Source organism: Carya illinoinensis, chromosome 2, assembly GCF_018687715.1.
Source record: "Carya illinoinensis cultivar Pawnee chromosome 2, C.illinoinensisPawnee_v1, whole genome shotgun sequence".
Taxonomy (NCBI): domain Eukaryota; kingdom Viridiplantae; phylum Streptophyta; class Magnoliopsida; order Fagales; family Juglandaceae; genus Carya; species Carya illinoinensis.
In genome coordinates, this window is record NC_056753.1 from 1488974 (window position 1) to 1561062 (window position 72089).

Consider the following 72089-nt stretch of genomic DNA (forward strand, 5'->3'; position numbering starts at 1 on the left):
TTCTTCACTTCTCTCTTGGGGCAGTGGCTACGCGCCTAGCTAGCATATTGAAGAGTGGTGTAAAAAGCTGGAAAATTACACCTTGCTTGCTTTCTAATTAGAGAACTTGTGAATTGGGGGGCGAGATACAGAGATGCGGGTATAAAGAGAGGTATTTTTTATGGTGTTGGAAATATCACCGGATTGTGAGATGAATAGTCACAATCATCAGTGTCCTTTGAATCAGTTCTCTCGGCCAAAAGCAGTCAGACATGGTTATTATGACGAGAGGGACCTATCATTGTAGCCCGAAGGCTTCAAAGGACTAGACAGATATCAGATAACAAAGGGGTCTAGGTTAGGGTTAACATGCCTGTCAAATACTGTATTCTGAGCGGGGAAGAACGTCAAAAAGTTTGTGCCTCTCTGGGGTTTAATATAGGTTTCTCCACCACAAAGACGAAAAGATGAAAGGTGGGGGACGGTTAGAACTAAATAATATTGTATTTTTTTTTTCTTTTGGTGTGTCAAAGAGACTCGTGAAGATTTGGTACGAAGACAAACAGGACTGAGATGTATTAACTATGTCGGTGGAAACTTCCAGGAAGCTCTTTCTGAAGATTTGGTACGAAGTAAAAGATTCATATCAAGTGCATTCAGATATACATATATTACATGGTATAGTTGTCGAATGAATAAATCATAATAATGGAATATTGTCTTGAAAAAGAAAATCGTGAGGAGATATTCAATCAGTAAAAATAACAAAATATCATCCTCACGATCGAGGCTCATCATCGCCTTATTGACATTTTGAGAAGCAAGCAGGGAATCGATGAGAGCCCCTTTCCACCAATGATTAATTTTTCATCATAATAATATTGAAAATTGTTCATAGTTAACATGGTCCTCACCAGAAAACTAGAGCGAGCGAGCTTTACCAAATTTGACATTGTTATCGACACCATATAGTACATTAACGTTGATGGGAACTTGAGAATCCTGGAAGAAGCGAGGCGGAGGCATCTTCAGGCATACAGATGGTCACATGATATTTTCTTTTATATGATACTAAAGCATAAGTTTCAATAATAATACTGAGATCCGAACTCTCTCAAATGATCTTCATTTTTATGTGTATATGAATATAACGCATGTCGAAATTGAAACTGATCTTAAGCTAATGGTCAAGTGGTGGGAGCAGGATGACCAAGTCCCTGAGGAGTCACACATATTGGAAGCTAGAGGCTAAATTGAAGGCTTGATCGATGGTGTTAAGGATCTCTTATTCTTTTAGAGAAATGAACCATGTAGGCGACAAATTAGACAAAATGGATACTAATGGTAATGATATTTTTTTTTTACTAATAAAAATAGTCTCCCAATAGATATTCTAAGAGCTATTCGAATCGATCAATTGGGGTTACATTTTATTCGACATAGATAACAAGTTTCTATGTTTGTTCTTTATTTTGTTATCTTTATTTTATTTTATTTGTTTCTATAGGTATATTTTTTATTTTATTTTATTGTCGTTATTATGCGTAGCTCAAGACTTTGTGTAGTGTTTAGCAATTTAGTTTTTCTATTTTAATACATGGGTTTGGATTTTATAATTATATATAACCCCTAGATGTTTGGATGTAATCACGGTATTCCACCACTATAAGTGAGTACTATTAATAAAATTTGAGTATCATATTCTTCTTTTAAAAAAAAAAAAAAAAATAGACTAGCTTTCAATTTCACGTACAGTGGAAAGAAAGTATTCTTAATTTTTATCTAAGAAACACTAATTATCCCTAGCTGTGTCAAGTTGCACATGGTGGTAAGAGATGAACCTCATATTATATTTTCTTAGGTGATTTTTCATGGAGTGAATGATTCATTAAAATGTGGGATGTCAAATGATATATTAAAAAATGATAATCCTATATTAAAGAAGGAAAGGCTCGAAGGTTGCTCTCTGCAGATCGATCCTCTCTCTAGGTAAAAGAAATTAGGTAACCGTCCGAGGGAGGTGGAGCTTCGGCTCCTCCCTCCCTCCCTCCCCCTCAACCTTTTCTATTTTCTTTTCTGTTTTTCAATGCTTTTCTTCCTGAAATAAGATCGGCTCCGGAGGCCTCCACCAGAGGCTGTGACCCGAGACCTTTACTTCTTTTTTTACACCCAGCTGGGCGGAGAGGTTTTCTTTTGGGGTGGAGGTTCTCGGTTTCGTTTTTGGGCGAGATCCCTAACTGTTTTGTATAGTTTTCTGTGGGATGTTCCTCAGAGGGTTATGGCGTGAGTTTGAATCGGGTGACTGGCTCCTAGAGATGATGTTTTGCTTGTTGGCTTGGGGTGCTTCCCGCGGGGTTAAGGATCTCTGTTTTATCCATGGAAAACAGAGGGTTGGTTTTCGGGTTGTAAGCCGAGCTGCATGGAGGTTTTAAAGGGGTTGGGGTGGAGTCCGGATGCTTCTCATGGTGGTTACTCTTTTGGTTGGTGGCGGAAACCGGGTGTCGCAGTGTTAGATGGTTTTTCTAAGTTCTTCTTTATTTTCGTTTTTGATTGTTAGATCTGTTTAGATCTGGTGTTTTGTTTGAGGGTTGGGAATAAGCCTCGGTTTTATCGTCTCTGTGTGGTTTTGGATTTGGCTCTGTGTCTGTTTAGTCTAGCCGAAGTATTTTGGTGGTTGTGGCCGGGCGACGGAGACGGTGATGTAATCCTTGTGCAGGGAGTACGCTGCATCCTCCACGGAGCGGCCAAAGAACTTTTTGTCGAAACCTGTAGGGATGAAGGGCTGAGCAAGAGCCGGGCGGGGGAAGGATGCAGAGGCTTGTGGGGAGGAAGATGGGCGGCGGCGGCTTGTGTTGAGATGAAACCCTAATCGGGTTGGGCCCCCATGGTCCTACGGGCTGGATCTTTAGCTCGGGCAGGGCCTTTAGTTCAGGCTGGGCCTTTTTGTTTTTCCAGCCCCTTAGTTTTATTTTGTAGTAAATCTGCTTTAGTTTTATAAATAATAAAATAGGCTTCTGTCCCACTCCTTTTTTGGAGGAATGTGGGTGTTTGTCCTACTCCTCTTTTGGAGGAAGGTAGGTGTTAGTACTCTTCCTCCTTGGGAGGAGAGAGTTTGGTTATTCTCCTCCTCCTTGGGAGGATGGAGCGGTGTGTACCTCTCTTCTTCGGAAGGAAGGTTGTTTCGGCTCTGGTTTTGACAGAATGCTTTCTCTTTTGACTGTTGTCAGGAGAGAATGTGTAAAAGTTTAGACAATGTCCGTCACAAAGAAATTTGTTGACGGGAAAGCTCCTGAACAGTTGCGTTAGTTGACTTATAGTCTAGTTTTCCTGTATTGATAAGTCACAGTTGTAACTTCGATTATGAATGAATGCAGATGCATTTTCCCATAAAAAAAAAATGATAATCCTTACTTTTATTTCCTGTAGAGCTTGTACTTTGATTTTTCTTTTTCTTATTTTTCCTGCTCAATTTCTATTATTTTGTCTATGATCGATCATTTTGGTTGCCATGCATGAATTGCCTTGACGAGCTTTAGAGCAAGGAATCATCTTTTTATCTTTTTTAGAACAACTTTTATCTTTTGACCATTGTGAATACTGAGGCAATAGAAAACAGGAGTGGATTTGTTAGAGACCATTGAATAGCAACTAAAGGCAGGCACGTGGTCCACGACACTAACGCCACGCTCATTCATTCTATGTGGAGGAGATCGAAGCACATATAAATAAATAAAAATAAAACAAATTAATTTCCAAAAGGAGATCAGAACTCCGTCCTATGGTAGGTTAAATTGCAAAGATCCTTCCCTTCCCATCGGATCTACGAGGCACTGCAAAAGAAAAACCTTAGACAGAAACATTCATCTCTCTCTCTCGATCTCGATATATTAACCGTGGAGTCATGTATAAGGTGGTATAAGACAGACCACCTTCCCCAGTGGAGACACTCTGGAAAAATATGAATATGAAAGAGCTAGGGACTCAAAAAGAGTAAAGTAAGGCTAAGACTGCTTTTTCACCTTTAAAGATGAGGATTTCCAAAAATGGGATTTCTTCAACGGTAGGAAATCGTTTGGTGCTGTTTTTTTTTTTTTTTTTTTCCCGACACTTTTCATTTTTCAATTGACAAGTGGCCGGAGTGCCTTCGTGTTCGTTTTTGTGTCTGATACTAAATACACTGTGAACTGACTGCGACTGGGACTTGACTCATGTGGGGGCATTGGTCCTCTATTTATAAATTTATATATGTATGCCTCGAAGTGTTACATCGCTTTCATCATTCACTCAGACAAACTACTCCTTTGGTTTCCCTTTCTGGGGCGCGCTGTACGTTTCCCTCTCTGATCTCTCTCTCTCTCTCCGCATCTTAAACTGTGGTTTGCCTGATACTTACCTTACTGCCTGCCCACCAAAAAATGAATGCCTTACCTATCTTCTCTAGATCTTCTCTTCCTTCATTCGCTTTCACAAACTTTCCTTTTGTGGTATGCTTTTCAAGGGATTGTTTATTGTGTCCACAAGTTTATATACTGGCCCATTCCCACCTTTCCCTACTTCTACCATATACATAACCGATGAGATCTAAACTCGTACGTGCATGAATATGTGGGCAAGGTTTGCCGCCTTAGTTTGTATTTTTCTGTGGTAGTGGGTTGTTCTGGTTTATGCATCATGTGGTTGTGTGTGAATGTCACAGTTAACGTCAGAAAGCGAGGGCATGCAGGGGGGTAAAGCACGAGCTAGATGGCATCTCTTCAATTTTACTCATGATCATGGAAGCTAGTCCACACGATTATTCCCAACTGGAAATATATTAGCAAGCAAGCTAGGGCATGTTCTAATAATATTTATGCAAGCATATATAATATATAGGTGTTTGATATTGAATCCATGGCTCACAGGCATTAAGTAGCTAGGGAGTACTGGGGCAGTACGTGTCCTTTTATATAAGTATCTCAGCATTAAAAACCTAGCTAGCTATCTGAGTACCATATTTCTGTGAATGATGTATTACGTACCTACCTTTTCTTTTTGGTTTAAGGATGGCCAGAAGTTATGAAAAACCTCACAAACACACCACCGATTTATTAATTTGTACATTGGCTTTACCACTTGGTACTTAGAAGTACTAAAAGGCGCAGGCTTTGCTGGATTTAGAGATAATCGACTTTGAAACATCCATCTGCATGTTGAGGTTGGACCACCAAAATAAGAGGCCAGGAGGCAGCTTAGCCCTTCCATACCCACATGACCTGCGTTAAGGTTGTCCTGCCGTCCCGGTCATGATCATAAATGATCAGCATAGCTGGATATAATTAAGAAAAACTTTACTCCTCATTCCCATCTTTCTTCATCTTCTTCATATCATGCAATATATATGTAGAATATGCAATTTTCTGTATTTATAATTAATGTAACACCATCCACATAAAATACATGCATGTGATATTTGTGATCGTGTAGTCGACACGTATTAGTTATAAAAGTCTTAGAAGTTGAAAAATTAAATCATAACCACTGTTTTAGATACAGCGTAATATCTTTTTTTCCCAAGTACGTCAATAATTTATGCGTGCGTTACATAGGTGATCTTACACATGATAACATTACTCCTGTCATAAATGTTTTGCATCATAGAATTCAAAAGGAAAAATTTAAATATTCTTATTTTTTGTCAATGGTGTCTCTTTAAACCTAATTTTCTACCAATCATTTTCTTTTGATTTTGGGGGTAACTTTTATGTCCCATTTGAAATTTAGACAAAATTGAGATTTTATCTAATTTTAAGTTAGGTCTAACATTTAAATACCAAACTTTCGAATTTTTAAACTCATATCAACTCTAAAATTTTTTATATGTAAGACCTATAATCATTTTTAACTCAACACCTTTTTACACGCAAGACATACAACATTTTTTAATTTCTAATAAATACATCTAAAATTATTTTAACATTTAAATTTATCTGAAGTAAACTTCACAGAATTCATTTCATCATCTCAACTCATTATTATTCATAAAAAACTCAACTTATCTTAATTATCTCAACATTCAAACGTGGACTTAGTAAAGTCACATATTGAGTTCTCCATGCATGGCATTACTTAGAATATTTGAGTTTTACCCGATTAGATTTCTAGAGTTCGCACTTAGATTCGGTTAAAAAATAAATTAACAAAATTATTATAACAAAGAAGGAGATATTTTCATCAGTCTTTTAATATTTTCTATTCATTTTTTAATTAAAATATATTTAATAAAATTTTAACAAAGATATAAATCAAATTCGGACGTAGATATTCAAGATCGATAATAATAAAAGATATGAAAAAAAGGGGTTGGGGTTGGCTTGCTTTAACGAGACAATTACTACGGACTCGGTGACTGACCCAAATTTATGAGTTACGATGAAACGAACGTCACGAGACCGTACGCACGTGATATTATCTTGCTCAAAGTTTACCGATCATTGCACGCCTAGTTCATTAACTCACGCGCTTTGCTCTGTCGTGCATATTACTTTTTTAATTATGCTTTGTGTTTGAAACACAGTCGGCTACGAGGAGAGTGAGAACCATACAAAGGAGTTTTTTTTTTTTTTTTTAACTTTTATTTATGGCCGCTCATTTTTTTTTATGAATGACAACTTAAATATTTATTCTTAAAAAATAAATTGAAGATGGGGTTGTTTTGGATACTTTCCTAGTATGGAAAGTTGTGGACGTGGATGCAGCTAGCAGTGGATTTGTAAATATTTTCTAATTAAAAAAGAAAAATCAGAAAGCCAATCATATGTAGCCACTAGTTTCCCTTGGCGGTATTTCACATCTAAAAAGATAATAGGGAATCGTATAAATTATATATAAATAAATCTATAAATTAATATAATTTAATGTTATACATCAAATTATTAAATTATTTTTATTATAAAATAAATATAATAAATTTTATAAAATTACATTAATTTATTAGATTATATCATTTAATTTTTTTTTATCTGTATCAGTTCTAAGAGAGAAAATATACACCATCAAGCATCGATCGATATGACCCATATCTACTACCTAAGTAGAAAACGTGAATCACGAGTGGCGCAAATCTTTGAAGAGGACATGAATGACCTGTTCTTTTTTTTGAAATGGACTTCAATTCATTACTGAATGAAGGAAGTTACAGCTGTGATTAATAATTGCGAGTAACAAGCCTCGATTACAAGCCAACTAACCCTCGGTTGTACGCTCCCCCGTACACAATTTTCATTGCACCGGGCTATGTCTAAAAACTTCTAAACTCTCCAATGACGACACCATACTGAGATGCTAGACTCTGATAAACAGAAGTATTCATCCCGGCTCGTCCGCGAGAAAAAAACAACACAAACCGTCCTCACCCTCTAAAAGAGGAGAGGAACTATTCAACCTTCACCCTCTATAAGAGGAGAAGACTCACAACTTATCAACTTATTCAACCTGTTCCTCTTCTTCATGTTTGTAAAAAAATGGTTCAGTTGTATCTATCGTGAAAATGAAATTTTCCTTTCTCGTCGAAGAGAGGATTTATTACGATTTTCCTATTTTGGTAAAGATATAGACTCATCATTTTCCCAATCAACATTTTTTCACGAGAAAAGTTTTTCTTTTCTTTTTTGTTTTTTGATTTTTTTGGGGGGAGTGGGGTGGGGGGGATTTTTCTTACCAAAGGGCAAAGCATTCACGCAAAGGGGTCTCGATTAAACGTTTTGTAAAGGGATATTTCTTCTTTAACATTACTAAAAAAAAGTTCCGGAAATTATATTGTACAGTGATAGTCTTGTTACTGGTTGAAAACATGTTCACAACTTGGGTTTAAAAAAAAAATTTTAAATTAATAAAAAAATTATGTAAATTTATTTTATAATTTTGTAAAGTAAAATATTACTTAACCTCCCCATTATTATTTTTTAAAGTCACTATTAGAGTATTTTATTTATTTATATTTATTTATTTATTTTACTCAGTAGCAATTAAAGAAGTGACTCTTAATAAAATTATATATTTTTTAAAAATTTTTAATGGTTAAAAATGTTTTAAAAATATGTAAAATATAATAATATTTATTTGTTTTTCAATTTTATTAATGATAAGTTGATAAAATTATATTACCTATTGAGTTTTGTTACGTACAAGTAAAATCGCGTATAAATCTACTTACTAATACGATTTTTTCATATTTAAATTTAAATTAGCACTATTTTTAATAAAATTTAATTTTTAATCAATCACATTATATTAATTCATATATTAATATATAGTTATACTTAAAATTAAATTTTTCCTTACCTTAATTCTATACCGGTTGTTATCCAATTGGAAGGTATCATTACCCATCTTTTTTTCAATTTGCATTTTAAAACATAAAACTGTCAAACTGTACGTACGTGTCATAAAACACTTATTGTTTGGTTAACCAAAATCAAAAATCTCATCTCAACTCATCATTACACCTTTTTCAAATTCCAATACAAAATATAATAAATAATCTTACTTTTTCAAATCTCAATACAAAATTAATATTCAAAAATTATATTATAACAATATTTTATTTATTACTATTGAAAACATCTCATCTCATCTCATCTAATCTGTGTAACTAAGGTCCTTTTTTAATAATATATAATAGATGTATTAAATAAAAATTATAATTCTTTTTTTTAGAAACGGAGTACAGTGAACAAAACAAATAGATCAAATTTAACGATACACCATCACGCGGGTTCTCGATCTTTTTATCGCTTGTAAAAAAAAATGGTTAGTTCTTATTGTCTCCAATAAATCTTAATATATACACTTTTTTCGTATAAATTATGATATTAATTTTCATTTTGCAGCAAGAAGAAAATCCTACTGATTATGATCTGACCCAATTGTATGCTAAAGCACATAAAAATCATGATGGTGTTTGGAGCAATCCTGAGACAGAGACAAATTATGTAAGTTTAAGTTTATTTAATTTCATTGTCTAAATATATTTTTGTTACATATACTAATTTTAATGTTTTTCTTTTTCCAGGACAAGATGATATCTCTTAAAGATACTGTTGCGGATCCATCTGATGAATCATCTGTCAACGATGCGTAAATCTTTTCTCAAGTTCTTGGATCACGTTCTGGATATTTGAGGAGCTTAAGACGTTGCGTGAAGCCATCCTCAACATCTTCATCATCTTCTAAAGCCAGATCGAATGATGACAACACTAAAAAATTAGAGGAAGCTGCACTTGAGATAGAACGATTGAGATCGAAGGAAAAAGAGTTGTTGACCCGATTAGATCAAGCAGCAGATTTAGAAGCAAGATTAGAAAAGAGGCTACAATTAAATAACCAAAAAATGTTTGAACAATTTCAATTAATGATGTCCCAAAACCCTATACCCCCACCACCACCACAATCATAATTCATTTGTTTTTTTTTAATAGCCTTTAATATTTACGATGTTTGTAAACATTTGAACAATTGATATATATATATATAGATTACAATTTGTATTAGTATCAATTTCATTTTATTTGATCAATGCCGTTTGAATGGTAAATTACCATTTATGCATACATTCGAACAAAAACATATCCATTCGAACCAATAAATTCCCATTCGAACAAAAATATACCCATTCGAACTTATCGGGAAATACAATCTATGCGTTTATTCGAACAACTAAATACTCATTCGAATAAATTCATTTCTAAAAGTCCGTTCGAACAGAAGATTTCTGTAAATAGATTATTTGTTCGAACAGTTAATATTTTTTTTCGAACTAAAGTCGCTTACGAACTTTTTTGTTTGAACAGACTTGGTCAGATATGGTTATTGGTTCGAATTAACATTTCATGTTGTTCGAACAAAAATATTTCCATTCGAACTTGATTCTGAGACGACATTTTTTTGTCTCAGAAAAAATTTTCCGTTCGAACGGTTTCGACCGGTTCCGCCCAATTTTGTCCCTAAAAATACTTTTCGGAGACGAAAATCAATTTTCGTCTCCGAAAACTTTCTGAGACAGCCTTTTTGAGACAAAATAGAGACGAAATTTTTTCATCTCCCAAAACTTTTAGGGACGAAATTTTCATTTTTTGAGACAAAATTTTTTGTCTCAAAAAATCATATCTCTTGTAGTGGGTTTAATTAATAGACAATATTTATAATGATTTGTAATATTTCATGTATCTTAAAAAAGGACGGTGTTGACACCGTTTTAGTGGTACATTACTCCCAGGTACCTTAGTTATATATAGTATTTTTTTAAATTTTTTTAATATGTATTTTTTAATATTTTTAAAATTTTTTTAAAAGAAATTTAAAACATCATTAAAAAAACATTTTCTTAATTACGAAGTAAAAAAAAATTGTAAGTAGCGGTGGGTATATCATTTTCCCTTAAAAAAAGGGTGAGAATTCAAAATAAAAAAATATAGTTTTCCCAAGTGGTTAGAAAAATATTTTTAAAATTTTTCGTTTCCATTTTCTTCTTATTGGTTCGAAGAGTGAGAAAATGAGATAATTTTCAACATGAGCTTGAAATTGCCAAATTGATATGGGCCGATCTCTTTTAATTAGGCTCTAATAAATATAGAAGATGCCCCATGATCCTCCTGATCTCAAATATATATATATATATATATATATAAAAGAAGGGCCCATCTCTTCTTTCGCGGGAGGGGGAGTCGGGGCATTAATATCCCTCTCCTTTTCTGCATAACATTTAAGTACATGCACAATCTTTAATTTCCATAACTTTTCTTTCTTATTTTTCTTGCCTTTTGCCTCTAATTCAGCAAAGTTCTGATCATTTTTTATGCACCACTAATTAGCATCCACTGGCCTGTGGTGGATCTTCCTAATAAGACATCTATCTAACTAGCACAAACGTCTCACTTGCATGCCGCTATCATGAGACGGCACCAGCTCCAACATCTGGCACTCGCACTACCAACAGTTTCATCGGACTCAAATTTTCAAGATAGATTTGCTTTTTAGAAGCTTTAAAGTTACAAGTTATGCAATTTGGGGTATAGCCTCTTCATAAAATATGTGTGTGTGTATGTTCGCGCTGGTTAATTAAGGTTCTGAAGCCGATTCCAGTTAGTTGAAAGTTAAAACGCTCCTCTAGTTAATTGTTTGAAGTTTAATTGTTGATGTTTTCAGCTCATGTATGGAGATTCAAAATACAACATACGTTACGAGTCACGCGAGAGGTGAAGCTCGGTGCATGCTTGTTTGCTAGCTTGGCTAAACACGTGAAACGTACATGTATACTTCTACTCATACAAATTTCCCAAGATCGAAAGAATTATGATATCAATCCCTATGACTTGCACCGAGCTGGTTTAGAAACTCAACTGAGTATGCTTTGTTTTAGTTTTGGTTTCTACTGTTACTTCAGACATTTGTGCAGGATAAGTTGTTCTTTCAGCTTGTGTATATGATTTACAAATGTAAATGTCCTTAATTATTCGTGACTACATTGATTCTTGTCACAAAGTTTGTGTATTAATAACATTGAGATACCATCCGTTTTTATTAGGAATTAAGCATTCTAAATAGCTTCGGATTTTGATTTTAAACCAGAACTACTTTGACTTTTTTAGCTTGCATTAAGCAAATGGTCCTAGTACTGTCAGGTCGACCTTGCTTGTTCCAATGCCAAATGGTTCCTGTTCCAAATGGCCTCCACCCCAGAACGCATTTGACGTTGTTCATAAATGTTAAATGCAGAACATTGTATATATTTGTATAGAAAAGACCTTCTCAATGACACAAACTTAGAAATGATTTAGAGTGACAAGCTAAATCTGAACATGACAACATAATTTATCGGCAAAAAAAGAAAACAAAAAGGACAGATGCAGAATGCAGTTGACATTGGTCACAAAGGTTAATGCATTTGGTTTATAACTGTTGAAGAACTTCAACTTGTGATCTTTTTCCTCACTAATTCAGAAAAGGGCCAAGAATCATAAAGAAGCTTTAAAGAATTGAATACAATGTAAAATCAATGCATAAAACACAGAATTTTATGTGGTTCGATCCTAATGATTTACATCCACGGCAGTAACAGTCCAAGAGACTTCTCTTTATTGATGAAGAACAAAATACAGTATTTGAATTACAAGAACATTTCCTCTCATGCATACCTCTGAATCTTGGAGCTTTTCTTGCACACAAGATTTATTCTCTCTGTATTCCCTTAGTGTATTAGATATCTCGAGTACAAGCTGAATGCCTCTATTTATAGATTACAAATAGAATTTACATAATATAATTCTGTTCCATCTCAGCAAGCTGGATACTCGAGTCTTTCCACATGTGCAACCATATGTTGCCATGTACCTTTATCTAAAGAATTTTCACTAACCATAACAATTCTCTACCTTGGAAATCATTTAGATCCTTCCAAGCTGCCTCTTGCCTCTTTGACCGTTGCTACAGGTTCCCTTTAATAGGGCTTAGCACTTTTCCATGTTAATCAAGTCTAGACAACGTCTGAACTTGATTGTCGACAAAGATTTGGTCATCACGTCAGCTAGATTTTCTTCTCTTGGGATCTTCTCAACCCCAATTTCTCTAGCTAAATTGATGTCCTTTACAAAGTGTGATTGAATGTCTATATGTTTTGATCTTTTATGATATACCTGATTTTTAGCAAGATGAATTGTGCTCTGGTTATTACAATGCACTATATTATTCCCTTCAAACATGCCCAATTCATTAGATATACCATTCAACCATATAACCTCTTTGATTGCCTCAATCATAGTAATATATTCAGCCTCAGTTGTTGATAAGGCAACAACTGGTTGTAGATTTGCTTTCCAACTGATGGCTCCTCCAAAAGTTATAAACATAAAACCAGTTAAGGATTTTTTGGTGTGCATGTTTCCAGCATAGTTCGAGTCTACAAAACCTTTCAACTCAGTTCCCTTCTATACATCTTCACCAAACTTCAGTCCTAAGCAGCTTGAACTAGATAGGTACTGAAATACCCACATGATAGCATGCCAATGAGATTTTCCTGGGTCACTCATAAATCTGCTGACTATGCTAATAGCATATGTCAAATCAGGTCTAGAGCAAACCATTGCATACATTATACTTCCCACGATGGTAGCATATGGTATTTTCTGCATATATTCTATCTCTTCATCTGTTTGAGGTGCTTGAGTGACTGACAGCTTTGAGTGTTGCCCCATGGGAGTACTTACTGACTTTAGCTAGTCCATGCCAAACCTTTTAAGAATTTTTAGAGTAGCCTTTTCTTCCTATCTCTAACTATCTCCATTCCCAAAATTCTCTTGGTAGGCCCCAATCCTTTCATTTCAAATTCTATCTTCAATATGCACTTGATTTGTTCAATCAAACTTGGATCTTTACATGCAATCAGCATGTCATCTACATACAACAGTAGATAAACTAAAACTTCCCCAACTTGCTTGTTATACACATAACTATCATACACACTTCTCTTGAAACCATGTTCAACTATGTGTGAATCAAATCTTTTGTATCATTGCCTTAGTGACTGTTTAAGTCCATATAAAGATTTCTTGAGTAGACACACTTGATTGCTATTGATTTCATTTGTGAACTCTTCTGGTGGTTGCATGTATATTACCCCATCGAGTTCCCCATGCAAAAAGGCTGTTTTTACATCCAATTATTCCAAATGTAGATCTTTATAAGCAGTGTAAGATAACAGTAGTCTTATGGAGCTATGCTTCACAACTGGGAGAAGATTTCATTGTAGTCTATCCCTTCTCTCTGGGTGAATCCTTTAGCTACTAATCTTGCCTTATACTGTGGACTCTTAACCCTTGGAATGCCCTTATTTCTTTTGTAGAGCCATTTGGATCCAACCAATTTTGTTTTCTTTGGTTTAATTACTATTTCCCAAGTTTTATTTTTATTAAGAGACTCAATTTCCTCATACATGACTAATTTCTACTTATGAGCTTCCTTGCTTGCCATAGCCTCTTTATAAGTCTTTGGTTCCATGTCAATCACTTCTTCTGCAACAGTTAGTGCAAAAGCAGTTAACTCTGCTTGACCCTATCTATGAGGAGTCCTAATTACCCTCTTCTATCTATCCCTTACCAGATTATAGGAATTGTCTCTACCTTGATTTCTATCCTCCAAGCTTGTTACCTTAATTTTTTTAACCTGATCATTCAATTTAACTGGTAAGATTTATGTTTGCTCCACCTCAAGATGTATCCTATCTAAGGTAGGATTATGTGGTTCAGTTTTCCTTGCTTGTGCTCAAGCCATTTGTTGTTCATTAAAGGTCACATCCCTACAATTATACACTTTTGTTTCTCAAGTTCATCAACCCATAGCTTGTAGTCTTTGACTCCTTTAGGATACTCCACAAAAATGCACTTAGTGCTTGAGGTTCTAGCTTGTCTATTTTTTAGTATGCATAAGCCATACGTCCAAACACTCTCAAGTACTCATACCTTGAAGGTTTTCCGCACCATATTTTTTGTGGGATTTTGAAGCCAATTGTTGTTGAGGGGCTTCTATTTATTAAATTTAGAGCCGTATCAACAGTTTCAGCCCAAAATATTTTTGGTAAACCTGAGTTGGATAGCATGCACCTTACCATTTCCAACATGGCTCTATTCATTCTCTCAGCCAGACCATTTTGTTGAAGGGTGTCCGTCCCTCATTGTTTTGTGCCTTGCCATCCCCTCCTTTTGACAGAAAGCATTAAACTCATTTGACATGAATTCTAACCCATTATCAGTTTTGAGTTTTTTTCACCTTTCTTCCAACTTGCTTTTCAACTAAAATTTTCCATTCCTTGAACTTAACAAATGTATCACTCTTATTCTTAAGGATGTGAATCCATACCTTTCTCAAGCAATCATCTATGATAGATAAGAAATAGCTTCCTCCACCATGAGAACTGACCCTTGCAGGTCCCCATAAATCGAAATGAATATAATTCATAATTTGTTTAGTCTAATGAACTGCAGATTTGAAATTGACCCTTGTTGATTTTCCAAGTATACAATGTTCACAAAATGGCAATTCTCCCAGATTTTCCTTACCAGCAGACTTTGTTTCTGAAACTCTTGAAGACTCCTTAGATTGACATGCCCCCGCCTCTTGTGCCATAACATAGCCTTGTCTTTCATTTTGTTATGGACAGGTGATGTCTCACCACTTATTGTTTATCCCACCAATGTATAAAGACCATTTTTAATGATGCCTTTCATTACTGTCAGGGAGCCCTTTGACACCTTTAAGACCCTAGATTCTGACTTGAAGGTGAACCCAGATTTATGAAGCATTCCAAGAGAAATCAAATTTCTCTTCAATTTTGGTATGCACCTCACCTTTGTTAGAAGTCTCTCCATACCATCCTACAATTTTAATCTGACTGTCCTTATTCCCAAAATCTTGCAGGACTTGTTATTACTAAGCATCACATGCCCTCCATCTAGATCAGTGAAAGTTTCAAGCCACGACTTCGAGGGGCACATGTGAAATGAGCACCTTGAGTAGTCTAGAATCCATTCCTTTCCCGAATCTACCTCAGACACATTTAGCATTTCAGCACTGTCATATCCATCCAATACAACTACAGCATTCCCATCTTCCTTAGTTTTATTCCCAGAGTTTTGTTTCCTCTCAAGGCAGTCCCTTTTAAAATGTACCTCTTTGTGGCATACAAAACATTTTAGTTGTTTTCCCTTTGATCTTGACCTTGACTTGTGATTCTTTCCCTTGTGACTTTGTTGTTTTTTTTATCTACCCCTTATTGTCAGACCTTTCCCAGTTTCTGTTTTTATGTCAACCTTGTTTTGTAATTCTCTTGAGTGCAAGATGGACTGCACTTCATCTAAGGTCACTTCATCTAAGGTCAACCTTTCTCTACCATACATCATAGTTTTTTTAAGATATGCATATGAATTATCTAAAGAACTTAGTAGCAGAATAGCTTGATCCTCATCATCGATTTTAATGTCTATGTTTGTAAGATCCAAGATGATCTTGTTAAGTTCATCAAGATGTTCTTCTATAGAGATACCTGGGGTCATTTTGAAAGTGCAGAGCTTAATCTTCTTATGAAATCGATTTTCCAAGGATTTAGTCATGTACAAACTTTCTAATTTTAGCCAAACCTCTACTGTTGTATCTTCTTTAGTAACCTCTCTCAAAACTTTGTCACCGAGGAAAAGAATTAATGTGTTGTGAGCCTTCTTCTGCAAGATCTCTGATTTTTCTTTGTTTGACAAAGAACTCATGTTCTTTTCACCAAGAAGTGCATCATATAGATCTTGTTGAACTAGAAGTGCTCTTATCTTAATCCTCCATAACCCAAAATCATTTTTTCCATTAAACTTCTCCACATCAAACTTAGAAATCCCCATCAAACCTGGCTCTTGATGCCACTTGTTGAAGTTCTAACTTGCTAATCTTTTTCCTCGCCAATTCATAAAAGGGTCAAGAATTATAAAGATGCTTTAAAGAATTGAATACAATGTAAAATCAATGCATAAAACACAAAGAATTTTACGTGGCTCGATCCTAGTGAATTACACCCACGGTAGCAACAGTCCAAGAGACTTCTCTTTATTGATAAAGAACAAAATACAGTATTTGAATTACAAGAACATTTTCTCTCATGCACACATCTAAATCTTGGAGCTTTTCTTGCACACAAGATTTATTCTCTCTATATTCCCTTAGTATATTAGATACCTCGAGTACAAGCTAAATGCCTCTATTTATAGATTACAAATAGAATGTACATAATAGAATTCTGTTCCATCTCAGCAAGTTGAATACTCGAGTCTTTCCACACGTGCAACCATATGCTGCCATGTGCCTTCATCTAAATAATTTCCACTAACTATAACAATAATTGCATAGTCTACACTTTGGATTAACTTGGTCCTGTCATCTCAAAGTGTTTGAACGTAACCACAGGATTCCTCTATCATGATTGGCAAGTTCCCAGTTCTCTTTGTGATCTCATTTCTTATAATGAGAATATGGACTTTCAATGTGGCTTGGGCCCTTGGTTCAGCTTGTTAATTAACATAGTGATTTTAATATCCAACACTTCACTCGTGTGTCACCTCCGAAATTGTAGGTTGGGGATATACATGACGACTAGACGAGTCGTGACTCAAGGCAACTGCAAACGCATCATGAGTTCATGCATGCGCCACCTAGATAGCAAGTGATGATCAACCTCACACACTGCTATATCGTCGCTTCGATCTCTTACGACAACATGCGTTGCTTTATATGCTTTTTTGGCTTTAGATTTTTGGGAATCGACCATCTTGCACTTATGATCTGCTAATATATATCATGTATGCCATACGTACGCATTAATGGTACCACCAAGTGCATGGGTACCTAATTGAGCATCACCAAATAGCAATGTCCTATTGACTGAATTATAGATCGAGAGCGAGCCCCTGTTTGTTGACTAAAAGAAAAATAAAAAAAATAAAAAAAAAATAAAAAGAGGTACGTAATTCGACACTCTTTGAACTTTTTGAACTTCTTGGCCGAGACTTTAAGAGAGAAATATTATAAGAGAGAGATGCATTCATCTATTTCAGTTATTAGTTGTTAGTTGTTACCAGGATCAAATTGTTAAGTGGTTTATGCCATTGAGATAGGATGAGAAGTACTCCGGAAACTAATGAAGCTACATATATAACTGGCTTGACAAACAATTGTATATTTGAGTTAAAACTCAATATGGTCCAATGATAGATCATTGCCATGTTGTTACATATTCATGTTGGAATTTTATGTTAGAACATAACATGGCACGTATATATGAGATTATTACCCTTAATAACTTATAGGTCATTTAATCCTAATTCTATTACACTAATGGTTAAACAGCAGAAGTGATTTCCTATTAAAACTCTTACTTTAATGGGAAGTAGAGTTCTATAAGTTGGAACACACATTATACAAACCCTACCTTTTCAACGCACCATGCACAGGCTAAAGCATCATCTTCAGTCTAAACGGATGGAAAAGCTAGGCCAAAAAAAAAAAAAAAAAAAAAAATTGCTGAGGTGAGAAAAACTGTTTTGTGGTGTCTACGTTATTTTCATTTCGAGAGAAGAGAAGACTTATTATTATGGATTTTATTATGTTTTTTTAAATATTTTATATTGTGAAAACCATGATATATAATCAAGACTTTATTTTATGTAATCTTATAGTTCCTAGATGAAAGTAGTTACCTTAAAAGTGTAAAAAATTCTTGAGAACACCATTAAATCATTTCTAAGTTTGTTTTATTGGGAACCTCTTTTCTATACAAATATTTATTATTTCTCGCTTTTTTTTTTTTTTGATGTCATGGCCGGATCGATCTGCATAATTTGACAGTGGTCTGCATTTTACATTTATGACCATTCATGTTTTTTAAATATATATATATTATTATCCCCTCGCTTGTTACATACACCAATATGCATATCCATCCAACGTAATTGGTATGTGTGTGTATATATATACACGTGTGTGTATTACAATAATTTACAGTGGAAGAGATATATAGATTGGCCCGCCCCCTCCCTTGAAAAGCTAAACAAAGAAAATTTCACCTTCACCTAATTTCCCTCACTTTGCCTCTCACACCTTCTCCTCCTCCTTATCTGTCGATCTTCAATATCGTACCAGCTAAAACTAGAATTGATGATCAATCTTCATCTTTATCCCATGAGCCTTATTTTCTAGTCATGAGTTGACAGCAGCTAACTTATGTCCATTCTCCCAGCTAACATATGTAGAATCTCTTACAACTAAGGCGCCCCCTTGTTGCTGCATCTGAAACAGTGTGGCTGAACTCCTTACTCCATGAACTTGGTTTTCCACTAAAGGCACCTCCCTTGTTGCTGTGTAATAATCTTGATGCCACACATCTGAGTTTTAATCTAGTTAATCATTCTCGCATGAAGCATATTCAGATTGATTTACACTTTGTCTGAGAACTTATTCAAAATGGGACCCTTCATGTTCGGCATGTTCACACTCAAGATCAACTTGCTGATCTCTTGACAAAACCTTTGTCACATCAACAGACTGAATTGTTACATACCAAGATTGATCTTACTGATGGAAGCTCAATCTTACGGGAGCGTATTAAGAAAGATTGCCAAAATCAAGATCAGGTCAAAATTTCATGATTTCAGCCTACAATCAAGTCATTTGAATAGTCTTTGATCTGTTTCTATTTATGTGATTATTAGCCGAGATTAGTGCATGTATAGTTATTTTGTCATAGTAATTACTGTACATGTTTCCTAAAATAGTTCTCTGATGATGTTGTATATATTTACATACCGATCAATTGAATGAATTAAGTGAGGAAATATTTTATTCAATCTGGTAGTATATTTCTCCATAAGATGTACGTGAAGGAACAGCAACAAATATATGATCTTCTCAGACGGACGTTAGAGCTTCTTCTTTAATTTATATATCTGGCAATCTGTGGGCCTGCATGCATGCATGTGTGTTCAAAGCAATTCTGACACACTCCGGAAAGAGGTTTCATTTTGGTGAGCATTTATTAAGTTCATTCAGCGTAGACAATTCCATGTAAATCAAGTAGAATCCAATGTAACCAAAAACCAGGCAGCTAGCAGCTTATTTTCACACCCCGACAAGCTGGAAAGGAAAGAAAATAACCAAAATCATAGGATGCTTTTTGTTTAATTTGTTGTTCTGTCTGTCAATTTATGATCTTTAGCCACGGATCTTTTTGAGCATGAAACCCGTGCATTCCCTAAATTTTCTCTGAATTTTGACTAATAAACGCACTTTTTACCATTTTATTTTTTACCAAACCACTTTTAAAAAACAACATATATTCCAATATTCTCTATATCTTTATCTACTCCATTTTAACATTATTCTTTACTCTTTATCTATTATTTATTTATCATGTCTTTTATTGAGTCTTTATTTATTCTTTCTTTTGCTTTTAGCCTCTTCAAGCTTCCAAACCCAAATTCTCGATTTTATTACCTTTTGTTTAAATAACTTTCACAAATTCTAATTTAATACTTGTTCTAAAATATTTTTATTTTTATTCAATTTTTCCACTTTCCTTCTCTAAAATCTAATAGAACATCTTCACTCAAATTATTTCACTGTTATTCATAAAATTTTAAAATATTTTAAGCATTCAAACATGCCCTAATTTTTTTTTTCCTAAAATAAAGAATTGCACGTGGAATTATTTTGAAAAATGAGAACTATATATACCAAATATGCCGTATAGAGTAATGTTCCACATAACAATTAACGAAGAAAAAATGCATAAAAAAATATAACAGTAATTAAAAAGATATGGGTTCAGAAGTAATAAAGAATGGGCCATGTTGGCTTTGGTTGTAGGTCGACACTCACCAACCGAATAAACTGCAAAAGTGACGGACCAGTGACCAACTACATTATCATTATCAAATTTATTATAATTAACTTAAGAGAAACTTTAACAGTCTAGAAAGATACCAAGAGTAAGCTCAATATCTATACTATAGTCTATAGATAGGGTACACCCAACGTTGGGGCTCTCGTTGGAGCTTCCCATTAAGGCTAATTTCTATTTTTATTTTTATTTTTATTTTTTTACGTTATATTTTTAATGCTTTTAAATGTTTTTAGAAAAGAAAAAAGTTTACAATATTATTAAATAATATTTTCTTAATTATTAAATAAAAAAAAAAACTTAAAATAAAGGAGCCGGAGCTTCAGCGAGGTCCTTAGCTTTTTCCCTATATGATAAATGGGTAATTATCAAGAAAAAAAAAAAAAAAAAGCATGTTTAGGAAGAGCGAAAAAAATATAAGAAAAAATAATTATTATTTTTAAGATGAATAATTCTATAAACAAGTTTTAAGTGTCCAAATTTCGCGCATGTCTTTTATAAAAAAAAAAAAAAAAATAGACTCAATCAAAAAATAATAATTTTTTTTTTTTAGATGGAGTCGCTTTTTTTATAAAGAATTTATGCAAGATTTGTATATTTAAAATTTATAAAAATTATTACTCTTTTTAAGAGATATATTTAAAAAAAAAAAGTAACTTGTTTTAAATTAAATTTAAACCAAAGTGACACATAAATACAAACACAATCAAGATTTACACAAATAAAAATGAATTGATAACTCATCCATGTATTTTTTTTTTCTCTTTCTTTTTTATGCACTTATTGTTCCCTAGCTAATATATGTTTTCTTGTAATACTATTTAAAAACTTCTACATCATATATCATTTATAAATATATCATTTAAAATTTACTTTTAAAATTAAATTATGATGCTTAAATTGATTATAATATAAATACTTTTAAATAAAGTTATTAATAATTTTTCGCAAAAACACAATGCAACGAAACGAATCCCGTCAAACCACCAAGTCACCAACGATCACGCACGTACAAACGCGTACCTTCTCAGCGTCAGTTCCCAACCGACACTTTCCAAAAACTTCTCTCTCGAGTATTAGTACACTCTCCAAGGTAGTACAAGGATAAAATGTTTGGGATTAATTGAGTTTAAGTTGTGAATGATAATATTTTATAAGTTGTATTAAAAATGAATTTAATTTTTTACTTGAGATGTTTTTAATTTATAATATGAAATAAATTGGGATAAATTTAATTTTTTTATAAGAATTTTATCCATAATTGATCTGAGACGTGTGTTAAGACCACATGCCTTAGCGTGTGTTAAGATATTAATCTGTGGTGGTACTGTCTTCTACTTACCAAACACAGGCAAACTCTATTTTGGTACGGTCTTCTAAAATCTGTGGTTGTTCTGTTCCTTTGTGACACTCTTCTTCTCAAACCCATCTCTCTGCAATTGGGTGGGTGTGTGGCAGTGTCGGTGAGTTCGAAACCTGTTTCGCATTTTTAATACATTATGATATTAATGATGTCTCTTGTTTTTTTTTTTGCTTCTTTGTTAGAGCTTAACGTAACAGCGGGTTATTAGTACTATTGAATCGCATTAATTTGCATTTCTTATCCCTTGTTCTCTCGGTTCTGATAATCCATGTACGGTAAAACCCGGTTGGCTTCGCTGTGAAAGGTGAGACAGCCTCTACAACATTTGGATTCGCCGCCTTATTGATTGTAGCTTAGTGGTAAACCGTTGGTGGTCTTGCTTCTGGGTTTTCCGTTTATTCTTTAAGTAAATTTCTTGAATGCAATTTTTAATACCTGGTGCATGCGATAGTGCGAAGGCACAAGGTTGTGTAAATTTGAAACAAAATTTAGTTGTAGGAAGTAAGTATCTTATTCTGCTAAATGGTTGGAGTCTATATGTAATAGGACGTGTCTTTTTGCTTGCATTTTTGCCTATTTACTGGAGAAATGGAAGTATATTCATCATGCTGGCATATCAATGCGAACAGTATCTTTTTAGGGATGGAGAAAAAAGAAGGCAGAATAGAGTTTAATGTTAAAAGTTTTATTTGTTTTTACAGAGGATACGCAGTGTCAGATTTTTGGTTTGCCTTTATCTTTTTCTCAATTGTATTAATTGACTGATTGCTGGAGTACATTTGGTTATGTTTGGGAAAACTGTTTCTTCCCGACCTCCGAGTCTTGAAATGAAGTTTCCAGTGCTAAATCTCAAGTTTCTCGTTCCATAATGCATATCCGTTGTATGCTTTCTCTGTACTTGGATCGTGCCTCTTTCTGCTTTCAGTTTTTCGTATATTTTTTTCCCAGGGAAGAATATTTGAAAAAAAAAAAATTCTATTGAGCGACAACATGGCGGAGTGTTGAGATATATTGTGTGTTTTTGCTGCCAATAATTTTAGTAACAAGGAATATTTTCATTTTGTACCCTTGTAACATATCTTTTTTTTCAACTTGCACCCTAAACAATGAAATGCTGAACATTTGCACCAATTTGGCCGTTAAGATTGTGTCACATACCCTATTTTTAATTGATCTTAACTAGGGTTCATGTCAAAATCTGGTAGTTTAGGGTCAGAATGACAAATGATGGTAGTTAAGGGGTGTAAAATGTAATTTTCCCTTGTAATAATATGTAACTATAACTTGGTTTTGAAGAAAGCTTGTTGCAAGAAAGGTTATCATCTTGAATACTGATATTTTGAATGTGTGATCAGCATTAGTTGCTGATATGAAACACCAGTCATACAAATTTCCTCTTTCATGTTTCCATGCAGATTCTTTTTATAAAAATTCCTTATAATACTCAAACTGGACTGGGAAGTATAATGGACAACAAGACATGGCTTTGGAGGAAGAAATCTTCAGAGAAGACCATTGTCCCAGCTGACCAAAAAATACACAACTCTTCAAGAGGAAATGAAGAAGAGGTAGTTCATTAACATTTTGCTCGATCAGTTTTTCTTTGCCACTAATTCCACGTTGAAATTGAGTAGCTGATCTTCTACACATCTTGTCATTCTTTACGTTCATGGCATTGCGGAATACACTAATGCATCCTTGGCAAGCCAGTAGGTCCAGTACCCTGGAATATAAACACATTTAAGCTCAATGCTTTAGCTTAATGTCCAAGTTTCACTTCTCACTCCTTCCTCTTATGATATCAAGGAATTCATTCCTGGAGTATCGTTAATCAATGTTAGAGGTGAAGATTAATTATTTTGGGTGAAAAATCTTTGAAATGAAATTATTATCAGTGTTGGTTGGGTTTATGTCACCCAGTCTCCCTAAAGAAAAGGTTTTCATTTTATTAAGTAGCTGAATCTCAGCTGTCAATGATAGATTTCAGATGATAGATTGTATGATTTATGGTTGGAAACAGTATGCTGGTATATGGAGGGAAATTAATTCTAGCAGACGGCTTTCAATTTTAAACAGATAACTGGTTATGCATCACTTAGAGAGAGGGGACCTACCAAAGGGTTTTTTTTTTACTCAACCAAAGTGATGGAATGAGATTTTAAATCTACTATATTCTATCCTTTTCTTATCGGTGTCCTACTAATTAAGTATTCCACTAGATAGAGGAGCAGGCTGACAAACATCAAAATCATAATACTAGAACTGAAAAACTTTTATCTGTGTGTTTTTCCGTGAAGCTATAGCTTTTGGATTACTTTTCCACTTTAATTGGAGGTTTCACTGAAAAGCTTGTGTTATGTATTCTCAGAAATGAAACTAGAATAACTTTTATATAAAAGACTTGTTCTGTGAAATGCTATCTAATGGTGGAAATAGAAGTTTATGAAAAAAAATTTGGCATATCGGAAGGTCAAAGTAGCCTCTCTGAGACACCATGGTTCTGTTCCAAGTCAGTCAATCTCTTCAGAGAGAAAAATTTAACATGTTTTGAGTCATCCATCTCCTAGATCGAGCTCCCCAGTTAGAAAAAATAATTATAGATTTAAGAGGAGAAAGAAAGAAAGAAAGAAAAGATGACATTTAGTGGTGAAGCTTCATATGGATACCAGATATGTTTCCCCTGTGGGGTTCTAGGAATGCATAAGCTTAACCAGATATAGAGACCTGAAGTATCACAGAATAGCAACTGTCATTAGAAAGTTGGTGCGTGCCAGTATGAGGTGCAAAAATTTTAAAAATGATCCCTAACAGGCATTCTCGCTTACTGCTTTCTGCTGCCTGTCCTCAGTTGCTGAACGTTTCCAGTTTGTTTTTATTTTTTATTTTTTCTCTTTTTTCATTTAGTAACTGTTTATGGATTCAAATTCAAGAGTTCCTACCAAACTGGCCTAGAGTGAGAGAGATAGACTCATGAAGTGGGCCCTACAACATTTATTAAGCATTTATCAGCTACATGCTCGCTTCATGTATCTATCTCTCTCTCACTCTACCCCTAGAATTCTGAAATCTAGAGGAACCAACTTTCTGTTTTATGTACTCTAATATGAGGCCCTTGCAGTTCCTTAGCCATTTTTTTCTTTATTATACAGATACTTTTGACTGAGAAAGCCAAATTGGAGAAAGACGTGAAAGTTTTGAATGATAAGCTTTCTTCAGCTCTCTCTGAATGCGAAGACAAGGATGAACTTGAAAAGAAACATTCAAAGATGGCCCAGGAAGCAATTTTGGGTAATATAAGTTTGTTTTCCTCCTTCCTTCTCATGTAATTTGTTGCAAAAAATATGGATTTGACTGTGTACTTCTCTTTTTTGAACAATAACACTTTTTTGTACCAAACAAAAAAAGTTAGTTGGTTGCAAAATTTCCAATCACCCTACGATGTGTCTGCTGTTAAATTCTTTCTTTGACTCAGTTAAGTTTCTTTTACATAGGCTGGGAGAAGGCAGAAGCAGACGTAGTGTCTCTTAAAGAAGAATTAGATGAAGCTTTGCAGCAGAGAGTGGCTAGCGAAGAAAGATCAGCTCATTTGGATGTGGCGCTTGGGGAATATATGCAACAGCTACGTTTTGTTCAAGAAGAGCAGGAGAAAAGAATTCATGATGCTGTTATAAAGACATCGAGAGAATTTGAAAAATCCCAGATGGTTCTAGAGGAGAAGTTAGCAGAGACCACTAAGAGGCTTGCCAAAATAGGTGTTGAAAATTCTCATCTTAGCAATTCTCTCTTAGTGAAGGAAAAGTTGATAGAAGAAGTTAAGAAACAGTTGACTCAGATGGAGACAGATTTTGGTGCACTAATGACTAGATTACAATCCACAGAGAAGCATAATGCTTCTCTGAAGTATGAGGTTCAAGTGCTTGAGAAAGAGCTTGAGATTCGAAATGCGGAGAGAGGATTTAATCGCCAAACAGCTGACGCATCACACAAGCAACACTTAGAGAGTGTGAAGAAAATTGCAAAGTTAGAGTCAGAGTGTCAAAGGTTACGTCGCTTAGTCAGGAAGCGACTGCCAGGACCTGTTGCTTTAGCAAAAATGACAAGTGAAGCTGAAATGCTGGAAAGGGATTCAGTTGAAATGAGGAGGGCAAATTTAAATACAACTGCTTTCAAGGTTGACTCTGCAGTTGACGGGTCTCCTGAGAATCCTACTAAAAGGATCAGCATTATGGCCCAGCAATTATCTAGTATGGAAGAAGCAAATAAGAATCTCATGGAAACCCTTCATAAAAAAGCAAATGAACTACAATTTTCGAGGAAAATGTATGCTCATACAGCATCCAAATTATCACAAGTTAAATTGCAGCTTGAAGAAGTGTCAAAAGGTCAGAACATTGTGGAGCCAACAAACATTGCTCCTGTGTCACATGATCTGTGTCCGGCATCAATATCTAACATTGGTAGTAATGACAAGGTTAGATGTGCTGAATCATGGGCCTCTGCTTTGACTACAGAACTGGAACACTCTAGAAATGGAAAGCAAAAAGGTTTACCATCACCCAAAACAGTAGGAATTTCCGAAATTAACCTAATGGATGACTTTGTTGAAATGGAAAGATTAGCATTAGTCACTGTTGATAAACCACTTGGCAGTTGTCAGTTTTCTTCACATGAAGCTAATGCAATTTCTAGCCCCTTGGAAATGGAACAAAACCAGAGCTCCTCTGAGTTAATGGGAAGGGAGATAATACCATTGCCCAACTCTGAATCAGGCTTCAGTATGTCAAAACAGGAAATCAGATCCAAAGATGCATTTACTAGCAAAGTTCCTGATTGGCTTCAGGATATACTGAAAATGGGCTTGGAGCAAAACCTTGTCACGCACAGAAACCCAGATGAATTACTTGAGGATATTAGAGCAGCTTTGGCACTTATCAATCCTCCAAACCACATTGATGTTGTTGATGCATCTAACGCCACACTCATAAGCGGCTACATCTTGGAGGAACCATCAAATAAATCTTTAGCGATGGCTTCATCTGATGGTGGTGTCTCATTGACAGAAAAGACCAATACGCAGTTGCAGCTAAATCTTAGCAAGTCAATAGGAAAAATAATTGAGCTTATTAAAGGGATCGGTCTGCCATCGCTGGACTACAATAACCCTGAGACCTTGGCCAGAAAGGATGAAAATATGGTCACATACAAGAATTCAGAAATACCTGCAGGGGACATGGTCCGGGTTTTCCAGTGGAAAACTTCTGAACTCAGTGCTGTTTTACAGCAATTTGTTCATACTTGTGATGATCTGTTGAATGGAAAGGCAAATATAGACAAATTTGCCCAAGAATTAACTGCTGCTTTAGACTGGATTATGAAGTATTGCTTTTCCCCACAAGATGTTTCAAACATGAAGGAGGCGATTATCAAGAATTTTGATTGGGATAAATCAAGAAGTGAGAGTGAAGCAGAAGTTGGAATGATCAGTCATTTTTCTGAAGCAGGACGTGTTCCAAGAGAACAATTATCATATTTTCTGATGGCTGCCACTTCGAGTGGAAATTGTCTTCAGATGGAAGAACTTCAGTCTACCCTGATGGAAGAAAATAGGAAATCTAGAGGTGAATTGATGAATTTGAAATCTGCAAAGAAAGACTTGGGAGGAAGGCTTCAGTTGGCTACTGAGAAGAGGGAACCCCTGATGAATCAGCACCTCAAATCTGAGAAAACCATTACGTGCTTGCAAAAAGAGTTCGAAACCCTTAAAGAATCAAAAGGAAAAACTGAGATTCAAATCAAAATTCAGAAGTTGATGAAGGAAGATCCTGATAGACAGCTTACAGTGGCCGGAGTGGAATTAAATGAAGCTCAGGAGACGTTTTCATCCTTAGAAGTGGAGGCGGATGATAAAACTAACTGTTGTGAAGAATTAGAGGCCACATGCCTTGAACAGCAGCTCCATTTTGGGGGGTAATAATATATATATATGTGTATATATATATGAGTTTACTCTTTTTTCTTAAGTAATGTTTACTTCTAGTTATCTGCATTATTGATTATCGAGGTTTCTCTGGTATCTGATACATGTTCAGCATTACAAAGAAGGAAAGCCCCAACAATGACCTCGATCTGGAAGAGAAGCATTTTCGGGCTGTATGTTCATAGTCTTTTTCTTTAATGTTCATATTGTCTTACTTGATGTACTTTAAGTTTGGGTGAAATACTCCATGTTTTGTGTTTTTGCCGCTTTAGAATCTGATATATTTGATGGTACCTGAAGCTGCTCGCTATAAATGTAGACTTTGAAAGCATAAATACTTAATTTCTAACACCTGCTATCTAAAATAGCTGCTTTAATTACTCTACTGTTCTTGATGCAAAGACAGAAAATATTGCACACTATAAAAATTGTGTTTTTTAATAATAAATAAATAAATAAATGTGCTTCTCCACAGAAGCAAAAATGAATGAACCTGATCAATGATGTATTTTTCTTTATTATGTATGGAACCTTGCATGGGAAATTAGGAGAATACAACCAAGAAATCTTTAGTATGGACATTAAAGTGATTTTCTCAAATTTCATTTCTCCATATGACAATATCATAGAAAATCACCAGAAATCTATCTCATGTACTAGGTTTCTGTGCACCCCCACCCCTAGTATGTTTTGAATAACATAGGACTGGTGATTGGTGAAAATGTTGACCCCATGTTGAAAACAAAAGACAGGCAAAATAAATTTATTATAATATGTATAATATCACTATTACAAATGTCGTTCTAATTTAGCAAAATTTGAATGTTTACTTGCGCTTAGTTTGCATCTTACAGATTACTTGGTAATGAAGTGCTGTTGATCAATCTTGCAGGATTGGGAGATTACAGCTGCTTCAGAAAAGTTGGCAGAGTGCCAGGAGACTATCCTAAACCTTGGAAAGCAGTTGAAGGCATTGGCTGCCCCAAAGGAAGCAATCCTTTTTGACAAGGTCATAGCTACCCCCAATGACACAGTTACCGCCACCACATTTACAACGCCAACCCCTCACAAGGACAAAATCATGTACCAGCAATCCTCTCTACTAGATCAGATGCTAGCAGAGGATGATGCTAAAGCTCCGAAGACCAAACAAATAAATGGCAATTGCACTGGGAAAGTCAACGAGATTATTGTTTTAAATGGGATTAAAAACAAGAATGAGAATGCTTCAGCTAGTTCTCTGGCTATTGTGCCTAGAAAGAAACGAGGAGGTGGCAGTTTGTGGAAAAAGCTGTTGTGGAGAAAGAAGATGGCTAATAGCAAGAAACCACCTCTCCTCCTTGCCCCATGACAAACATCATATAGTGATCATGCAGTGATGGCAAGCTTATTGCTTAGGGGTCCTTTTTTGTTTTCTTTTTAAAGTTGTTTGGTTTGTTGGGGGTGAAAGTGGGAGATAATGAGTCCTGGTTTTATTAGTTGTGTCACACACACACAAGTAAATATGAGGAATGTATGAACAGATTGTCTTTCCGTTTATGCCTAAAGACAATACATAGAAGATATTGGAAGGCATGTTTGGATGTTGGGATAATTTCAAAATTTTTTAAATAGTAATAAAATGGTTTGAGTGAAGATATTTTATTACGTTTTAGTAGATATGAGAAACAAATTTGAATAAAAATATTTTTTAAAATAAGTATTGTGTTGGAGTTTGTGAATGTGATTAGATAAAGTTGAAAATGATTTTTTAATATAATTTTTATTTTAAATAAAAAATATATATCTTTTATATTATTTTAATATTATCTCTCTCGCAATTTGGATTTCCTGTTTTAATGAAAATAATGTAATAGTGATATAATAACAATCAAAATAAAAGAAACCAAACAGAAAATAAACATAATCTCAAAAGAAGCACAAAAAAACAAGTGGGAAATAGTCCAGGGTTGCCCGAGTATACCTTTCAAAAAGACTGCTCTGACATGAAAGCTTTTAGGATAAGGATAAGGATAAGGGTTTTGTTACCTAACCTTCTAATATTCTAATATTTTATTTTTTTTTTAATTTTTATTATTTTATTTTTTATCAAATATTTAATATATAAATAATGAATAAAATAATTAAATTAATTAAAAAAGAATAAATTTTAAAAAAAAATATTAAAAAATTAAAAAAATATGGAATGTTAAAAAGTTGTGTAGATTTTTTCTAATGATAATGCTGATCCCTTGACTCGATAATTTTTTCTGTCAAGAGGCTTGAGAACTGCCGGGGAGGGTGGCTTGTTTGATTCTTAGAAGTTTTGGCAGGTATCGGAATGTAAAATATATCGAATTCGACTTTTCCACGAAAGATTGAATTGTGACTTGTGAGGGCGCACAAAGCCAGAAAAATGCAACTGGCCATGGCAGAATGTGAGTCCCGGGCCCCAGCCCACACACATCCGTCGAGGGGCATGAACCGAAAATCATGGTTTTGAAAGATAGTTTCGTTATGACTACGATGCCGCAAGGGAAAGAAACGCTTTTGAAGATTGTGAATGGTCAATAGATAAGTACTATTAGCACTAATTTTAATTGATTTTAATGGTAGGCGATGTTTTTGTACATATCGTTTATGCTTGAGACTTTTGCCGAATTCGCACAGATCGGATTTCTAATGGGAAAAAAGGGGGCGAAAAGAAACACCAACGTGATAAATCAATTTTACGATCCAAAAATAGCTACACATTGATGATTGATGATTAAATGTTTCTGGCTGAAGTTAATTAGATGTAACAGCATCCATGAATTCTGAATCATTTCCCATAGCCTTCAACGTCTCCGGCGGAAGGCAAGCTTCGATGTCAATGCCTCCTTCTTCTACCGCAGGAAAAACTGTAACCTTCCCATTAGTTTTGTTCGCAGAACCGCTTCGCACAGCCACCGGTCTTCCCCATCCGAAGTCATTACCATACACGTTGAACCGCGGCGAGCTGCTCGTGCCCAAAGCATGACTAGTCAAGCTACCAAATGTAAGTATCCTAGGGCTTTCCACCCATGACTCCAAAAAGCTCCTAACTTTTTCTCCTGTGTGCAAAGCAACCATCTTGTTCATTTCCCAAGCTGCATGACCAAGTCCACCTTCAAGTAGATCACCTGCTTTAACGGTCACGGTCCCTGCAAGCACTGCATTTCCAAAATAATTCTCAGGCAATGGTGGCTGCAATCTTGTTCTAGCTCCTATTAGCAAGTTGAAAGAGACTTTTTGATTTGGGTCTAGGTTTTGGCTACGAATTACAGACCGCCAAAAATGAGTTAAGACTGCTTGTAGAGAGGATACCCGGTTGGTCATGCCAATCTCAGCATTGGCCTTTGCTTTCAGTTCTGTAATCTTTTCTTTTGTGAAATGAAAAATTCTTTCTTTCATCGACAGCAGAGTGAGGCTATCAGAGAGCTTTTGGGGAGGAATCCGGATAGGACAATCAGTACCATCAAGGAACCAACGTCTGAGAGCTGGAAGTTTGGATATTTGATTGAAAACCCTGGAGATTTCGGACCAAGAATTGAAGAAATGCCAAAAGGACGTGCCGTCGGCAACTGCATGGTTAAGGGTGCAACCGATGAAGATGCCATCGACAAGCTCAGTGACTTGCACTCCGAGCAAGGGCTTAGAAGTGCCCTCACAGTTTTGCACTCCGTTGAGTGGGAAAAAGGAGTGGACAAGTCGATCGGGAACGTAGACAGGCTCGAGAATATCGGCAATCGTAACAACATCATTGGTTGTGGCGTGTACAAACTGTGCTCCTGCGTTGTTGCAATCGATAAAATAGGAGGTGGAGTTGTCGTCGTTTTGGATGGAGACAAGGCGGCCGGCGAGGGGATTGAAGAAGTCCAGCGTGCGGGAAAGGGAGGTTCTGAGGTGTTGGATTATTGAGCTTTCTGATGAGTACTCTCTGATCTGATCTTGTGTGGTTTTGGGTTTGTGGAAAAGGAGTCCCTTCTGGATGGGGCCTAGTAGAAGGAGCTGGAGATCCCAAGGAGTCAAGTCAATTCTCTCATGAGTTGAGCACTCCTTGTGACTCGCCGCTTTCACTGAACTCGTTGAGATGAGTTGAATGTCCGCCATGTCTGCTTACTCTGCGACTGCTCGCTTTTCTCCTTCCGCCTGTGTATTTTGCTTAAGAAAACTCTTCTTGTCATCCTCACACTTCACATATTATATTTATTTTAATTTTTTTTTATTTTTTCTATAATAAATATGTAATGTGTGGATGATAAATAAAATAATTTAATTATTTTAATAAAAATAAAATAAAATAAAATAAAAAAAATAAAAAATAATATTTTAATATATAAAATATGTAATGTAGAATGATGGATAACATTTTTTTTTGTTTAAATTATAATGCAACTTGCAATTTATCCCCAACTTATCAAAAAAATAATCTTTTATCATTTTCCGGAGTTAATTATTGCCCGTCTAAAACGAAGGAAAAAAGTTCATACTCGTGCATCGATATCTGCGCGTGCCTGTCTGTAAACCATATATCTTATTAAAAAAAAAAAAATCCCTAGAGCACATTTTGTCGGTGGCGTTATTCACGTTACTGCATACATCCCCAAAGCTCCGAAGACCTGACAAATAAAGAAAAATATAATTATAAGTAAAATTGTATATTAATATAATGTGATTGATTAAAAAATAGATTTAATTAAAAATAATATTAATTTAAATTTTAAATATAAATAAATTAATATTAATATACAGAATAGTGTGTAACTATACTTGTATAGCAAAACTCAACAAATAAATGGCAATTGCACTGGGAAAGTTAACGAGATTATTGTTTTAAATGGGATTAAACACAAGAATGAGAATGCCGCAGCTAGTTCTCTGGCCATTGTGCCTCGAAAGAAACGAGGATAATAGGCTAATAGCAAGTACTTACAAAAAGCGGTTATGGAGAAAGAAGATGGCTAATAGCAAGAAACCACCTCTCCTCCGTGCCCCATGACAAACATCATATGGTAATCATGCAGTGATGGCAAGCTTATTGCTCAGGGGTCCTTTTTGTTTTCTTTTAGAAGTTGTTTGGTTTGTTGGGGTGAAAGTGGGAGATAATAAGTCTTGCTTTATTAGTCGTGTCACAGAGAGAGAGAGTGTGTGTTTTGCAAGTGAATGTGAGGAAAGTATGTAGAGATTGCCTTTCGGTTTATGGACAATAAATAGAAGCAATTGGAAGGCATGTTTGGATATTCGGATAATCTCAAAAAGTTTGTATTATTTTAATATTCTCTCTCACAATTTGGATTCCTTGGTTTAGACTGCATTTGAATGTTGACTGAGCTGATTTGAGTTCTTTATACCTTTTTTAGATACGCAGTTCAGATGAGATATTTTGAATAATAATAAAATTTTTAAATTAATAAAATATGAAATAGTTTGTAAAAAAAATATGTATTTAGATAGCGAGATGAGATAAAATGGGATAATTCTTAATTTTTGTATTTTGAAAAATGTGTGGGTCCCATTATTTTATAGAGTATCCGAACTATGCACTGTTTATGTACTGTTCAAGTCACGTTGACACTGTTCATGTCAATTTTCACTGTTTATTTATTGTTCATTTAAGTTGATGTTTTTAAAATTTAAAAAAATTAAATATTGTATTTGGATAGCCAAAATTATTGTATGGTACAACTCTAGATGAGATATTTTCATCTATATTGACTAACCAAATCGAGTCTGTTGAAATAGTAGAGTGAGTTTTGTGAGACCCTCATAAGATGAGTTTAGATGTATTTAGATGTTAAGATGAGTTTATATTTATTTATAAAAATTTGAAAAAGGTATGGATTCCATTAATGATTAGGAAATTGTTGTGATAATTGAATAATTATTTAATCAAATCTTTTACTAATAAATAATATAAATCAAGCATAAATTTCCTCAACTCACTTAAAAAATAATTTTTCACTACTTTTTTAATGTAAATTTTTTCTTCCTCGAAATTTATAAAAATTAAAATAAAATAATTATCAATAAAAAGACAACAGTATCATGCCCACATTTAATTCCATTATTTGTGCACATATTATTTAATAAGTAGTAAAAAATATATATTTCGGGAGATTAAAAAAAAAAAAAATTCACCCTCTTGCACGGTATAGTTATTTAACTCATCGCTTTTAGTAATAAATAAAAACTATCATGACGCAAAATCCTCCTATGAAAAATAAATTACTATTACATTCCTACATTTTTAGTGGTCAAATTGTTTTTAAAGTGAATTTCTAATAAATAAAAAGAGGACTTGTACGAGTAAATTCATAAAAGCGAATATTCAATGTTGTATTTCAATTTCCAATAATAAAAAAAAACATTTCTATATTAAATATCAATATATGTAAGTAAAGTGTCCACAATTTACAATCTATTTATCAATGCTGACATTCACAAAAATAATGCTACAGCATGGTGAAAATTAGGTATATATTTCCTTATTGCCCAATATTATGCATCCACGTAGGTACGTAGAGCATCACTGGTTACGACCATTGCGATGCAGTTGACATGTCAGGAACAATCTCACCAACTTTACAATCGGCATTTATATTTGGATAATCATCGGGATGCTATACGATATAAAGAGCTCTTCATGAGGTGTAACTGTCAAGATAAAATTATGTATCGTATAACCTGCAACAACAAAATATCGTTGCCATGTTGGAAGGTATGTAAGTGTTGCTTTCAAAATTTGAAAACGCCTCTTCAACATATCAAAAGTTTGTTCAATGATATTTCGAAGAGATCAGTACCAATAATTGAATAGATCTTTATAGTCTTGGAATATAAGATTGTTATAACGTTCAAATATGTGGTACATCACCCTTTGATACGCCAGTATAAATCTCTCGATGCAGGAAAACGCATAACCTATTAAATAATAATAACATGATAATTTAGTAAGATATTAATATTTTATAAAGATGGTATGTAAAAATTATCGCGCAGACCTCTTTCAAAATTTAAATAATGTCTTCCTACCGTCTAGAATATAGAGATTATTTTAGGCTAAAATAAGTATTGTCATGGAGTTTATTAACGTGATAGATAAAGTTAAAAGTTATTTAAAAATAATTTTTTAATATAATTTTTATTTTAAATAAAAAAAATCTTTTATATTATTTTAATATTATCTCTCTGCAACTTGGATTCCCTGGCCTGTTTTAATGAAAAGAATGTAATAGTGATAAAATAACAATCAAAATAAAAGAAAGTGCATGTTATGAAACTTAATGAAAAGAAGAGAACGTGTTATGAAACTTAATGAAAAGAAGAGAGTTTCAAGAGATTGAGAGAAAGCGAGAGATGAGATTCTCTTATTGATCTGTATATCATATAACATCAATATATCCATATATATAGGGTTACAAAAAAGACTATACTTTTGACAACTAGCACTATGCGTTTGACGGCTAGCTAATTATGCTTTTGATGACTAGCACTATGCGTTTGACGGCTAGTTAAATGTGGTCATACAATTCAAGATGGTTTATAACACTTCTTCCCCTTTGGATGACCATATTTAAAGAATATGCCTCGTTAAAACCTTGCCAAGGAAAACCCCTGTGGGAAAAAATCAATGGCGAAGGAAAAAGAGTACAGTATTCATGTGTACCGTCGAGTACTTTAGGATTGCATCATTAAAACCTTGCAAAGGAAAACCCAGTGGGATAAAACCTTAACGAAGGAAAAAGAGTACAATCAGCACAAGTCTTCAAAACATTACTTTCCCTGAAAAATGTATGATAACAGGTCTTCAAATCTCCGCATTCCAATGTTCTACACAATTTTCTTAAATGTTGCAGTTGGTAATGCTTTTGTGAATAAATCTGGCAGATTATCACTTGATCGTATCTGCTTGACGTTAATTTCATCTTTCTCCTAAAGTTCATGAGTATAAAAGAATTTAGGTGAAATATGTTTGGTTCTATCACCTTTGATATATCCTCCTCTAATTTGAGTAATACAAGCAGCATTATCTTCGTATAAAGTTGTTGGACTATCATTAATCACTAGAAGACCACACTTTTTTTGAATATGTTGGATCATTGATCTTAGCCAAATGCATTCTCGACTTGCCTTATGAATTGCAATGATCTCTTTGTTTGGATCTGAAAGATAACTCGCATCTGTACATCCAACTAACTGTGGACTTGATCCATGTTGATAAAATAATCACAACTAAATCTTTCTGCTCATCACTACTCTTCTGGAGTTGTACTCTTCTGGAGTTCTTGTAAATAATACAGTTAGTGGAGAATTTATCAACATTAAACCGCTAACCTCATTTTTTAATAAAAACGGTGGCCAGCCTTTTAAGATCAGACAAGCACCGCTGATTTTCAACTCCTCTGTAGGTGTCAGGCGTGCTGTCAGACGCCGCAGCTGTCAGGCATGCTGTCAGGCGCCGCAGAGCTATGAAGCTATATTTCGTCTCTTTTCTCTTGCTTCACGAGAGATGTTGTATCATAATTTTCTCTATAAAAGAGATATTCAGCTCATCTTCATTCGCATCTCATCTTCTTCATTTTTTTGTAATCATACTGCATTTTTACTCTGCAATCTCTTTCTACATTTTTATCCTACAATGGCTTAGCGATCTTCTCATGGCCAATATATGAGGTACTCTGCACCTCGTTCATCAGCTATTCCTGTTCTGCCACAGGTGCTATCATGCAATATAATGATCTGACTCATAGGTCAGATAATGAAGCTATCTATGAGCTTGTGAGTCTCGGTACCCGATACTCATTATCCATTGTCGCATTTTCTCAGCGACTGCAATCCAGAACTTGTGGAGTTGACAATTTCCACGAGAATATTGCTATACTTTAGCGACTTCTTCTGGAGTCCAACATGAAGATAGAATCAATAAAATAAGAGAATAGGAATTTAAAATCTTTACTTAAATCTTCTTTTCGATTGCCCAACCCTTTAGATAGGGATGCCATGCAGATTTTTGAAGAACAAGAGCGTTTGAAGAATGAAGCAAAGTGCCTCAAATTTCTGTAATTTTTTTTCAAGATAATAAAATAATATTTCACAAATATTCATATTTGTGTATCTATCATCTGGTAGATATTCTGTGTGCTCCCTTTTATTTCTTCTTTAATAATGCACACTTCTTATCAAACCCATAATATGAATCTGAAATACTAATTGTATTAAAAGATGGTATTTTATGACTAATAACATCATCCATCTTTCCCTTGAAGCCACAAAGGTTTCAGATTTATATTTCAAATATGTGCAGTTATCATGAGCTCTTCTGGAGCCTCAATGACATTTAAATCATATATATAAACTGCAATAATAGCTTGTTTCCATTTGCGTTTGGATTGATTTAGATCATATAAGGATCTTTGAAACTTGATAGAATACATATTTTCAGATGTATTCATATCAGAAGCTTCAGACATTTTCTATCCTTCAGGAATTTTCATATATATAAATATATATATATATCATGATCCAATGATCCATATAAATATGCAGTTAATCATGAATATCCAAACTCTCGGTAACTTTCAAGCTAATAAAAATCTCAATATGATTTCAACCACTTTAAAATCATATCAATATTGTTTCTTCGAGAAATTAACTTGTAATTTTTATATCACATTTTCATATTAAAAGTTTCAGGTTTTTTATATCATGTATATAAATATCCACTGATATTTAACAAAAATCATCTCTTTAGGTATTTGGACTTTAAGTCCATATTTATCACATTTTACTTAGTGATATTAATTCTGCAAGAATTGAGAAACTGACTCGTGATTTATATATCACATTTTTATTTCCTTTCCATAAATACCCACTGACATTCAACAAGCATCACTTCTTTAGGTGTTTGGACTATAAGTCCCGATGCATTATATTTTACTAGTGAATCAATTCTGCAGAAATTGTTTCTTTCAAATTTGGCCAATATTTTACGTCGTATTCTTCGACGATTCTTGATTCACTTTCATCATTACTTCTGGTAATGTCAATTGCCATCTCATATGGAAATACGTTGTCGACAACGATTTTATTTCTATCCATAATTTCTCCATTATTCATGAAATGTAACGAGATCTCGTTATTTTCAGGTACCTGTCCCTCTTCAAGGTAAGACATTTTCATGAAAAACCTCTTCAGGAAGCACTCTTCAAGAGTTTATATAGGAGAATTTTATATAGAGAATTTGGATGGACTTTATTACTTGTTTTGTGGGTATGGCCTCTTCAGGAGTACCAAATTATTTGTACATTTCTCTTTTGAAATGCAGTACCTTTTGTATCAATAGGTCTCACATACTTTCAGACTGCTGAATTTCTTAATTATCCTACAGGGATTTCAATCCTCGCTGGAATTTTAGCAGTTAGAATATGAGACATTTTTATCTTATTGCATCCAAAATTTAATTATCATCTGAACTTCTGGTTCACATATGATAATTAAGATAACGTCGAATAATTTCATCTTATTTGCTTCAAGCAAATTTTTCTTTCCACTTCTGGTGGTAAGACTTTATAGTAAAAGAATCTTCTGATTTTTTTATGGACGTCCATATGAAAATCATTCGACTTATCGTAATGGATTTTGGATGATCAAGATAACCATAAAAAGATACAAATATTTTGAATCATATCACCTTTTGATGCATCATAATATTTGATTCAATAATTTGTATAATATCATCTCAAAGAGAAAGCTTACAGCTTTTCCAATACGAGCTTCTAGCCCGAAAAGATATTCATTATCACGTCCAATCTCTTAGTTTCTTTGAATGAAACGCATCATTCTTTTCATTTCAGGGAATAGAATGATATAAATTCATTATCATTCACTTCAGGGAATGATATAGATCTAGTAAGACGTGACTAATGATTCTTATCAAAAGCTCATTATTTTACTCAGTCACTGAAAGACCTGATACAAATTTAGAATATATTGTGAAGGTTTGCATTTCATATTGCTACTTCAGGAACATACTCGATATTGCTATTTCAGGAGCACATTTGAGACGTTCATTCAAATATATATTCTTTCCACAATTTCAATTATGCAACTTTAGGTGCATAAATCATAATGAGCTTTTGGTACACGTATCACTCATTTAAATTATGAGGTACTCAATAAAATTATTGATTTAGGGCGATCCTTCAGGGATACTCCATTTCCATTCTCAGATAAATCATATCAATAATTTATAACAAGTATAAAAGAACAAATAAAACTTTTATCTTAGAGATTTCAAATAATATATTGAAAAACTTACTTGAAATAAAAGACTATTATCTTCAGTATCATCTGAACTTTCGTGCACAAACCCAAAATCTTGTGAATCAGATTCATCTTCCATAAGCACCTACCAACCTATTTTTTATTATAAAGATAGTTGGTCAGCTGCATGCTTTCATTCTGATCACAGCTCTACTTCTGTCATGTGCTCAACAACCAAAAAGGACAGAGATGCTGGTTCACATGCTCAACTACCAATTCACTGGAAATTCTCCTCCAAAATACATTTACAGCAACACCCATCCACTCTCTCAACCACAATGTCAACTTGCATGCGTGGGCCTACAAAATAAAATAAAAAAATATGATAGTGACGTAATTGAAATAAATTCTTATCACAAAACGTGTGCTTATCTCATCGGGCAGGATGTGCTATAGCACCAAGCACCAAAGCCACCTCCATTGACAAGACAAAATGGTTAGTGAAGAGTGGGGTCATCTCCATGACTTTCCTCTCACTTTTTATTTTTTATTTTTTTTAATTTTTCTGGGTTATGGTAGAATCCGATTGCGGAGGAATTTAGAGTAGTTGGGGAAAAACAAAACGAAGCCAGCAACCACAAGTCAAAGCCGTCGCTATTGACGGATCGTATGGTTTCCTTTTTTTTTTTTTTTCATTCTTTCTTTAGTTCCCAGTCGTCTTCATGAATCCGCTGGATTTGCTGGTCTTTCATGCTGGAAACAGCATGGATGAGATGGAGGGTATCAGCAAGCCGTCGTGACCCACTCGTACGATACGTAGAGAGGGGATGCTTTGCCTGGGCTCAGAAAATAGAAACGGAGATTCCCTTCCAGTCGGCGACGATCTGGTGTATCGTGGTTACGTCGTGCGAGTACATGGCCTCATAGAGGGCGAGAACCACCCTTTGATTACTGAAATCGGTTTCCTCCAGTTCGTCAAGTCCCTGCCAAGCATCAGAAAAGATTATGCAGGAAATTCAGGGGAAAATAAAGAAATTAAAATCACAGAGAGTGGAGGAATCGATTTTGGTGGAGCTGCTTCTCAATTCTCTCATTAGAAACCATAGAGAGAAAAATTCAATCGTCGATCCCCACAAAGAGTTCGCCAAAATCAGAGATGGCTTTTGCAAAGAGAGTGAGAGGAAAGAGAAGAGGGAGCAAGATAGAGACGGAGAGTAATCGTGCTGATAACGTGTTATGAAACTTAATGAAAATAAGAGAACGTGTTATGAAACTTAATGAAAAGAAGAGAATTTCAAGAGATTGAGAGAAAGCGAGAGAGGAGATTCTCTTATTGATCTGTATATCATATAATATCAATATACCCATATATATAGGGTTACAAAATAGACTATGCTTTTGACGACTAGTACTATGCGTTTGATGGCTAGCTAACTATGCTTTTGATGACTAGCACTATGCATTTGACGGCTAGTTAAATATGATCATACAATTCAAAATGGTTTATAACAGTGCAAGATTTCCAAATAGAAAATAAACATAATCTCATAAGAAGTATAAAAAAACAAGTGGGAAATAAAACCAGGGTTGGCCAAGTATACCTTTCAGAAAGACTGCTCTGATGAACGTTCATGAAAGCTTTTAGGATAAGGATAAGGATAAGGATAAGGATAATGATAATGATAATGATAAGAGCTTTGCTATTTATAAACTCCTACACTAAACGCCACACTTTTTTATTTTTTATTTTTAAATTCATAATGCTGATCCCTTGACTCGATAATGTTTTTTGGAGAAATATTTTTTGCAGTCGGGAAATGCAGTCAGCGTGCAGTCGTGGAGAAAAAAGTGAATTAATACGAGACCTACATGAAAAAAAAATATTTTTATAACTTTTTTTTATTCATGTAGGTCCCCCTGAATATAAAATAATTTTTTTATAATTTTTTTTATTCATTCCGTACAGCCAACTGCACGCCGACTGTATTTATCGACTGTATCTAGCAAAGCCATTTTTTTTGTCAAGAGACTTGACAGCTACCGGGGAGGGTGGCTTGTTTGATTCTTAAAAGTTTTGGCAGGTATTGCTATGTTAACATTTTTTAAAACTATTTAAATATTTTTTAAAAATAAAAAAAAAATCACATATTCATTTAAAAACACTTACTTAATCACTAAAAAAAAAAAAATTCAAAAAAAAAATTCAAAACAGTTTTCGGTAAAAAATTTCGGTAATACCTTTCTGTGGGATTAGTGTTTTACATGTAAAATATATCGAATTTGACTTTTCCACGAAAGATTGAATTGTGACTTGTGAGGGCGCACAAAGCCAGAAAAATGCAACTGGCCATGGCAGAGTGTGAGTCCCGGGCACCAGCCCACACACATCCGTCGAGGGGCATCAACCGAAAAACATGGTTTTGAAAGATAGTTTCGTTATGACTGCGATGCCGCAAGGGAAAGAAACGCTTTTGAAGATTGTGAATGGTCAATAGATAAGTATTATTAGCACTAATTTTAATTGATTTTAATGGTAGGCGATGTTTTTGTACATATAGTTTATGCCTGAGACTTTTGCCAGATTCTCACAGATCGGATTTCTAATGGGAAAGAAGGTAGTTTCGTTATGACTGCGATGCCGCAAGGGAAAGAAACGCTTTTGAAGATTGTGAATGGTCAATAGATAAGTATTATTAGCACTAATTTTAATTGATTTTAATGGTAGGCGATATTTTTGTACATAAAGTTTATGCCTGAGACTTTTGCCGGATTCTCACAGATCGGATTTCTAATGGGAAAGAAGGGGGCGAAAAGAAACACCAACGTGATAAATCAATTTTACGATCCAAAAATAGCTACACATTGATGATTAAATGTTTCTGGCTGAAGTTAATTAGATGTAACAGCATCCATGAATTCTGACTCATTTCCCATAGCCTTCAACGTCTCCGGCGGAAGGCAAGCTTCGATGTCAATGCCTCCTTCCTCTGCCGCAGGAAAAACTGTAACCTTCCCATTAGTTTTGTTCGCAGAACCGCTTCGCACAGCCACCGGTCTTCCCCATCCGAAGTCATTACCATACACGTTGAACCGCGGCGAGCTGCTCGTGCCCAAAGCATTACTAGTCAAGCTACCAAATGTAAGTATCCTAGGGCTTTCCACCCATGACTCCAAAAGGCTCCTAACTTTTTCTCCTGTGTGCAAAGCAACCATCTTGTTCATTTCCCAGGCTGCATGACCAAGTCCACCTTCAAGTAGATCACCTGCTTTAACGGTCACGGTCCCTGCAAGCACTGCATTTCCAAAATAATTCTCAGGCAATGGTGGCTGCAATCTTGTTCTAGCTCCTATTAGCAAGTTGAAAGAGACTTTTTGATTTGGGTCTAGGTTTTGGCTACGAATTACAGACCGCCAAAAATGAGTTAAGACTGCCTGTAGAGAGGATACCCGGTTGGTCATGCCAATCTCAGCATTGGCCTTTGCTTTCAGTTCTGCAATCTTTTCTTTTGTGAAATGAAAAATTCTTTCTTTCATCGACAGCGGAATGAGGCTATCAGAGAGCTTTTGGGGAGGAATCCGGATAGGACAATCAGTACCATCAAGGAACCAACGTCTGAGAGCTGGATGTTTGGATATTTGATTGAAACCCCTGGAGATTTCGGACCAAGAATTGAAGAAATGCCAAAAGGACGTGCCGTCTGCAACTGCATGGTTAAGGGTGCAACCGATGAAGATGCCATCGACAAGCTCAGTGACTTGCACTCCGAGCAAGGGCTTAGAAGTGCCCTCACAGTTTTGCACTCCGTTGAGTGGGAAAAAGGAGTGGACAAGTCGATCGGGAACGTAGACAGGCTCGAGAATATCGGCAATCGTAACAACACCATTGGCTGTGGCGTGTACAAACTGTGCTCCAGCGTTGTTGCAATCGATAAAATAGGAGGTGGAGTTGTCGTCATTTTGGATGGAGACAAGGCGGCCGGCGAGGGGATTGAAGAAGTCCAGCGTGCGGGAAAGGGAGGTTCTGAGGTGTTGGATTATTGAGCTTTCTGATGAGTACTCTCTGATCTCTTGTGCGGCTTTGGGTTTGTGGAAAAGGAGTCCCTTCTGGATGGGGCCTAGTAGAAGGAGCTGGAGATCCCATGGAGTCAAGTGAATTCTCTCATGAGTTGGGCACTCCTTGTGACTCGCCGCTTTGACTGAACTTGTTGAGATGAGTTGAATGTCCGCCATGTCAGTTTCTTCTGCGACTGCTTGCTTTTGTCCTTGTTCCTGCATATTTTGCTAAAGGTTGGAGGAGATGATAGCTACAATCCAACTAACAATTTATTTAGAACTTATCAATAAAATAATAATTTTTTAAAGAATATAGCAGTGCACATATGACGAATATTCTAGTGGGAACTCCCACAAAACTGCAATGGGGACATGGCAGCTGGCACAAAAGCTGACAAAATGAATGACAGGCTGTTCCAATCCAGACACAGGAATCATAACCACAAAAAAACAAGCAGCCCAGTACAAATGGACCACAACAAATTAGAGGCGAATAATGATGTATAAAAAAGAAAATAATTTATATTTGAACAACAGCGATTTGGTTGCAATTAATTTGATTCCCTTTAAAATTAGATAAAAGTAATACAGAAGCAATTCTCGAGACTTCAATACTCGCATATTCTCAAACCAATAACATGAGCACATATATAACTGTATACACCACAAAATGAGTAAATTTACATTTTTCCTCTGATCAGGCTGCATCTTAGCAACAGAGCATTAGAGTTCTTCGAAGCAATAAACCAATAGGCGCAGCTAAGGCCTTGACTCACACTCAAAGAGTCAAAACCCAGATCAAAAACCCAAAAGTTAAACCAAATTTCAATCGTTCAATGACCCAGAAACCCAAAATAACTAAATAAATTAAACTGGCACTCTAATGTCTAGATCAACATGGAAAAAATTGAAAACAATAACACAAGCGACTGAAACCCAATTTCAAAATTCATGGTCGCGAGGAAAAAAAAAAGATGAAGCTCAAGAAAAGGAAAACCCAATTTCAAATTTATGGGATTGAACTAACAAATAAAGACTTATTGTGGCACCTAAATCGAGCCTTGTAAAGAAGAAAGGATAGGAACGTCGAATGGACAAGAAACTTGGCGAAAGCCTCTAAATATAGCTGGAGACGAAGATGTTACATATCATTCATATAAGTGTGAGTTTTTTAAAAATGGTTGTCTAAACTTCGGTAGATAAAAAAAATGGCTGAGGGCTTCCGCCATTGTAGAAAAATGACTGAGGGTTTTTTTGGCATTGAAATACAAGAGACTGATCTGAACCGGTTCAAGTAAACTTTAATGAACCTGGTCTACATATAATGTGTACCATGGCTTCACTTAAATAGTGGCTTATACAAATAATTTTTCTCTTTTAAAATTTCAAATACATTAAATTAAAATTAAATTTAATATTTTTCTTTTTTTTAAGTTGTAGTAAATTGTAAATGGATAGCTATTTATTGAAAAAATATAATTGTAAGTATAATTGTGTACTAATTTATGCACTAATGTGATGTGATTGGTCTAAAAATAAATTTTATTAAAAATAATATTAATTTAAATTTTAAATATAAATAAATTAATATTAATAAATAGATTAGTACACGATTGTATTTATATATAGTAAAATTCTATTTATTTTCTGGATTTAATTATTGACCGTATAAAACAAAGGAAAAAGGTTCAAAATCGTGCATCCATATCTGTGCGTGCCCGCCTGTAAAGCATATATCTTATAAGAAAAAGAAATGAAAAAAATTCCTAATGTTATAAACTATCTTGAATTGTATGACCACATTTAGCTAGCCGTCAAATGCATAGTGTATAGTGCTAGCATAGTACTAGCATAGTGAGTTGGCCGACAATGCATAGTGCTAGCATAGTCTCTTTTGTAACCCTATATATATGGGTATATTGATGTTATATGATATACAGATCAATAAGAAGAATTCTCTCTTTCTTTCTCCTGAAAGCTCTCTCTATTTCTAACTATTTACAACACGTTATCAGCACGAGCTTGAGCCAACTAGCATGCCGCCTGCCATTCTGTGTTCTTCAGAAATCAGATACCCACCGTCGACGACGAAAAAGATCATTCACGGTCTGATCTTGTTCCGGTTGAAACCATGAAGATCGACTCTGGGAGTTTCTTCTCTAGAATCCTCCACTCCTGCAACCTCTTGAGTCCGACGGCCAAGAAAACCCAGGAGATGGTCGGCACGAAGTCGATCAAGATTTTGCTGAAACCCCCAAATCCGAAGGCTGCGGCGTCATCTCCTTTTTAGATCTGAATTCGGATACTCCTCTAAAGAGCACTCCGTCCCAGGCGTTATCAATCTGAGAGACGACGAGCTTAGGCTTGAGGTGTTGGCCATGCTTGACCGTATCCACACTGCCAAAGTTTTCGGTTCTTCTGGTTTGCTACCAGGAGCTCTAGAACAGCATCGCCTAACGACTACGAAGGGAGAGAATCGCTGAGATTTTATACCCTTATGTTTTCAATTTTTGCTTATTATCACATGATCTGTAAAGCTATAATATATTCACTTCAGATCTGGGCATAGAAGCTCGTCCTCTCTTGATACACAGCACTACGACGACGATAACTTCACAGCTGTAGCTTCGGATCCGGAGCCTACTCCAGCTTCCCAGCCGCCGCAAGTGACTTTTCCAGAGAATTTCCTGTAGAAGGTGATGTTGCCGTCGGCCACGCATCTGCTTCACCGGAGATATTTTCATTCGATGATCCCGATTTGTTCACTGAGATCCTCTCTGCCCATGGCTGTCCGGCCTTGAGCTTGCGATCATCTTGATTTGAAGAGATTGGCTTCAATTTCTGGGCTACGTTTGAAATGGTCTATTTCCATTTCTCAATCTCGGTCTGCAACTCTGTTGACCAACCCACAATCATGGCTGATGAGCATCACCATGAGGAGCTTAAGCAGGAGTCTTTGATTGAGAAGATATCGGAGAAGATATAGGAGAAGATAAGCAGCTCTGGCAGTACCACCACCTGCTCTCAAGCACCAGAAGATTGCTCCATCGGCTCCGATCACCCACTCGATGTCGCCGAAAAAAAAAGAGGGAAAAAGACCAACAGCTGGCTGATCGGCACAGAAGTAGCCATCGGTGAATGATTTCAGTCTTGGTACCAAAGAAAGAACAATTCAGAAAAGTGCGCCAGATGATTTCATTTCCGTGTACTGGTTGCTGGAGATGACCCCACTTCACCAACCATTTTGTCCTTGTCCAGGGAAGTGGCTTTGGTGCTGGTGCTTGGTGCTATAGCACATCCTACCCGACGAGATAAGTCTACATTTTATGATCAGACTTTATTTCAATTACCTTACTATCACATTTTATATTTTATTTTGTAGGTCCATGCATGCAAGTTGAGCATGTGAACCAACATCTCTCTCATTTTTTTTTGGTTGCCGAGCACATGACAAAAATAGAACTGTGATCAGATTCAAAGCATGCAACTGACCAACTATCTTTATAATAAAATAAAATAAATATAATAGGTTGGTGGGTGGACTTTTTGGCCTTATGATGGTTGCTGCCCGCCTACACTCCTGCAGCCTGCTACTACTGATTAACAAGGAAAAGGGGCTGTGAGGAATCATTCAGTACGCTGCGTGTGTATGGTTTTGATAATTCTGAACTTAAGTAAGTTTTTAATATATTATTGTTGAGATGAATATTTATGATTATATTCATTATTATTACTTGATAAACTCTATGTTTATTTACATAGTTTAGATACAAGTTTTATTTATTGATGATATGATTTATCTGAGAATAGAAATGGAGCATCTCTGAAGGATCGCCCTAAATCAATAACAGCTTTTGAGTATCTCATAATTTAAATGATTGATAATTGTACTAAAAACTCATTATGATTTATGCACCTGAAGTTGCATAATTGAAATTGTGGAAAGAATATATATTTGAATGAACGTCTCGAATGTGCTCCTAAAGTAGCAATATCGAGTATGCTCCTGAAGTAGTAATATAAAATGTAAATGTTCACAATATATTATAAATTTGTATCAAATCTTTCAGTGACTGAACAAAATAATGAGCTTTTAATAAGAATCATTATTCACGTCTTACTAGATCTACATCATTCCCTGAAGTGAATAATAATGAATTTATATCATTCTATTCCATGAATTGAAAAGAATGCGTTTCATTCAAAGAAACTAAGAGATTGGACGTGATAATGAATATCTTTTCGGGCCAGAAGCTCGTATTGGAAAAGCTGTAAGCTTTCTCTTTGAGATGATATTATACAAATTATTGAATCAAATATTATGATGCATCAAAAGGTGATATGATTCAAAATATTTGTATCTTTTCATGGTTATCTTGATCATCCAAAATCAATTATGATAAGTCGAATGATTTTCATATGGACATCCATAAAAGAACCAGAAGATTCTTTTACTATAAAGTCTTACCACCAGAAGTGGAAAGAAAAGATTTGCCAGAAGCAAATAAGATGAAATTATTCGATGTTATCTTGATTATCATATGTGAACCAGAAGTTCAGATAATAATTAAATTTTGGATGCAATAAGATAAAAATGTCTCATATTCTAGCTGCTAAAATCCCAGCGAGGATTGAAGTCCCTGAAGGACAATTAAGAAATTCAGCAGTCTAATGAACATAAGACATGTCTAAAGGCATGTGAGACTTATTGATACAAAAGATAGAGCATCTCAAAAAAAGAAAGGCATAAATAATTGGTGCTCCTGAAGAGGCCATACCCACAAAACAAGCAATAAAGTCCATCTTGATTTTCTGTATAAAATTCTCCTATATAAACTCTTGAAGAGTATAAATCTCCTGAAGAGTGCCTCCTGAAGAGATTTTTCATGAAAATGTCTTCCCTTGAAGAGGGACAGGTACCTGAAAATAACGAGATCTCGTTACATTTCATGAATAATGGAGAAATTATGGATAGAAATAAAATCGTTGTCGACAACGTATTTCCATATGAGATGGCAATTGACATTACCAGAAGTAATGATGAAAGTGAATCAAGAATCGTCGAAGAATACGACGTAAAATATTGGCCAAATTTGAAAGAAACAATTCCTGCAGAATTGATTCACTAGTAAAATATGATGCATCGGGACTTATAGTCCAAACACCTAAAAGAGGTGATGCTTGTTGAATGTCAGTGGGTATTTATAGAAAGGAAATAAAAATGTGATATATAAATCACGAGTCAGTTTCTCAATTCCTGCAAAATTGATATCACTAAGTAAAATGTGATAAATATGGACTTGAAGTCCAAATACCTAAAGAGATGATTTTTGTTAAATATCAGTGGATATTTATATACATGATATAAAAAGCCCGAAGCTTTTAAATGAAAAGGTGATATAGAAATCACAAGTTAGTTTCTTGAAGAAACAATATTTATATGTTTTTAAAGTGGTTGAAATCATATTGAGATTTTTATTAGCTTGAAAGTTACCGAGAGTTTGGATTGCATGATTAACTGCATATTTATATGGATCATTGGATTATGATATATATATGAAAATCCCTGAAGGATAGAAAATGCCTGAAACCTCTAATCTGAATGCATCAAGAAATATGTATTCTGTCAAGTTTCAAAGATCCTTATATGATCTAAAGCAATCCAAACGCAAATGGAAACAAGCTATTATTGCAGTTTATATATATGATTTAAATGTCATTGAGGCTCCAGAAGAGCTCATGGAAACTGCACATATTTGAAATATTATTTTATTATCTTGAAGCAAGAATTATAGAAATTTGAGGCACTTTGCCTCATTCTTCAAACGCTCTTGTTCTTCAAGAATCTGCATGGCATCCCTATCTAAAGGGGTGGGCAATCGAAAAGAAGATTTAAGCAAGGATTTTAAATTCCTATTCTCTTGCTTTATTGATTCTATCTTCATGTTGGACTCCAGAAGAAGTCGCTAAAGTATAGCAATATTCTCGTGGAGATTGTCAACTCCACAAGTTCTGGATTGCAGTCGCTGAGAAAATGCGACAATGGATGATGAGTATCGGGTACCGAGACTCACAAGCTCATAGATAGCTTCATTATCTGACCTATGAGTCAGATCATTATATTGCATGATAGCACCTGTGGTAGTAGCAGGTACATCTGATGAACTAGGTGCAGAGTACCTCATATATTGGCCACGAGAAGATCGTTGAGCCATTGCAGGATAAGAATGCAAAAAGATATTGCAGAGTAAAAATGCAGTATGATTACAGAAAATTGAAGAAGATGAGATGCGAATGAAGATGAGCTGAATATCTCTTTTATAGAGAAAATTATGATACAGCATCTCTCGTGAAGCAAGAGAAAAAAAACGAAATATAGCTTCATAGCTCTGCGGCGCTTGACAGCACGCCTGACAGCTGCGGTGCCTGACAGCACGCCTGACACCTACAGAAGATTTGAAAATCCGCAGTGCTTGTCTGATCTTAAAAGGCTAGCCACCGTTTTTTTTTTTTTTTTTTAAAAATGAGGTTAGCGGTTTAATGTTGATGAATTCTCCACTAACTATGTTATTTACAAGAACTCCAGAAGAGTAGTTATGAGCAGAAAGATGCAGTTGTGATTATTTTATCAACATGGATCAAGTCCACAGTTAGTTGGATGTACAGATGCGAGTTATCTTTCAGATACACACAAGAAGACCTGTTATTATGCACTACCAACTGCAACATTTAAGAAGATTATGCAGAACATTGGAATGCGGAGGTTTGAAGACCTGTTATCATGCACTTTTCAGGAGAAGTAATGTCTTGAAGACTTGTGCTGATTGTACTCTTTTTCCTTCGCTAAGGTTTTATCCCACTGGGTTTTCCTTTGCAAAGTTTTAATGAGGCAATCCTAAATCACTCGGCGATACACATGAATACTGTACTCTTTTTCCTTCGCCATTGGTTTTTTCCCACAGGGTTTTTCCTTGGCAAGGTTTTAACGAGGCATGTTCTTTAAATATGGTCATCCAAAGGGGAAGTGTTATAAACTATCTTGAATTGTATGACCACATTTAGCTAGCCGTCAAATGCATAGTGCATAGTGCTAGCATAGTCTCTTTTGTAACCCTATATATATGGGTATATTGATGTTATATGATATACAGATCAATAAGAAGAATTCTCTCTTTCTTTCTCCTGAAAGCTCTCTCTATTTCTAACTATTTACAACACCTAAAGCATATTTCCTGACACCAGTGTCTTTCTCGAAAACATCTCCCACATTTTAAATGCAGTACTGACCGGCCTAATTTGTCTCACAAGAAACCACAGATTTGGCTTGGAACAATGAATAAGAATGTGGAGGAAATATACGATGTCGCTAACAAATTTAAGTAACCACACCACCTAACACCCACTTGATAAAATAGGAAAAAAAAAATCCCAGTTATTATTTAAGTATACAACATCAATAAACCAAAAATCTCACAAAACACAGATCAAATAAACATAAAATCTTAGATCCAGTCAACACAAATTAGTTATCTAATCCACTAGATTTTCATCATCATGATAGGTATTCAGAAATTGGTATAAAGTTCCACACTATGTAAAATTGTCAATCTTAAAACTTTTTTTTTTTTTTCAAAGTAGTAAATTCACTTAATCTCATACAATAAATTAACGAAACCTTCAACTAGAAGAGTACCAAGAAATTCTAGTATATCAACTCTAAAATTGAGGTCGTCATGATGCTCCTCTCGACCATGGTGCGTCCATAATAGAGCATGATTGTCATACGAATTCTCAAAACTGAAATCAGAATCTTGATCTTTCATCTCACGATCACCAATATCCTACGCTGTTAGACATCGTGTTAACTCTACAACCTGTCAATATAAATCATCAATCATCATATCTTATTTTAAAAATTAAAAAAGTTGAATTATTTATTATATTTTATTTGAAAATTTAGAAAAGTTACAATATTTATATGAGATGAGATATCTCATCCACCAAACCAAACTTGGAAAATGATCCACTTACCTAAAGGTGGGGGCCAATTTTATAAGAAAAATTATATTTACGATCACATACACTATACACCAATATGTGATTTGTCATTTTCGTCTTTTTATTTAAACATACATATATTGATGTATAAATATATGTATTTAAATAAAATAATAAAAATGACAAATCATATGTTGATGTGTGGTGTGGAGATGCTACATAGCATTTCTCATTTATGATATTAAAATTTATCTTTAATCGTTAGTGACATGGTTGCATTGATTATTTAAAAATAAATTATAAAAAATTGTAAATGTATTATTATCCTAATTCTTTTGCGTAGGATCGATGAAAATTTGCTACAACTTTTTAGTGGATTTTTAATAAGGTTTGGATCTAAAAATTTGTGATGTGTTTTTTTAATCTCACCTGACTTGTTAATTAAGATTTATTATATATTGTATTAAAAATTTGTACACTACCGTTGCATTATATTCTTAATTTTCATATAAATAAAATGCTACGTCTCGAATCATATAAATTTCATGTCATGTGCGATTTATTTTATTTTATAACTTCCACATTTGATTTTTCTGGAAGTTCATTAGCCATCAACATAAATTTTTACCACACATCCTACATCATTGCCAAACCAATGCATGTGTGCAAATTTGTGCACTCACTAATATTAACACATCATCTATCATGGTAACTTTAGGAATTAACAGTATACTATAAAGATATACATGTCCATTTTTCTATAAAAAGAGACACAACATTAACATCAATACCAGTATATCCATTTACTGACTTAGAGTCACTTTCCAAACTTGCTCTTTGTATTAATCGTTTCACCAGTCGCTAGTATCATTGCTGACTTCATAGGTTGGTCTGCCTTTCAAAATCTCGTGTAATCCAATTTCTCAACCTTATTCCTGATATCACCTTGATGAATTTTTACCGTAAAAATGAATAGTACCTCACTAAATAAGTTCTCAGGAAAGATTGGAGGGTCACAATAGTCTCGCTTAAATTCAATCTCTTAGACAGAACCTCCTTAGACAATACATATCCATACTACCATACCAAAGCTCTACTTCTACCAAAAGAACCTAGCTCTGATACCACTTTTTGAGAATTTAGATTTTCCAAATTCACCCCCTAAGATCTGCCCCTTGCAGGAATATAAAAAAAAATAGAAAAATAGATTTTATATGGAAAACTCTCAAAATAGGAGAAAAACCATCAGACCTAGATAAGAAAATTTACTATGTAAAAAATTATTACAATCATAATTTTTTTCCTCACCTCAAAAACACCTACAAAACTTCCCCATTGCAAAATTTTAATTCAAACCTCTTCTCATTTTATAAAAAAGGCCAATAGAAAATTTTAATTAAAGTCAAACGTTACTGAATAAGATTTTTGACTGATGCACTTTATTGAGGAGGCTAAACCCCTTTTTATAGGCGTTGAACTTTTGCTCCTCCTTCATTCCAACCCATATGGGACTAATAAAAAAAAAGTAGAAAACCCAACATATATACATGTATATATGTATATATGTATGTTAAAGAGTCCAAAATGTCATCTATATTCGTTTAGGATCATGATACTTTGCATGTGACCATTGGGCATTATTATTTTTTAATAATTTTTAAACATTTAAAAAAATTACACAAATTCATAATAATAACTTTTTTAAATATTTTAAAAATAAAATAAAATACACTTGCAGCCAAATCCAAGGGAGCAAACTTAAGTCGCAAAGTAGCATAGTCAAATCCAAGGGAGCAAACCAAAGTAGCATTTTCCATTCCTTTATGTCTACGGTGGCTATCCTAGGAGTGCTACCCGCACCATACGGTACGGGGTAGCCCCCTCCCCGCACCCCGCCCCGCATGGTGCGGGGGTGGGGTTTTCCTCCCCGCCACCCGCCCCTGCATCCCCAGGGCGGGGTGCGGGGCAGATACCTAATCCGCTCTGCCTTATTTTCACTTCAAATATTAATTATATTTTATTATTTTAAAAAATTATTTCTAGATCTAAAAGTGATAAAAAAATATATTTTTATATCTAAATTGTAAATTTAAATTTTGTAAATATGACTATAATTTAAAAATTATGTAATTTTTAAATTTGCTAATGCATATCTTGAGTAAGTTGTAGTGTAGTAGTTTTTAAACCATATAATTTTTAAATTTACTAATGCATAATTTGTGAACAAGTCTAACAAATTATAATATATATATTTATATATACACAATTTGTAAAATATAAATATATATTTATATATATAAACATATATTTATGTTTTTGTATATATAAATATTTATGTTTATATATATATATAATATATATATAGGTGAGGGCGAGGCGAGGGAAATGCGGGGTGGGATTGGGCCCTCCCCGCCCCTTGCCCCCGCTAGGGGGACTAGATGCGGGGCAGTATATCCCGTCCCGTTGCGCGGGGGTGGGGCGGGGTAGCGGGATGCGGGGCCCGCTGCCCACCCCTAATCCTAGCCTAAAGGGTCCTATAATCGAGGGATCGACCAACCACTTGGAAATGAATCGAATGTCCAAACCACTCTTTATTAATGATGGAACACAATTATTACCAACCAACGCAAGTCGCAGATCAGGGTGAGGCTTAGAAACAGTATATATACCTCATCACGTGAAATGCAACTATAGCTAAATCCAATTCTTAAAACAATCAAAACAAAATACATTTCCACGATATAATTTCTAAATGCAAAAATCTTTCATAAACAACCTTCTTTTGTTTTGTTTTGATTTTATCTTTTAAATCGAATGGTAAGAAAATTGAATTTTTGCGACTAATTTATTACAACGAAAAGATTATTAACAATTAAAATATTTTTATTACAATAAATTGATCACAAAAATCTATATTTTTTTATAGTTATACGTAAGCAATGTGGAGTAGAGAAGTCTTAGAATATTAGTATTTTTTATTTTAATGGCATGAATTATCATTTTCTTTGTATATATCCTTCATAATTAAACTTTTGCCTATATTATTTTAAATAGAATTTATATACGGATTATAGAAAATTCTCATGGTCCCAAGTCAAGGCCCATCCACACTTACTACTCTACCAGGCTTAGTTAGTAGTTACCCGCAAATACGTTTCCGTTTTTAATTCCTAGTATTATAATGTATCATAGTAGAGGGAGGGCCCGAAGCTTTCCGGACACCAAGATGGACCGGTTGCCGGATTTGTACACATCGGATTTATAACGGGAAAGGAAGGGTCGGAAAAGAAACACCAACGTGGTAAAATAATTTTACGATTGATAAAAAATTCACAATAAAAACCCATATTAATCGATGGTTGTAATTTCTAGCTGAAGTTAATTAGATGTGACAACATCCATGAATTCTGAATCATTTCCCATAGCCTCCAACGTCTCCAGCGAGAGGCAAGCTTCGATGTCAATGCCTCCTTCTGCCATAGGAAAAACTGTAATCTTTCTATGAGTTCTGTTCGCAGCACCGTTTCGCACTGCCACCGGTCTTCCCCATCCGAAGTCATTACCATACACATTGAACCGCGGCGAGCTGCTCGTCGACGATGCATTACGGACCACGCTACCCGCTGTAAATAACCTAGGGCTTTCCACCCATGACTCCAAAAAGCTCCTAGCTTTTTCATTTGTGTGCAAAGCAACCATCTTGTTCATTTCCCAAGCTGCATGACCAAGTCCACCTTCAAGTAGATCACCTGCTTTGACGGTCACGGTCCCTCCATACACTGCATTTCCGAAATAATTTTCAGGCAATGGTGGATGCAATCTTGTTCTAGCTCCTATTAGCAAGTTGAAATAGACTTTTTGATTTGGGTCGAGGTTTTGGGTACGAATTACAGACCGCCAACAATGAGTTAAGATTGCTTGTAGAGAGGATACCCGATTGGTCATGCCAATCTCAGCATTGGCCTTTGTTTTCAGTTCTGCACTCTTTTCTTTTGTGAAATGAAAAATTCTTTCTTTCAGCGATAACGGAGTGAAACTATCAGAGAGCTTTTGGGGTGGAATCCGGATTGGACAGTCGGTACCATCAAGGAACCAACGTTTGAGAGCTGGAGGTTTGGATATTTCATTTACCCCTGGAGATTTCGGACCAAGAATTGAAGAAATGCCAAAAGGACGTGCCGTCAGCAACTGCATGGTTAAGGGTGCAAACGATGAAGATGCCATCAACAAGCTCAGTGACTTGCACTCCGAGTAAGGGCTTAGAAGTGCCCTCACAGTTTAGCACTCCGTTGAGTGGGAAAAAGGAGTGGACAAGTCGATCGGGAACGTAGATAGGCTCTAGGATGTCGGCAATTGTAACAACACCATTGGCTATGGCTTGTACAAACTGTGCTCCAGCGTTGTCGCAATCGATAAAATAGGAGGTGGTGTTGTCCTCGTTTTGGATGGAGACAAGGCGGCCGGCGAGGGGATTGAAGAAGTCCAGCGTGCGGGAAAGGGAGGTTCTGAGGTGTTGGATTATTGAGCTTTCTGATGAGTACTCTCTGATCTCTTGTGTGGTTTTGGGTTTGGGAAAAAGGAGACCCTTCTGGATGGGTCCTAGTAGAAGAAGTGGGAGATCCCACGGAGTCAACTCAATTCGCTGATCATGAGTTGAGCACTCCTTGTGACTCGCCGCTTTGACTGAGCTCGTTGAGATGAGTTGAATGTCCGCCATGTCAGTTTCGCCACAACTGCTCGCTATTCTCCGTGTGCCTGCGTGTTTTGCCGAACTTCAATGGTTGGAGTTAATTATTGCCTATATAAAACAAAGGAAAAACGAAAATGCTATTCAGGAAGAAAGGTTCTTCATCCTTCGTGCATTTATGCACACCTTTTCGATCTGTGTCACTATGTTTATCTCCATTGTCACCGCTTTGGTTAATCAAAATAAAAAATCTAACTTCATTTTAATTTATCATTATAATTTTTTTAAATTTTTATATAAAAATAATAAATAATTTAATTTTTTTAAATCTTAATATAAAATTAATATTAAAAAATTATATTATAATAATATTTTATTTATTACTATTCAAAACACCTCATCTCATCTGTATAACCAAACAAATAAAGCATCTTTTATCGGCTGGCAAATTAATAATTTAGGGACGCCTGGGTAGGTATGGACATGAATGATATGCAATGAAAACTAAGCGTAAATATTGACAGATGAAAGAAAAAAGCTAAATAAAAAATTATAAAATTAATATATTATTTGAATATTATTTTATTTTAAAATTTGAAGAAGTTATATTATTTTTTGTATTTTATTTAGAAGTTGTGAAAAATTGTAATAATTAGATTAAAAAATTAAAAATTTGAAATTGAAAAGTCATTGCAAGGAATTCGGCCTTTTGTTGCAATTTTTATGGTGTTGCAAATAAATTCGCTACCAAAGGAGATTAAGTACAACAAGCTTCTAATTCGCTGCAGCTTCTAACATCAACTTTTTTGAAAATTCTTTTGCAGCAATTGTAACTCCTAATGTGACAGAAAAATGCACTGCAAAAAGTGAAAAACTTGTTGCAACGTTTACTATCGCTGTAATTGCGTTTAAATGATAGATGATGGCGCGTCAAAACGCCCGAAAATAAGAATTCCCCCTTCGATTTTACCCCGTACACTTCCAAATGCAGACTTCTTCCCCAACTTCTTCTTCCCCATTTTCTCTCCATGTACTCGCACATTAAGCAAAACTCACTAAAAAATGTTGCTACACGATTGTCCTCTTCCACCGAAAACCACCACTAATAGCAATGCCCCCATTGATTTGGCGCCCGCAGAAGGTATTGTGCTACATTTCCTCTTAGCGCGATAAATACCAATTTCCTGTGAGAAGTAGACGGTAGCAATCTTTTTCAGTTCAAAATCAAGCTTGAAGACATTTCCTAAGCCGCTAGTCGACATCAAGTAAGACCCTTTTCTTTTTTTATTGCAAACAGTTTTCCAACTAGCCTCCTTGCTGTCCTCTCCTCCACTCAATTGTAGTCGATTAACATTGGTAAGATACTCTGTTTTTTTTTTTTTTTTCTTCTTAATGAAATCATTTAGGTCAAGTAGAAATTAGTATTTATTTTTAACATTTTACTCAAGTTGTTTGGCTAAAGTAGTTAACCAATATTGTTGTTGAAACATGGGTGGTTTTCTCTTTCAATTTCCCCATAAGTTGCCTATGTGTTTGTGTATGTATCGTGTAACTGTAACCATATAATGTAAATTAAAAAAATCACAATAATTATATTAGATTGACTAATAAAAGATCTAGATTCTTCTTCAACTTTTTCATTGATTTTGTGGTGTTCAATAATATGTAGACTAGACAGGGAGTTACCATACAAGTGACTGGAAATGCTTCCATTTGGTATGTATTCATAAATGAGAAACTGCTGATTGTTTTCCTGGCAATAGCCCAACAGAGTCATAACTTCCAACTTGAGAAACTTGCTTCAAATCTGGAGTGCGGCAAACAAGAAAAACTGCTTGTTCTATTTGAAATGACTGAATGTCTTGAGAAAATTGGAAAGAAATATTCATCATCTAACCAATTAATCTGGGAGGACTTTTTTGAGTTTACAATGAGTTATATAATTAAATGCTATATTTTGAAGCAAGGAAGGAACTGGATATATCATGGTGAAGCAAAATTAAAGATTATCGCTCTATGTATACGACATGGGTTTTCTGTAATGCTAAAACTAGGGTGAATGAATCTATCGAATATGGAAAACCAAAAATGCTATATTTTTGTGCGTGTAAGTGATGGTGGGTGTAAGTAATAGTGAGTGACTTTATTTTCTGACTTGAGGTAAAATGTGAATGAATTTCAAAAGTTTGAGATGGAGAGCAAGATATCTTTGAGATGCTTGTGTTGGGTTAGCATGTTTAGTTTAAGTGGGGTCATTGTGTTGACAAGGGACTATAAATAAGACTAAACCAACTTCTATAACATATTTGATCAAATATGTTCATGCACTTATTTAGTTCATGATGTGTGTTCACTTGTAATGCTTGACTAAAGAATATGTTGCCTTTTTTTTTTACATATGCAGTGGGTGGTAACTAACATTAGACCAACAAACTCTCTCGGTCCATTGTCATGAACTTTCTTGTGGGTGTTTGATCTCAAGGGAATAGCTGAATGTTTCAGTCCTATGAATAAACAAATTTATGGTATCAATTCCTTATTACTTTTGTAATATCATAGACCATATGAACTTTGAACTTTCTAGATTATCCTTCCACTAAGTCTTATGTATAACTTTTTTCTTCCCTTCGATTTCAGAAACTTTCAACTCTAGTATGCTTAGTTTATTTAGTTGAGATTGTGGATAAATGAGAGATGTTTAAGAGCATGAGTGTACTAAAGCTGCTAGCTGTCCATGGTAGTGCAGAAAATTCTGCTATGCACTCGATATTCCTGATTCAACCAGTCCATTTCATCCCCATTTTTCATTTGCATCTTTTGCTCAACCAAAGTTATTTGTTCGTATGAAAAACTATTGAAAACAAGGGACAAAAACCAGCCATCTTGTGAGCTTTAGCTCTTTATTTAATTTGATTCCAACAAATTACTAAAAAGCTGTCAAATGTCATTTTTGGTGAAAATTTCAGATTTTTTATACTTCCTTGTTCTCTTCCATTTCTAAGTAAATTCCTATAATTTGTACATTCTTAACCCATGATTTTCATGTATCTTTCATGTAGAAAACTCAATGGCCTTTATTGGACAGCAAGCGTGCTATAGTTGGAGGTGGCTTTGGCCGGAACATCTTATTCATTTTTTCAAAGAATAGGTGCAATAATGGTATATGTTGCATGATTAAAGAAATTTTAGCAGTACTTTGAAATGTATCAAACTACCCCTCTATCTATATAAATTATAATGTAAATGAATTTATAATTTGACTTGGGTAAGTATCCTTGAGTACTTCGTTATTATTTTCTATGTACCCTTTGTATTATTAAGTAAATGAAATTAAATCCTAATTGATCTACTAATTCTGCTTCTAATACAAGTGAAAAAAAATTACTGAAATTGTATTTTTCAGTAGTAATTTTTTTTTTTTAAAATTTTGTAAATGAGTATTTCTAGCAACTAGAAATCGTTGCAAATAGATCAAAACTCGTCTCAATTCATCTGTTTCAGCGATTTTAGTTCTTAAAAAAAATGTTAAATGCAACAAATGAAGAAATCACTGCTTTTGATATGAGGTATTTGTAGCGCTTTTTTATTTTTTGCCGCAATTTTAGTCCTTATAAAAAATTTTAAATGCAACAAAGGAAGCAAGCGCTGCTTCTGATATGGCATATTGGCAACGTTTTTTGATTTTTTGCAGCGATTTTAGTCATTGAAAAAAATTTTAAATGCAACAAAGGAAGCAAGCGTTGCTTCTAATATAGGTATTTGCAGTGCTTTTAGACTTTTTGCAGATATTTTAGTCCTTGAAAAAAATGTTAAATGCAACAAATGAAGTAAGCGCTGCTTCTGATATAGGGTATTTGCAGCGCTATAGAGAGCTTTTGCAAGGATTAAAATCGTTGGAATTGCTCAAAAGCAGCGATCCTAATGGAAATTTAATAACCCATTTCCAGCATGCTATTTTATAATTTTCAACGAAAATATATCGCTGCAATTGACTCTATTTGCAACATTTTTTATATCACTGCAATTGATCAAAAAAGAAAAGATTGTAGTGTCGAACGTGCAAGGAACTAAAAAACGATGTAATTAATTTATTGCAGCATTTTACACTAGTATTTGCAACGAGTTTGAACACTACAAAAGGCTGAATTTTTTGTAGTGAGCATTTGCGTTTAGTGATGTTTTAAAAGAAGATTATGTAAAGTTTTGAATAAAATGAGATAAGATCATCTTACTTCCCGTACAAACCTTACTCTCTAAAGTTGAATTTTTATATTCTTAAAGCTTAAGGTCAATTTATACATATATATATATATATATATATATATATATATATATTTATATATATATGCTTGATTTGTGTCTATGGCTAAAACATCTTTTTTTTGCCGACGAATTAATAATTTACTATATGAGGTCAAAATTTTATATTTTTAAAGCTTAAGGCCAATATATGAACCCTCGACGTTACCAACTACAGTCACGTCGAGGGGCACGAATTGGCCTTTATGCTTTAAGAATTTTTCAACCTTAAAGGGTAAATTATTAATTCAACGGTCGAGAAAAGATGCTTTAGACATAGATACACAAATTGAGCATATATATATATAATAGAAAATGATATATATACAATCTTTTTTATAATCATCTACAAAATTCTATTTTAAATAAGAGACATTTTTATAAAATAAATTATAAAAATAATATCATTTTATAGAAATATTCTCAATTTAAAATATGACTGTATAAAGAGTTGTAAAAAGGATAGTTCGTGTATAATTATTATAGCTAATATAATCTATTATTTACCCATGCTCCTTGAAAACATTAAGGTTTCGTTTAGTTACATAAATTAAATGAAAATTGAATAAAATATTATAAAATATAATTTTTTAATATTAATTTTGTTATGAGATTTGAAAAAAGTTGAATGATTTATTGTATTTTGTGTGGGAGTTTAAAAAATAATAATAATTAGATGATATGAGATAACTAGTTTTTATTGTGTAACCAAACGAGGCCTAAGATCAAGTAGTACAGTACAGTCCATTTATTTTGTCTTCAATTAAGATGAAAATAGAGAAGAAGAGAGCTAGATTTTAAGAGTTAAATCTTTTTTAGGTATATTTGAATAGAAATAGCGAGTTTTTATTAATAAAAAAAATTACTTAAAGATCATTAAAAAAATTAAATATTTTAATTTCATAATTCTAAAAAAAATTACTTTATTTGATGATTATGAAAATCAAATCACTTTTGAAGATAATATAAAAGAGTTTTGCTACATCCAAGTAAAATTGCGTACTAATCTGCGTACTAATACTGATTCATTCATATTAAAAATTTAAATTTGTACTGTTTTTGTTAAAATCTATTTTTTGAACAATCACATTAGATTGGTACACATATTAGTGCGCAATTGTGCTTACAACTAGATTTTTTCAATCTTAAAATGAATTGCTACATAACCTAGAGCGTCCATTGGAAGGTTGTGACTAGCTAGCACATGCAATTTTTAGACAGAAATTAACCTTGAAGACAAAACGCTTGTATGAGATAAATGTTAGACTAAAGTATTTAATAAGAAGTTAATTAGTAGTGTTTAAATCGTGATTCTAAGAATATGTATTAATTATGATCATGTAGAGAAAAAATAAAAAATAAAGTGATATTTGTTCACACATCACCAAGTATCTGTCATTTCTAAATTATCTGTCAATTTTTTTTATGACGAGGTATTCTAGAGACTCTGCAAACACAATGTGTCTAATTATTTTCCAGTTTTGGAGCAGAGTTCATATCAAAGTATCAGAGCTTTCTGATTTCTTAGCAGATGGCCGTCTCCTCTTTGATTTTATTCCAACTCACAGTTACTTATTCTGGAGTGTAACTAGTCACGAAATCATAAAACCTTGCTCCATCTATTCCTCCTTCATTTGCATGCAAGAAAAATGCGACAAAATTCTTGTGTCAACTCCAAAGACTTTGATGTGACATTGTATGGTCGACATCTAATTGTCTGCAACATTTCTGGATGTTATGTTTTATGCCATAGTTTGGACTGTCTAGTTGAAATCTTATGACTAATTTTCGGGGAAATTTTATCCATGCGCTTGTTTTGTTATATTATTGTATATATGGAGCTGTCTGTAAAACACACTCTTATTGATGGGATTCTGCAGGCTGGAGCACCTTTTGGATCATGCAAGAATGTTACTGTGCCTAATCCAAGCCCAGCATCCAACACTGCAGGAAACTTTACTGGATCTGTTCAGTTTTCAAGATCTGCTTCAACCGTCCATTCTCCACATTGCTGGATTCTTAGCTTGTTTTCAGATTCTAGTATTCGGGAGAAAACGTAAGGCCGGGTAGGACAGAAAGCTGAAAAGGTGCACCGAGAAGTGGTTCGATCAGGGACGCAGTTTATCTCCAACTACACCAGTTTGGTGATTCTAGCATTTCATTACTGTCTTTTCTCGTTGCTGTCATGTGAAATTTCTATGTTTAATGCAGAAGTGCACATCCGCTGCACTTCCGAGTTAGTTTGCAAAAGGTTCTTCATATATAGAGGTCTGAGTCAGGTCTCAGTCGAATCCTGAATTCAGGCTGTTGTAGAATGCTTGAATCATGTGCCATAAGAATTCTAACATTTTTGGTGCTGCACATAATGGACCAAAAAGGACTTCAAGGAAAGAATTTTAGATTCCTAATATTAGAAGAAGATGGCTAAGGTTTGCCCTGGATGGTGGTCTTTTTAGGGGGAACTCTAAGACAAAGGGAAGCTACATATTTGGGTTTAGAAGAAAGGGTGTTGGTTGACTATATATGGAAATACTTTAGTGACAAAAGTCACTCTTGGATTATTATTAGTTCATGAGACGAAGGCCTTTCCTTATGGGGCTTCTTATGTCAGGTGACATGTCTCGCTCAAAATCCAAGGCAACCTTTATTTTGACATTGAAACCGCTCAATTTCTGGGTGTTGTTAACTGGGATGTGATGTCAAGGCGGGGAGGATCACTTACTCCTAAAAGAGAGAATTACAGGTTAATCGTCGGATTCTGCCCCACAATTGTTTTCAAATATATGGATCATTACCCTGGATAGCTGGTTGTTTCCTTGTACGAGCACTGGCGATATGCCAATTGCCAGTATTTGCAAATATTTGCCTCATTTGAATTAGCTAAATGAATAGTTTTATGACTTTGAGTTATGGTAATCTCCTCCCACGCTCATATTTCGCCTTCCATGGTAGATAGATCAAATGAATATTTTATTCAAAAAAATCTAGTCCAACTACCCGTAAGTCATCTGTCCTTGCACTGTAGATAGGCATGTAGCTTGACGATAGTAAGGGCATGCTTTTCTTTAGAGAAATGATATTTACAGTCTTAAGTACATAAACGTCATGTTATTATTCTAAAAAAAATTAAATAAATATGAAATTTACATGAAAAAAAAACTAAGTTCTAATAATAGACTCAACTCTTTTTTAAAATAACTGCATGATACTTACACGTTACAAAACTGCGTATAGCATTACTCTCCTGTTTATGTGAAGGAAAGGCCCTGGATATTTTTATTTTTATTTTTAAGTTGAGCCTTGTTGATATTGATCATTCTAAAACAAATCAAGTTTCCATTTGAAAAGCCATTTGAAAAGTTTCCATAATATTTGATTGGTTATTAAGACATTTATATAGAATTTTAGATGTGTTTAATAAAAAAAATTAGTTATTAACATTAAATAACCATTTAAAAAATAATTATTTAAATAATAATTTAATTAAAATATGAATGGAATAAGGTGTTGTTATTGAGGGAATGACACTTGTGATGATGATAAAACTGAGAAGGGATTAGGCCATGGCAATTATCTAATTGCTATTGCTGAATTTGCAAGCAATATATATACCTGAAAAGGGATATCTGCAATATCTTCTTTGCTTATTTTATTTAGTGGAAATTACATTTTGCATCTTCAAACTATCTTAGCCTTTTTGTAATATGTACTCAAACTAACACTTTTGGCACATTGTATCTTCAAACTATAATTTCTTAAGGTACTGTTTGGCCATCAAGATTTTTCATCTTAAATATAAAATTCTCATATCATCATTATAACTTTTTCAGATTCTCATACAAAATATAATAAATAATTCAACTTTTTCTTAATTTTTTTAAATCTTAAAATAATAATAATATTAAAATATAATATTTTAATATTTAATCTTAAAATTCAAAATTCTCATCTGAAAAATTTCAGTGACCAAGCAGAATCTAAAGTCTTTGACATGGCGCAATCTTTGATAAATCATGAAGGAGGGTGTACATGAAAACTTTTTGATAGTTTGAGATTGCAATCATGTTTTAAAAGTGCTAGTTTGCAAATAGATTAACATTTCGGGGTCAAAGTTTATTTTCATACGTTAATACTCTTTTCATGTTTCCTTGTACGCTATTTTAATATTTATAACGATTTCTTTCTCTGTTTCTTTTTTTTTTTTTTTTTCTTTTTTTAATCCTTACCAGGTCTTAGGTCGGCACATATTTGAAATAGGGTAATGTATGCTATCGCTTGTGGAGAAATAATTCCATTATGTTACCCGACATCTTTCTAATATTCTACATATTCTCTTTTGCTTGTCCAACTTAACTTATATTCTGGTGGGAAAATATGGATAATAAAATATATATATATATATATATATATATATATATATATGCAAATGCTTTGTAAACTAAAAAATAAGTAAAATAACAAGAATAAATTAGAAATAGAGAATCAAATATTAAGATACGTTGTGATGGATGCTTTCTTTAGAATAGATTCTATTGCCTTGAACTCTTCACATGCATTAAACTTCTTGACAGTCTACTATCAAGATATAACAATATCGATTCCCGTTAATCTCGTATTCAGTATACACAATAGAAGATACTCAAATCCAATATAAAATAGTCAAAACTCAAAAAAAGAAAGACAAAATAAAAGCAAAAGTGTTTGTCTAATTTTTTAGAGAATTTGAAGTGAGTAAATTTGTAGATGAAATTATTTATTTATAGAGAATGAAATAGCAATTGAGAAATGTCATAACTAAAATGAAATGTCACTTGTAAAAAGTAAAAAGTTACAATTAATATTAAAATAAAATGATGCTTATGAAAAATCACAATTAAAATAAAATAACACTTATGAGAAGTTACAATTTTTCAAATTGTGGAGAATATATTGAAAATGTCTCGAACTCACAAAGTGCACAACCTCTCGTTTAGTAGCCAAGTAGTTAAAACTCATATTCTCAAAAGGCATGCATTGATTCAAATCACTATAGCACATTCTTATTTAAATCTTGACAACCCAATGGATGCATTAAACAATAACAATTGTTGGCATTATTGTGACGCCCCCAAATCCCCACGCCCGAACACGGGGAAATTGAGACGTCCGGATGGTGACAACCCGGGTCACCATCCCATCGACGGGTGCCGAGTGTGTGCAAGGCAACAGATGTGTACAGAGAAACACGCAGCGGATAAAGAAAGTCATAACTAAGTACCAGAATTTTTCTTAACGTAATACAAGCTGTTTAAAACGTATATAGATAAATATTACAAAACACAAATACAGTTTTAAACAAATATAAAAGATAGCATCAGCAACCCGGCGGAGCCGCATCCTCGGGCTCAGCCTCCTCCTCTTCGTCCTCTAACTCTGCACCAAAAGCTACGGAACCACGAATGGTACCGCAGGTAAGTAAAACCCAAACACTACCAGATAAAAACACATAAAACTCAAACAAGATGCATGAAACATGCCCAATGCACAAAGCCCATAAAACCCAAGTTTTCCACACACGCCAAAAACCCGTTTGGCCCAAAAGCATATCCTTTCTAAAAAACACGCCAAAAGTCACATTTGGCCGCCAAAAGTCCATTTGGCCCAATATCTCGCCAGAAGTCCATCTGGCCCAATATCTCGCCAGAAGTCCATCCGGCCCACGCCAAAAGTCCCATTTGGCCTCATAAACCATTATCCAATTTTTAACCGTATGCACCATGACCTCCCCTAGGGGTCACCCGCACACCCTGGCTCCAGTGTCACACCGTAGAGTACCACCGCGCATGTGACACCTAACGAGCGATGCCCAGTTCCGCGCCTCCCGCGCGTGCGTAGCCAAGCATCCTCTAGCCCTCGCCAGCGAAGGGCCACGGAGTCGGTGAATAGGGCGGTGCCCGGTTCCGCGCCCGGCGCGTTCGTAGCCAAGCACCCCCTAGCCCCGCTCCCGTCATCTCTCTCGACAACTCAGGGGACATCACTCAGTTTATTCCGCTCCCGAGTGACCAGAGGAGCTCCACCGAGATAATAACCCATCCCGGCTTGGGCTCGTGATACACACGCACCCGTAAAACCACTCACGCCCATACACAGGCCTTTCACACATGAACAAAAACACACGTGCATGCACCATGAAATGCCATATCAATGCATAATAAAATAACCAACCAACATAAATCAATTAAACAGACAACTCCGTCCTCCATCCATCCGACCCCCGAAACTCCTCGGACTCAGTCCGGAATCAACAACCAACAACAGTAAATAATTGAATGAGCAATATGTATTAAAATCTGAAAATAGGGTTTGGAAAATACTTACAGCGCTATACGGCAATTTTAGAAAACAAGCGGCGTTGCAAACGGCGGAAAAACAGCAACGTCACAGTGAAAATTCACTGTGGCCGTGGGTTTGAAAAACCCACTTTTGAACGGGGACAAACTAGGACACGAGATTGATAGGGAATGATCTAGGGATGGTTGTGAAGCTATTGGAAGTGACGAACGGCCGTGGGTGGCGGCGGAATGGCCGGAAATGGCCGGATTACCCAAAACGGAAACTAAGCTCGTAGGAGCTGTTCCGGTGGTCGTTGGAGGCCGGAAATGGGTGGGTTAGGACGGCAAGGGACCGGTGATGAAGTGGTGAAGAAATGGTGGCCGGAGGTGGAGCGACGGCGGCGGATCGGAGTGAAATCCGTGCGGCCTTGTTGGGCTTTTTCCGGCCAAATGGCCGGCCGGTTGGGGGTGGCTTTCGGAGGGGTGGTGCGCCGGAGGGAGGGGGAACTTTTGGGACCGGTGGGGGTCCGGTTGGTGGCCGGACGGCGATGGGCTGGAAGAGAGAGAGAGCCGGCGCGAGGGAGAGGGAGGGGAGAGAGAGAGAGAGCACGGGGGGGTTCGGTCGAGCGGGAGAGGAAAAGAAAGAAAAAAAAGAAAAAAAGAAAAAGAAGGAAAAAAGGAAAAGAAGGGAAAAAGAAAAAGGAAAAAGAGAAAAAGGAAAAAGATGTGAAAAGAGATGAGGTCCAATCCTCACTCCAGGAAAACGAAACAAACCGCCAAAAAGATTAAAACCACAAAACAACTAAAAGAAATAAAACACAACCTCAAATAAATTAAATTAAATTAAAACCCAATTTTTAAAACGCAAATAAAATCAAAATAAAATAAATGATATATTAAATAAAATAAAAACACTTATTTCAGCGAAAATACACTTAAAAGCGGGTCATCACAATTATTTTTTGGGCTTTGCTAGATGCAGTCGTGAAACGCAGTCGGGATGCAAACGGCTGTACGGAATAAATAAAAAAAAATTATAAATTTTTTTTTTTTTCATAGGAGACCTACATGAATAAAAAAAAGTTATAAATTTTTTTTTTCATGTAGGTTTCATATTAATTCATTTTTTTTTTCACGACTGCACGCCGACTGCATTTCCCGACTGTACAAATCATTTCTGTTATTTTTTTACTTAACAATAAATATATTAATCATTCTAAATTTAAAACCAACACGTTCAGTTCCTTTTTTAATCATTTTACCATGAATATTTAGAGTACGTATCAATCATAAAAGAATAAAGCTAGGAATCTAGCTAGGAGCTATCGCTCCTAATTTTTTTTTTTTTCTTTTTCTTAGTTATTAAGAAAATTTTGTTTAATATTATTATAAATTTTTATTTTTTTAAATATTTAAAAATATTAAAAATGATGTGAAAAAAAAAAAAAAAAAAAAAATTTAAGCTTGGCGGGAGCCCCATTGGTGGCTCTAGAAGGACCTATCACAAAAAGGGTAAAATATAGGAGATTGTCTTAGTTGAATAATAATATATAGAATAAGATAAATTATACTTACAGTTGTGAATGCGTAAATATTACACAACCATTTTAAAATAAATAAATAAATAAATAATATGTGAAAAAAATTAATTTTTTAATAATAAATTCAATTTTTTTTAAAGTGATTACATTGCACTTACTTACACATTCTACGACTGTATATAATATTACTTATATAATAATGCCTTTAATTCAGTCCTCCACATTTTTATACCAAGGGAGGGATCGGACTAATGGTTAGCAAACCAATGAAGCAGCCTACTGGAACCCCTGTTCCCCAAACATTGATACATTCAAGTTTTCGACATTTACTTACAAGAAGAAGAAGCCCGCTTTCGGTTATGTGGCGGCAGCTCTACAGAACTACATTGTACAAAAGAAATGTATAAACATGCAAACTCATGAAATTTGTTTTACCATTTCGATTACAGACTGACATTTTGGAAACATGCAAATAGCACAAACATGCAGTCTGGAAATATATAATCTTACATAAACTCCATAAGCTTAGCAACACACTTGGAAAGAAGCAAGATCATCGCATCATAGATATCATCATAATAATGTTTGTAACAAGCAGAAGCATTGATACAATACACAATTTGGGTCTTAAAACCCTTACTTCTTCCCGCTTTTCTGAGTCCACCACCTCCAACAGGTCTCTTCTGTGCCTTGGCTCTAAGCTCCTTGAGTGCCTACTCATCATACAAGTTGAATCAAATTTTTTCTTTACAGGTTTACAAGTTAAATCAAATTAAGAAATTTTCAAATGGAACAATATGTACTCATTCTCAAAATATTCAGCAACAACAGTAAACCAAAGTTAGGCGAGGTTACACTTAGAACATAATGAGCACACAAAAAAATAGTAAACGGAAACACGGTATTATGAAGGTACAAGGCATTACCATAAAAGTTCCAAAGAAACATATAACTAAGTTAAATATAAAGTAGGAGATTTTGTTTTTTATAAGTAATAAAGTAGGAGAAAATCGAACTTCACCAAGTCACTAAGCTAACTCATGGTAATTTGATACAAACATATCCGACTCCAACAGACACAAGCAATCCAAACTACGAATAAACCACACAAATGAAGAAACAGCACAAATCAAGGTCAGGAATTCAGAAGATCCAAAAAAGGGTCTGTTTTCCAGTGTTTTAAATTATAGACAGGCGACACTATTATTGGCTTGCAATATATGAGCTAAACACCGAACATGCACAAATTATGAAAAGAAATCAAATAATCAAGCACTTGATAAGCACAGGTTTGTCATAACAGAGGAGTGGAAAGATACATACTATTTCATGCAAAAGTGAAGTTTCTAGCTCTAAATTAGAAGCCCTTACAATTTAAAAAGTTCGCAAAACTCAAAACTTCCCTTTCCTTTGATTAGGTACAAAAAATCAGAAAGTTTACGGTTCTTTTTCTGCCTAACCTTTTTCTTAGTTGTAAATTCATAATTTTTTGTGTGCATAAATATATACGACATTTATATACTTCAAGAATTATAAATTCGTTGCCGCCACTTAAATTTTTTAAGAAAAATCACATTTTGTATCTTCTATATGTTCCTAAGTAACCAAACAGACAGCCGGGGTTTCAGAAGAAAATCTCCAAAACAACGAAATATCAGCCTCGGCCCAAGCCAAACAACCCCTCTATCTCAACGAAGTTGAACTATTGCGATATTAGATAGATAGCTAATCTCTAAAAAGCTACCAGATTTGACAAATAATTCTGTGAAATTTCAATAAATTGAAAATAATACCTCATTGCATCTTTCTTGTCGGACTTGGGTTGCTTCAAAGGCTTTGCCTTTCCACCAACAAAACCCCAAAGAAAAATTCTATTCATAAATCCATATACCACACATCAATTATTTTTTCAATTTTTTTAATTTTTTTCTTTTACTAAATATTTAGTATATAAATAATAAATAACAAATTTGAATTAGTTAAAAAAAAAAAATTTAAAAAAAATTTTAAAAAATTTTAAAAAATAAAAAAAGTGAAGTGTGTGGTGCGTAAGGCTTATAAGTAACAAAACTCAGCCCCAAAACCCAAAAAAGCACTGATTCCTTTTTCACACAAAACAGTTCAAATACCTAACAAAATCTAGGACTTTTCCCTCCTAACTAACAGAAAAAACACGGAGACCTTAGGTAATTTGAGAACCAAATCTAACGAATCTAGGGTTTCAAAGAGAGGGACCCTACCTTGCTTAGACGACATGACTGCAATCTAGGACTGCGGTCTGGTCGGGACTTTGGATGTGTCAACTGAATCGGAGCCGGGTAGAGACTCAGAGAGGGACCCTACCTTGCTTAGTCGAACACAGGTGAGGAGACGAACGACGCTTTTAGGCGAACACAGGCGACGATGCGGAGGTGGCGACTTTGGAAGAGACTGAGGAAGATCGGTTTTTTTTTTTTTTTTTTACTTTCTTGTCTGAAGTTGCCGCCACGTGGGCATGTCACATTAGGCGAGAGACTAGTCGGGATAATTCAGGTTAGAATGGAGTATTAAAATTAATGGACACTTAAATTATTGCCAAAATGAATAATAAAAATATTTAAGGATTGATTTTATTAGCGCAACAGCATAATGCGAAATTTTTAAAATTGGATACCATACCAATCATTATGAGCTGCACTTTCTTACTTAACATTAATCCCTAGAAACTGTGTCTACTCTAAATTCAGGCGTCTCTTTTATATGGTATGTCTTTTTATTCTAATGCTGTCTGTTAATTCATGTTAATCTGGCTTTTTTAAAGCTCATTAAACGTAAATATTGACAGATTTTAGTTACTTAATGGAGAAATCTGCCTCAGAACCATAGATTTCAAGATGCATGTGTTACTAAATTTTTGTCAAACTAATTAATTATGGGTTTACCTAAGATTTTATTTTATTTTTTCTCGTATGAGGGTTGTAATGTCTTTTAACATCTTTCACTTGTGCTTTTGGGCTCGTGTGGTGCTACTATTGGAAATATATATGTTTACCAATTAGTCGACTGAAAAATGTTTAAAAAATTGGCACTAATGGGAATAATGTGAAATTAATCATGTGATTGATTTTGTGCAGCATTGTTTTTATATATTTGAGTATGTAGTAAGACTATACATACAAGAATTAAACAAATGAACAATGTCTTACTAGAAGAAATATTTGGTTTACTAAAAGAATTATAAAATTAAATATTGTTCGTATTGTGTTAACGAGTGACGATTTGATGATATATGCATGCATGAAGTTATTTAAATTCAACTCAATCGGATAGTGATCACGTTATCCTTAAACTAATACAAAAATCAATGATATTAACAGAATTAACGTTCATGTAATTACTAATTTAAAATATTGTTATAATGAACTGAACAACAGCGTATCATAATAACCAAATAACTGTCAATTAAAATATCTATAACGGCTGGTTAATTATTGGAATGCTTAGTTTATAATAATTCAAACAGTTTTCGTTACATTACATCATTATATACAAAGTTATATTCTAATTGAGTATTAAAAGTAATGTTATTTTCCACTATTGTCAATCCAAATAAAATCTCATGTTTTGTTGACTAAAAACATCCCAATTTCCCTATAAAAAAAAAAAAAAAAAAAAAAAAAAAAAAAAATTCACAATTTCGAGGTATATTCATCAACCCACGAGGCAAAGCTAAAGGGTATACATTTTTATTCTTTTTTTCTAAAGGGACTAAAAAAATAAAATAAAATAAGATTAATTAAGCTAAATAATAATCGCATAAGCGTGTACAGCGTGCGGGAGGGTTTTCCGGCAAATAGAGTTTGAAGTTTGAACCACACTCAGATAGGCATGAGGTGGGAGGGAAAGATATCTGTCAGGCGAGCCAACACACGTTCTAGAACAAACAACGGCGCTGGCGGTCAAGTTCTTTCCATATATGATATGGTGAGAGAGAGAGAGAGAGAGAGAGAGAGAGAGAGAGAGAGAGAGAGAGAGAGTCATGCAAGTTGAAGTGACACGAGGCTCCCTGAATGAGGGTCTGGAATTGAATCTATTACCAATTGGTTTGCAGCCACCCTTGGCACCTTACTACCAAATTTGTCTGCCCCTGAGTGAAATTATGATTCCAGTCTCTCCTTGCAG

General features: G+C 34.6%; 4 protein-coding genes and 1 pseudogene across 5 annotated transcripts in view; 2 read left to right on the forward strand and 3 right to left on the reverse strand.

Annotated features, from left to right (window-relative positions):
- Positions 1–21745: 21745 nt before the first annotated feature.
- LOC122296264 (filament-like plant protein 7) lies at positions 21746–29412 on the forward strand. Of its 2 annotated transcripts, XM_043105833.1 has the most exons (7): positions 21781–21900; positions 21983–22104; positions 23216–23368; positions 24950–25088; positions 25292–27767; positions 27890–27950; positions 28670–29412. In XM_043105833.1, the coding sequence occupies exons 3-7, from the start codon at positions 23267–23269 to the stop codon at positions 29126–29128; spliced, it is 3237 nt and encodes a 1078-aa protein (XP_042961767.1). In that variant the 5' UTR covers positions 21781–21900; positions 21983–22104; positions 23216–23266; the 3' UTR covers positions 29129–29412. The 2 variants fall into 2 exon arrangements, with proteins under 2 accessions (XP_042961761.1, XP_042961767.1); XM_043105827.1 differs by lacking the exon at positions 21983–22104 and having other exon boundaries at positions 21746–21900.
- Positions 29413–30472: 1060 nt separating this feature from the next.
- On the reverse strand, positions 30473–31979 carry LOC122296276 (uncharacterized acetyltransferase At3g50280-like). The gene has a single exon (XM_043105845.1). It carries the CDS (start codon positions 31885–31887, stop codon positions 30544–30546), a length of 1344 nt encoding a protein of 447 aa, XP_042961779.1. The 5' UTR covers positions 31888–31979; the 3' UTR covers positions 30473–30543.
- A 9869-nt stretch (positions 31980–41848) lies between these two features.
- On the reverse strand, positions 41849–43398 carry LOC122296282 (uncharacterized acetyltransferase At3g50280-like). Its single transcript, XM_043105858.1, has one exon. It carries the CDS (start codon positions 43312–43314, stop codon positions 41929–41931), a length of 1386 nt encoding a protein of 461 aa, XP_042961792.1. The 5' UTR covers positions 43315–43398; the 3' UTR covers positions 41849–41928.
- Positions 43399–54468: 11070 nt separating this feature from the next.
- On the reverse strand, positions 54469–55807 carry LOC122301592 (annotated as a pseudogene).
- Positions 55808–71743: 15936 nt separating this feature from the next.
- Positions 71744–72089, forward strand: part of LOC122296304 (E3 ubiquitin-protein ligase MBR2-like) — a 9228-nt gene continuing 8882 nt past the window's right edge. The window contains exon 1 of the mRNA XM_043105891.1: positions 71744–72089. This exon is cut by the window's right edge and continues 187 nt beyond it. The gene's annotated coding sequence lies outside the window, so the exon portion shown is untranslated.

Excerpts from the sequence above, each read along its gene's own strand:
- LOC122296264 (XM_043105827.1), top strand. The coding sequence starts at position 23,267 with ATGGACAACAAGACATGGCTTTGGAGGAAGAAATCTTCAGAGAAGACC. Across the intron at positions 23,369-24,949 it reads CAAGAGGAAATGAAGAAGAG|ATACTTTTGACTGAGAAAGC; the intron begins GTAGTTCATTAA and ends TTTATTATACAG. Across the intron at positions 27,951-28,669 it reads AAGAGAAGCATTTTCGGGCT|GATTGGGAGATTACAGCTGC; the intron begins GTATGTTCATAG and ends TCAATCTTGCAG.
- LOC122296276 (XM_043105845.1), bottom strand. The coding sequence starts at position 31,887 with ATGGCGGACATTCAACTCATCTCAACGAGTTCAGTGAAAGCGGCGAGT.
- LOC122296282 (XM_043105858.1), bottom strand. The coding sequence starts at position 43,314 with ATGCAGGAACAAGGACAAAAGCAAGCAGTCGCAGAAGAAACTGACATG.